This window comes from Haplochromis burtoni, unplaced genomic scaffold, assembly GCF_018398535.1.
Source record: "Haplochromis burtoni strain Fernald_Lab_line unplaced genomic scaffold, NCSU_Asbu1 Contig_58, whole genome shotgun sequence".
Taxonomy (NCBI): Eukaryota; Metazoa; Chordata; class Actinopteri; order Cichliformes; family Cichlidae; genus Haplochromis; species Haplochromis burtoni.
In genome coordinates, this window is record NW_024582419.1 from 551,046 (window position 1) to 623,134 (window position 72,089).

General features: G+C 37.4%; 1 protein-coding gene across 1 annotated transcript; it reads right to left on the reverse strand.

Annotated features, from left to right (window-relative positions):
• Window positions 1-8,506: 8,506 nt before the first annotated feature.
• On the reverse strand, window positions 8,507-34,406 carry cdh19 (cadherin 19, type 2). The gene is made up of 12 exons (XM_005922582.2): window positions 34,199-34,406; window positions 27,824-28,202; window positions 27,385-27,679; window positions 25,480-25,599; window positions 23,162-23,329; window positions 21,907-22,094; window positions 19,606-19,859; window positions 18,234-18,370; window positions 16,502-16,623; window positions 14,404-14,521; window positions 12,618-12,869; window positions 8,507-10,170 (listed from the first exon to the last, which is right to left on the reverse strand). Exons 2-12 carry the CDS (start codon window positions 28,049-28,051, stop codon window positions 9,656-9,658), a joined length of 2,397 nt encoding a protein of 798 aa, XP_005922644.1. The 5' UTR covers window positions 28,052-28,202; window positions 34,199-34,406; the 3' UTR covers window positions 8,507-9,655.
• Between the last annotated feature and the right edge of the window lie 37,683 nt (window positions 34,407-72,089).

A 72,089-nucleotide genomic window follows, 5' to 3' on the forward strand; every position in this document is an offset into this window, starting at 1 on the left:
AGGAATTTTAGAACTTTTACTTTAGAAAAAGAAGGAATAAAACACTAGGAGAACACGTCATTATACATTAAATTGTATTACAGGGAAATTGTATATAAGCTATTAAAAGCACCAATAATTATTCTGCAGAAAAAAAGGTTCTTGTCATTTATCTATATACCAATATTTATGAAGATGGCTGAGCTCATTTTCAAATTTCATCTACAATATTGTATCATATTTTCTTTTTTTTTTTTTTGCCTGTCCCGTTTGGTTCTTTTGCCATCAGAATTATTGTCTAAAGGCAACGAAAGATGCCCAACGGATTTACTTTACCAAATGGACCATCCCAGCCTTGCCGTATTGGTCTATTTGATTCACCTTTGTTTTTATTGTTTATTTCATTTTCATTTGCTGAACACGGGACAGACTTGACTGGGGAAAAGAAAAAGAGCAGGGAAGTGGGACGGTGATATAGGGCAAAAACCAAAAACCAACAAAACAAACAGACATAAAATACATATATCAATCACCTGGATCACCTGTTGAGAAAGAAAAAAGAGAAAACAAGCAAAGAAAAAGAGAGTAATATAATAAACAACATCATCGCGATGATCTATATGAATATGACAGTAAATACTAAATATTAAATATTATTGTGCAGCACGTAAGAGCAAAAGCGCACAGTGTGCTTTGAGGTAGCAGCCAAAAGGGTGTAGTTTGTTTGTGTGAGCACCCGTGTGTACACCTGTGAGTGTGAGCGCGCTTGTATTTAAAAGGTTCCTTCATGTAATGATCTGGGGAGCCATAGCCCTGTCCTCCTGGGCATAAGGCAGGTATGGAGGAGATCAAGGCTCCAGACATCCAGAGGCCCCAAGAGCAAAGGAGACCAAGGAAGACCAATGGAGGGGCAACCGTGCCACTATCCTGGAAAGAGCTGAGGAGAGCCCCAGATGAGGGGTCGCCCAGCAACCGCGGAGCAGAAGCCGGTGGGGGGGGGTTGCAGTGACGTGCCCGTGAGCTCCGCCGGCAGCCAGCTGTGCCAGAGTGACCGAGCCCCAGGCCAAGAGGCCGAGGGCACCCCACCCCCGAAGTGGCCCGAGCGAGCCCCAGGCTCCAGGCCCCGACAAGCAGCCACCAGGAGTGAGCTGGTGGCTGTATCATATTTTCTAAAAGTTTATGTTTGTAGTGGCTGTCCTCTGGGAAAAAAAAATGTTAATGACCTCAGAAAAAAAGCTTGCATCTCTGTTAAAACGTATTAATATATATATAAAAAAGCAGAGCTGTAATAAAAGGCTTGACCAAAACAGAGCTTGTATAAAAAGTCAGTGTTTAGAAAGACCAGAAAGACCACCTTTATTCTTCAACACGGCCAGAACTCTTTTAGGCATGATTTCTTGCCATTTCTATAAGGAGTCTTCCGGAATAGTTCTCCTTGAAGGATATTTATAGCTTTTCTCTGGATCTTGGCTGCCTTTATTCGCCAAGATGATCCCACACTGTTTCAATAATGATGAGGTCCATGCTATAGGGAGGCCAATCCATGACTGATAGGGTTCCACTGTGTGTTTTTCCAACCAGGTATGCTATGTGTTTGGTGACATTGTAATGCTGAAACATCAAAGCCGTTGCCAATGAGATGCTTTCCAGATGGTTTTGCATGATTTTCTGTCCGGTTCTTGTTTGGCAAACCCCAGCCTGTTTGCACTGGTTCCCTTCCTTAGGAATACCTTCTTGACATCCACCCATACACTGAGATGATTTCTGGTGAGGCTCCAGGAAACAGTAGTGGATCAACTGATGAGCCAGGTGCATCTCTTGAAGGGACATCCAAAGCACTGCTTTGAATGGTTGGCTGCCTTTTGTTCTGCTTTCTGTCAAGATGATGTTGAGGTCCAGGCTCTAGGGAGACCAGCCAAGGATAGTGTTCCATTGTATGCTTTCTATCCAGGTATGCTTCTGTTTTTGGGATCATGTGGACTGATTCAATGTGACAACTGTTTGCAAAAAATGGAACAGTGGAAAAAAGCCATGCTGAAAAATAACTTTTTGCAGATGGGACTGGACTGAAAATGACTTAAAAAAAAAACAAAAAAAACAGGAGACTTCCAAAGAAAAACTGGGAAACATCTTCAGAACACCTGGAAAACTATTACGCAAGTTCAAAATTACAAGCAAGTTCAAATATTAAGAAATGAAGTGTGGTTCGAGACTTTTGCACAGTATTGTACATCATCTTACCTTCTTTTGTACAACTAAACGCTTGCTGTTGTGAGAAGAGGTCAAAAATAATCAACATATGTAGGTTTTGTTCGGTAGAGTCAATGAAAAATACAATTAGGTTTAAACAGCTTTAATATAGTCCAGATCCCTCACGGTGTGATATCAGACTGTCAAATGTCTTGTAAAGGGTGCAAATATTACACCACAAATCCTCCACCAATTAGTCTCTGATGAGCAACAAAACAAGTTTCCAAAGTTTTGCATGGCATTACTTATTAATTTTACTTTCAAAGGACAATTCCCAAGACTCATCACAATGAGTGTGGAAGCTCATTAATGGACTGGAATAGAAAAGTCTCATATGAACATACTTGCCAGAAACATAGTCTGTAAATCCTAATATATTAAAGTTTGCATAATCTTTTAACACATTTACTGTCAGATTTGATTTCAGCATACATGCTGGGGTGTTAATAGCTATGTAAGAGTTGGAAGTTATTTCAGCCCGTGTCACTCTCCTTAGTGTTTTGAGTGTGATTTGATATTGATTATGGCCGTGTTCATTCATACTGTATACATGCTTTACAGTAGTTTTACGGTGTCCTGTTCCTACTCGGTTGCTTTCAGTGGTTTATCACTGAAATAAATGTGGAATTATATATTCATGAATTCATTCATTTTCATGCAGATTGAAGTCTAATTTCACATTTTAAACATCTCATAGCATTAGCTACGAGATAAACAATACATTTAAGTACTGTTTAGTTTCCAAAGGAATTGTATTAAAAAAAAGAACAAATAGGAAAAAAAGCGGAAAAAAATGACACACACACACAAAGCAGACTACTAAAAATAGTCCAAATACTGAAAGTCTGAAACAGATGAATTTGTATTTGTAATACAAAGAATAGCAGAAAAGATGGAAACAGAGTGTAAATAATTTAGTATTTCATCTATGGTTCATGTAAATAGGATAAATCATAGTAAGGAAGGGATAAGGCTGGAAATCAATAGGGCCGTGATCTTTCAGCCCTCAGGCGACTCCACTTTACAGTCATGATTCTCCAGTGAATATCACTGCATGGCCTCAGAAATGCACATTATCTAATTGCAGGCAAATAAAGTTTGTCACTGAATCTATAAATCCAACTAAAACATGCAAGTAGAAACCAGGCAAAGAGAAACGTGTGTAAGTGTAAATATATATATGTAAATAATCAAGATCCAGAAATACTGTCACTTCTGCTGGGCCAGAAATGATATGAGATGCACTTGAGAGAAAAAGGAAATCATCTTGTGCTCAGATCAATCAGGAACCCCAGAGTCCAGGCTACAGAGAGGAGAGATCATCCAGCTTATCAGCACACAATTCAAAAGTCAGCAGCTGTGACTTGTAGAGTGAACATGGCATTGGTAACATTTATGAAGGACCCTATTAATGATAAATGGAATATACAGGTTATGGAGCAACATATGGTGGCATCCAGTCAATGTGTTTCTCAGGGAAGGCTTTGTTTATTTCAGCAAGACAATGTCAAACTAAACCGTACAGAGTGGTTCCTGTAAGTTTTTGTTTATTTGTTGGGCTTTTTTTTTTTACACACCATCCCAGTGTTAATAAAAACAGTGTTATATTACTTATAATCCACTCCAAAGCTCCTAAATGAATGAGTGTAATTCTGGCATCCAAAAAAACTTTTAATGCCAGTATATGTTGGACTCCTTATGTGTTTCCTTTGGCTCAGGAATGAATATCTTTGTTATGAAGTTTGACAATTATTTTTAAAATTCTGTAATATTTTAGTGCAAAGTAAAGTTGTTGCTATTTTTGCCATGGTGGCACTATTGCTCTCAGTGTGGCAATATGAGTCTGTTAGTTTGTTCAGCTAAGACTTGAGTAGCCTTCCTTCACTGAATATTACACAAACTAAAATAGTATTGTGATACTCAAAATCTCATCTAGATTTTCAGCTTCATACTTTATAATTATGTTCTTATTGCCAAATTACACATGAATGATTTGAGCTCTCTTCAGCCAAAGCCTAGGACATACAGGTGCCATGCTTTTTTGTTTTAATGTCTCTCAAAATCCTTTCAGATAACTTTTCAATCAACTTGTTGTCTGCCAATTTAGAGTCCTCAAAGACCCACCAGTGGGCATCGTGGCACTGTATGATGGGCCTGGCACTGGTTTCAAAAGATGAGCTGAATCTATGACCTGTGCAGGAGAGCAGAGGACAGAGACAGTTGACGGAGTGAAATCCTTCACGTTGCTGTAATGGGTATAATTACACAAAGAAAAGGGCTGTTAGGTTAAATTACCCGTGATATTCACCATGGATAATGGCAGAAATTCAGAAGGTTAAATGACACCAGGAGCTGAATGACTTTTGACATTAAGGTACTATTGAAAAGGAAATTATAAAAGAGCCTTTATGGGCAAATCCAATACCCTACACGTTGGACGGTAGCAATTGGTTTGAAAAGACTTTAAAAAGGCTTTTTTTGTGAACACCTGTGTCTTTAGAAGCCATTGTGAGATAATGATTTAGTCTAAAAAGCATTGGCTGGATAGATTGTTTCCAACAGTGGAAGCTATTTGAAGCTCTCTTTGAGTTGCAGTGATGTCTGGAAATTGTCCTGCTGAGTACCGCACCTACTCACACAAGTAACCACTGCAGGAAAGGAAACACTGAATAGACTCAAGCAATTAGCTGTTTCGCTCTTATTGTCTCTTACCTCCAGTTTTCCAGCTACCATCCAAATAGGATTGTATGTGAAATTTTCTTCACTTGGAACTATATTCTCTTTGGCCCAAAACGTGTCCATTGCAGACAGCAAACTGCCCAATTAGTGGATGAGAAGGTAAAGGGGGCTAGGATGGACTGCTAGACAACTACCTCAAGTCACCCTACGGCAGCCACCCACACAACTAAACAAGAGCGTGTATTGTTTATCAAATGACTACAGAGGAAAAAGTGGAGCCAGACACTGTAGATGTCATGCATTTTTTCCACGTTGCCCAAGCTGTTGTGTGTCTTCAAACTTTCACTTTGTTTATAATGTACAAACTTTGCTAGACATCTGACTGCCAGTCATATACTGATGGGCTGAACACGGATGTTAAACACTTGAACACATGTTAAACACCTGATATTTATTGGATACTCTTAGCATACTGTGAACTATAATTTATGTGAGAATGAGGGGCAGAAAAAAAAGGAAACAGAAAAATATGCTGGCATACACACATCTATATGAATTACACATTTGCTTACATGTTAGATAAGCTGCTTCTGACATTCTCTTTGGTCAGGAATGACTTTATATTAGGAATGCAACATCTATTACACCTATTAATGCAATGCCCCATTCTTGAAGACGACTCTCGATACATTGACATCAGCTCCAGTCAACCTCTTGTGAAATCTTCCCAAGCTCTTGAATCAACAAATTCTCTTAAGGCTGTGGACAGTGCTGGTGAGTAATGGAATATATTTACCGGCATTACGCATTTAAAATGCAAAATATGAGTTGTTGTGGTAGCTACCTGTCACTTCAGTATCTTCGATGTACTATTGCTGTGTGCTTTATTACTATTACTGAAGGCTACTCGCCACCAAGCTAACATCTTATCTTTTGTTAACATCTGATGTCTGTGAAGGTTCTCAGTCATCCATATGTTAACATCTGATGTTAACATAAGTCTTTGCTCCCCTACAATAAATATATTGTCCATTCAGAGAGATTTGGGCAAGAAGGTGGTAGGGAAGCAGACTCAGCAGACATTTTGGGATTCCAGAGGTGAGCAATTTATTTACAGTGGACTCTATACGTGAAACTTAACAAAACTTCCGCCAAAGTAACTTAAATAAAAAAAACTCAAAAGTACATAGATTTGATAACACAGCTCACCTCTCCTTTCTCATCTGAGTCTGGCAAAGACTCACTATATATAGGGCCATCAGTTTCCCTTCAATTAGCCCAGCCAGTACCACTCACTTGAGCTGAGTGATCTAAAACTCTACATAGTTGACTAAAAATATCCTCTCACTTCTGATTAGCACATTTACACAACTAAACGGCTCTATTTACGAATAAAACAAACAAAAGGGAGCATTTCTATGGTTAAAGAAATCCCTCCTCTCGGTTCAACCTGCTGATGTGACATCAGTGTGACATCAGCAGGTTGCACTTTAAAATGAGGAAATGCTAGGCGGGCCTTTCCTCACACCTGACCTATATGAAGACTGAAAAGAAAGAACAAAGTATGAACAAATTATTTAATCTGTAACATAATAAAATATAAAGAAACATGTAAATGAGTATTTGTCTTAATTTGCAGAATGTTTGTTTTGCTTACACAAACAAACCCGGGATAGTTATTGCAGCAATGTTACTTTGAAAAACAGCAAATCATAGCAAAGAAATACAGAGACAGAATAATGTGCATGATGTGCAAAAAAAAAAAGGTCAACACATCTGGGACAAGTGGAGAGCATTACAACTGCTCATCCACTTTGTCACAAACATCCAATTGGTAGAGAAAAACAAGCAAGAATTTACAGGATGTGATTGCTGCATTCATGTAGTTTTAAAATCTTTACAATATATTAAGTAATCCAAAGTATTCAGATCACATTGAGTACATTTAACGGAAGAGATTAGAAACTACATTTTGGGCCATGTATTCTGTAATCTGTAGTGGAATACGTTTTAAAAGTAACCTTCCCAACACTGCCTGTGGTCTTTCTCTTTTGCTTGTGCACCATTTCCTGCCACACTTTTTCTTTCTAGTAAACTTTCCATCATATTCCTTTTCGACTCAGCACCATGAAAACAGACAGCTTTTTCAGCAGAGACGTTCTGCAGACTACCCTCCTCGTTGAAGGTGTCCATGATCGTCTCCTGGACAGCTGTCAAGTCTGGAGTCTCGCCCATGTTTGAATAGTAATTTACTGAAATGGAATTTCTAGTAATTTGTGATATTGCATTTCTCATGAGCCATAATCATGAAAGTTCAAACAAGCAAAAAAAATTTAATATTTCACTTCATATGTAATGAATATAAAATGTATGAAAGTTTTCTTTGTTGAATTAAATTCTGAATAGAAATAAACCATAAAAGAAAAACTTGATAACAGCAGGATAAAATAAATAACATTCAATATTAGAAAATACTTCAGGTAACATGGCCCTGCATAACAAGCATATCATTTTTTCACAAATGAGATGATTTTGTAATATTCAACCCAACCAACAAAACTGTCTTAGTTACCTTTTTTTGTTTGTTTAATGAGTAGTAAGTGTGCACATGTCACAGGACTGCTTATAGGAATGAATCTATGCCATGTAAGTCACATAGCATCAGAGATGGGCAGTAACGCGTTACTTGTAACGCGTTACTGTAATCTGATTACTTTTTTCAAGTAACGAGTAAAGTAAGGGATTACTATTGCAAAAACGGTAATTCGATTACCGTTACTTTCCCGTTACTGCGTTACTAAAACCGTGATTTTTTGCGAGAATGTCTCACGACAGTGACGTAAGCGAGTGCGCTGTTAGTGACAACAGCTGTGTGCAGATCAACAATGGATCACATATCGATTGTGGGAGAGAGTATGAGCGTGCAGCGTTTAAAGCGTGGAAGTACTGACCTTACTTTGAGTTTGATTCCATAAAAAGTGACAAAAACATTAGCGTCCATCGTGCGTGGGAAGAAAACTTCTTTTTACAGCGAAAAAACCCTAAACTTCCAAGCAAGCACCGAGTGCGCAACGACGTAATGGGAAACTCACAGAGAAACTCGCGGATTCTTCAACTGACCGCGGCACACCTGCACCAGGGTAAACCTCCGCCTACCCTAGTCCTGCTTTACAGGTGAAAATAGAGCAACAGGACCGCTGAGTCTTTGACTTTATTTATTTTCTGCTGTGTTTTACTTGCATCTATTTGAAAGAGTGAGTGTAAACACAAAAAATATTTTATTTTATGTGCTGGAATGTGCAGAAAATAGGTTTAAATGTTAAACTAATTTATTCAAGTCAGAGAATGTTGCATATAATTAAATTTTTGCTTGATGCATAAAGTTAAAAGATTAAAACTAATAAAACAAGTTTTAAAAAAAGAGACTTTTCCATTTGATTACATTTTGTATGATGGATTATGCAGAAAAAGTAGAATTGGGCTGAAAGATCTATCGCTTTATCACCTATTCAGGTTGTAAATCGTGTTTTTAAAAAGTAACTAAGTAACTAAGTAATTAATTACTTTTGAAAATAAGTAATCAGTAAAGTAACGGGATTACTTTTTTGGGGAAGTAATCAGTAATTAGTTACTGATTACTTTTTTCAAGTAACTTGACCAACACTGTATAGCATTTTCTTAAGCTTAAAGAGCACTTTAGCCTATTTAAACTCATTATTTTGGTTTTCCAGCGTACGAACACTGTTATAAACAGCTTATTTTCCTGCTGCAACAGAGAGCAGTTTCCAGCAAAAAAAGGTAATAAAGCTACTGAGCCCTCCCTACTTAATGCAGCAACAGATAAACAGCTCACAGCTGAACACAGTCACCAAGTTAAGAAGCCAAAGAGCCATGTTATATTATTTTTGTCCATTCTTGGTGGAGGACAAAACACGCCTATAAGTAAATATTGACTGACTACAACTTGGATGCCCTGATACTGCCTGATCAGAAGGTGACTGCTTCCAAAAAATATAACTATAACAGCTTCACGGGATAAACAAAAATATGACGTGCTCTGTTCCCCCCACATCGCCAATAAAAACAAAAATGTAAGCTTTAAGAAGAAATAGTTCATCACTGGTTTTGAGGAGAAAGAAGATGCAAGCTCCAGTCTTGGTCACTGCATCCTGACCGCTGATCAGCTGAATAAGACAACAAGATTGATGATATTGTGCAACATGGCAGGTCAGTCTTTCATGCCCTGGTCATTTAAATCACTGACACATTTAACATAGCCAACGTCTAGTGATTAATTATGCTCTCAAACTCCATTATAATAGAAAAAAAATCATATCATGAAGTTTAAGTTATTCATGTTATTGAGCAGTGATAAACAAAATAAACAAAATGTATCAAACCGCCAGTATCTGTTTTTATATAAGGCTTGATCTTATCACTAAAGGAATGCAGGAGACTGACACTTTGATAAATACAGTTTCTCAGTCGGAAAATTTACTTCACAAAATGTCAAACTTTTTGTTCGAGTCAACTCGTAACACATCCATCATAGAGCAGGAGGCGGGGCACTCCCTGGACAGGTCGCCGTTCTATTGCTGAAGAGAGACAGATCACATTCACTCTCACATTCACACATAAGGCCAATTTAGACTCACCAGTAATCTAACATGGATTTGGACTGCATGTTCTTCATGAGTGCTTCTTGGACATCCACTCAGGAACAGGAGCGCTTGTTTAATAAATCAGATTAAAAGAGTGTGTCTTCCTCTCTTGCACCGTACCATGGTGTGAGTCTTGCTAAAGAGGGTCTGGGATTACAAACAGACTGGTCGGACTCTAAAGTAGAAGAGTCCAGTGAGCTCAAAGATCCTGTGGGAGACCCCGACCCTTCATATGCATAAGTTTGAAGGTAGTCGAAAGGAGGGGCATAAGGATCTTGATCAGCTTCTGCCAGCCTGTCCAGAATAAACTGCCTGAAGACCTCGTCCTCCGGGCCAATGAGGTGCGACTCTCGGAGGGACATTCGTATGCTGGCCCTGACGTCTTCCCTTCGCATCCTCCTCTCCCTTCTCCTGGGGCGGGGACGCATTGGGACAGTAGGTTGGCAGAAGTCCAGCTCCACTCCTCCAACTCCCGATTCTCCATAATAAAACACCTTCTGCGACACAGTCTCAGGCAGCTCCAGCTCCTTCACCTCCACCTCACGTCCCTCCTGCTGTTTTCTCCTGTGTCTCCTCACCATCACCATTACGACTGACAGCACTGCAGACACAACACAGCAGGAGATCATTACAGTTAAACACCAGGGCATGAGCTTTGTTGTGAAAAAAAAAAAATCTACAGTGCCCGATGGAGCATGCATGCTGCGCACAAGCACACCGAGAAGTAATAGCTGCCAGATTTGTTTTTGTGGATGCAAGAAATCAAAATGATGGCAAATTAGGCAATACATTCTTTTTAGTTTTTTTTTTTTTTTGTTTGTTTGGTTGTTTATTTTACTTCAGCTCACATACAAAGAAAGTGTTCCTTTATTTGCTCCATGTGGCACAGAATACTAAAACTCTTGTTATTTTGTTTCTGCCGGGTTTTCATCAGCTATTGTTCTCATCCAACAGAATGTTAGCATAGCAGGTTTTGTCATTAATCTTTCATGTGATGGGCACAGGGAGGACACAAAGCAGCCGAGGTCATAATAAAGCTCTTCACTATGCAAACCCATCAGTGTCCCAGGATGGCATTGCTACTGATGTATTGCAACCAATACGCACATTACCTGACATCATTGCTCTGCAAGCTTTCAGCATTTTAAAAGTGTGTGTTAAAGGCACGCTGGTGAGTCTTAAAAGGCAGATTCAAATGAAAGTGCAAATTTGTTAATGAAAAATCCTGCTATTTAACACACATTCGCATACTTGCCAAAGTGGTGTGAGCTGGAACTGCTTTAGCTCAACAGACCTGCTGGAAAACAGTGACTTATTTTAACGACAGTTTCAGTGAAGCTGACGTTATAAAACTCCAACATCTCGGGAGTTTGATTTACTGGTTTCCTTTTCCATAAGTAATATTGAATGAAAGAGCAATTACCAGTGAAATCCTCTCTGAATGTACTTTACAAATTTTACTAATTAACTCTTCCAGTGTATTTTTTTATTAAAGCAGTTCTTTTTTAAATTGAATATTCTTGTTTGATTCGACATCTTTTATTCCAGTCAGACTTTGTCGTGACGTCGTATCAAAACTGACGTCTTGCTTAAAAGTGGAAATTATAATTGGAAATACTTTAAAATGCTTCTACACTTTCTCCAAAACCCAGACAAAAAGGAGCTACAGTTAGGCAACAGTGTTGTAAAAAGTACCTTACTTTTTCCTTTTTTTTTTTTGCATATTTGAAATACTTATGTCTCCATTAATTAAACAAATTTTAACATTAGACAAAAATAACCCACATAAATACAAAATTGTTAATGAACATGAGACATTTTTTTTTAGAGTAGTATCCAAACCTACTTGACCCTGTGTCAAAAAAGATTCGTGATAACTGGGAATGAGTCTTTCACATTGCTGCACAGGAATTTTGGTCCACATTGGTACATTTTAGGAAATTAACACCATGTTTAATGCCATGCCAAAAAAATCTCAAATCAGTTTTAATTCTGGTCTTTAACTAGACCACTCCAAAACCTTCATTTTGTGTTTTTGTGTTTTTTTAAGCCACTCAGAGATAGATGTGGAGGTATGTATTGGATCATTGTCCTGCTGCATAACCCGAGGGTGCTGGAGCTTCAGGGCAGAAACTGATGGCATTATCCTGGAAGATTTTCTGGTACAGAGCAGAATTCATTGTTCCACCAATTATAGCAAGTTGTCCAAGTCGTGGAAACGTCGCAAAATTTCAACTTTTGTCTCGTCAGTCCACAGAATATTTTTCCAAAAGTCTTGGGGATCATCAAGATGGTTTTTTTTTGGCAAATATAAGAGGAGACTTTGTGTTCTTTTTGGTCAGTATTGGCTTTTACCTTAGAACTCTCACATGATACCATTATTATTCAGCTTTTTTGTTGTTGTTGAATCATGAACACTTACCTAACTGAGACAAGTGAGGCCTTCAATTCTTTAGATGTTTTTCTGGATTCTTTTCTGACCTCCTGGATGTTCATGCACTCTTGGTGTAATTTTGGTAGGCCAGCCACTCGTGGGAAGGTTAAACGCTGTGCCAAGATTTCTCTATTATTTGGATAATGGCTCTCATTATAGTTAAGAGTTCCATAGTCTTTGAAATGTCATTGTAAACCTTTCCAGACTGGTAGATGTCAATGAATTTGTTTCTCAGTGGTTTAATTTGATCATGGCATGATGTGTTGCTTTTTTGCAACATTTAGGCTACTTTACTTTTTAACAGGTTCTGTTTAAGGGATTTCTTGATTCAACAGATCTGACAGCAATCAGCTGTGGTTGCGGCTACTGACATTGTGCTCTGCTTTCCAAAAATATGGTTAATCCTAGTTACTTCATGATTTAACAAGGAGGCAATTACTTTTTCAGGTTTGGATAGGATTTTCTAAACAAATTAAATTATCACTTTAAAACTGGATTTGGAGTTTGCTCGGGTTATCTTTTTCTAGTACTACAAAATTTGTTTGATCATTTGAAATATCCACTATTCAAAACTTAAACAGGATATGCAATGTGACAACATTATGCTTGCTTACCTGTGAGTGTGACCAGGCAGAACAGAATCCCTAACAAGGTTTGTAGGCTCACCCCCATGGAGAGAGCAAGGGCTTCCACCCCTCCTGTGGGACAATGACCTGCAGGCTGACAGCTGCACACACTAATGGTCAGAGTGCTAGTACCGGAGAGGGCTGGAGAGCCACTGTCTGCCACCACCACAGGCAAAAGGTACTGGGTTCGATCCTTACGGGTGAAAGTACTCCGGCGTGCCACGATTCCAGCTGTGTTGTCTAAAAGGTATGCCAAATGTTAGAGATGCCCTTTTCAGCATTCTTTAAAAAAACATGAGAAATCCCAATGTGAATGCTGATGTGTCTAGACAATACAAGGAGAAAAACCTGTGAAGTGACAAACTTAATGCAATTTAAAATAAAAACCAGGCTCTCTAAAAAGCCCCGCGCCTTGTCAAATCAATTTCTGGTCAATGTATAAAAGTAAATTTGGAAAATGAATTTAACTTCTGAGTGTGCCTGTAAGACTTCATGAAGGCACTGAACAAAAAACTTCTTTGGAGTCAAATAAGCCTTGTGGCATATGGAAATGTGTTTTATTAAACTTGTTTCTTGATTCATTATTCATTTCCTGGTTGCTGACTGGACTGCTGTGCTTGAGTGGCTAACCACCCATACGCTACACCTGCATATATTTCATTCTAACTTACTCAACACATTCAAACATGCTCTGTACTTTAACAATGATGTCTCTTCAATTTTCTGCCCATTTTCATTATAAACCCTAAAAAAGGGTTGAGTGCACTCTAAGCCAAACACCTCAATTTGCTCACTCAAAAGGCAGTCAGCCACACAAAAAGTAGAACCTACAGAAGGATTTTCCTCCCAGAATATTCCAGGATGCATTTATTTGTTTTTTCTTTAATCAAAAAAATATCGCTGTTATTTTGTCCTTAGCCTAAAATCATTGCAGGTTATGACTTAGCTGTTGCTCATTGCTTTTCTGGCAGGAACCATATGGGATACCGTGGCTTCTTCTGGTTTCGAGTTCATTTTTCTCCACAGCCTAAAGCATCTGATGGAAAATGTCAGTGATTTGCAGGATGACATTTTTTGGAGCAAGAAGTATAATTATACAGATTTAGTTTATGCTGAGGGTCTCACTGCAATAGCCCTGAGTCAGTCAGCAGCTGGTTCGTTGCACTTGGAGGGAAAACAAGTCACACTGTGACCGATTACATTGTTAGACTGACATCACATTAATCTCTGTATTATTATTTTTCTAGTTTCTAGACTTTCTTTTAATCATTCACTGCACATGTTTTGGGGTGAATTTGGGGAAAATATGCCTGTTTTCTGAAAAAGAGCTAAGTGGGACTATAAGCAACACTCTCGCTCACATATATGTCTATACAGAAAATATAAAGCTTTACCCTCCACAGGTTAGTGAAGCTTAGCAAAATGTGAGAAACAGGTGCAGCAGTGACTCTGATTCTTTCTCAAGCTTCTAAAACTCACAATTAGTCGTCGTGTCTTTCCAAAATGAATAATGGCATTACCTCATAGTAACATTCTGGCATGGATTGAATGAATTCAATAATACAGAGTAATAACTGCGCTTTAGAAGCTAACTGGCCAACTTTGTGAGAATGAAACAACACAGACGCTCTAAATGATTCCCTTGTTGTGAGTCGTTATGCTACTCTAAGAGCCTGTTTGATGTAACTCAATAGTTACTGAATGAGAATGGTATCTAGTAATTCTAAAGCAGACACATTTGTATGCATTTGTATATTATTGATTTGACTATAACCTTGATTATCTCTGATTGTGAAGTTTGGATTAATGCGCTTCTCGGGGACCATAGAAAAGTAGAAATGATGTCCTTCGACAGGGTCGTCTGGATCAACAGCGCTGAGCAGCTGAATGAGCTGAGAGAACAAAAAACAGAAAAAACAGAAAAAACAAAGCTGCAAGAAGTGATGAAAGTAAGTAAGGAGGAATTGTATCCATCTTTTCATATATACATACAGATATAGAGTGCTTAACAAATTTATCAGACCAGCTATCATGGAAAAAAGAAAACATGGGCATTTTATAAATCTGTCAAAAAAATTCCTTGTTATTAATACGTGAAAAAAAAAGTTACCAAAAAAACCTGACTTCATATATTTATACCCAAACTTGAGCTACTGCACTGAAATTAATGAAGCATAACATTCAACCATTGCAACAATTTTCTGCTCAGGAATGCAATTAAATAACTGTAATTTGGCAACTTTATCAAAAATATTGTGGTTTGCTATTTTTATCTGCTTTATTTTGGAAAACAGTAAATGTGAAAATATGTGCATAACAAAAATAATGAATTTTTAAATATTTATTAAATAATTAGCATTAAAATTATCAATTTGATTAAAGAGCTTGCCCGTACTGGTGGAAACAAAAAAAAAATCATTTTGGTAATTGCCAGTCCTGGTAATTTTCGGCAGCTGTGGCATAAATGAACCTCATTAGATAATCTGTATCATCGTGCCATTTTAGGAAAGCCTGTTTTATTGTTGCTGAATGAAAACATCCTCTTTATACAGTGGCCCTGAGAGGCCAAACGGACTGCAACTTAAGAAAACACCAGCAATAAGAAAAACGCTGCAAAAGCACACAAAACAACAGAATTAGGAAACACGACAACAGAAAAAATAGATTTCCAAAAGCACAAGGCAAGTGTTTCTGGGGAGACAATAACCCGACGGACCAGTTGCAGGAACCAAAATATGCTAAGAATTGCGCTGGGAGACACTTAAAAGAAGTGGAGGATCTATCGGTTTTGTGAGGAAAGAAAAGATGAGAGGTAAGTGTGTTAGCCTAACTATTAGCCATCATCAGTATTATATGAATCATGATAAAACTGGTGTTTTCTTAAGTTGCAGTCCATTTGGCCTCTCAGGGCCACCATATTCTGATTTGGAATGTATAGCTTCAGAACTACATTACAGCATTATAGGAAAAAGATGTATAAGGAATGCAATTAGTATAACAATTCTTTACCCAAGTTGAATTAATTCTAGTTCTCAACTTACATGGTGTGGTGACCTAATAAATTTGTTGAGCACACACACACACACACACACACACACACACACATACATACATACATACATACATACATATATATATATATATATATATATATATATAAGTTGAGAATCACAGTTCTGTTCATTGTATTTTGCTTCCAAGGAGCCAGACTTATTTGTCAATTATGGAAGTTGGCTTTAGCAATAGTTCACAAGGCCTTCTTTCAGTAATTGTCTTTGGACACTGGCTGCTTTTTCACTCATTTACAATTCAATTTTAATTTATACAGCGCCAAATCACAACAACAGTTGCATCAAGGTACTTTATATTTTAAGGTAGACCCTAATTTCAATCCAGTTTTAACAGTCTTAACATTTACCTATGGATCATTCAAACATCAAAAAACCACAATATTGAAGGGATGAACCAATGTAGCTCTCATTTCTTTAATGAATCTAGGAAAAATGCCAAAGATAACACAGGTTGACATACATAGTATGTTTTGCACCAAAAATGTTGAGTTATCTGGATAATCGGAGGGCATAAAAGTGGCAAGTCAAGAAAAACTATCTACAGAAAACCTTTCCCAATACTACTTAAAAAAAATAACAAGAAAGCTTGCCTCAGAAAGTTCAGTCTGTGTTGTGTCAATACAGCTATTTCCCATTTTCAAGTCTGGCTCTTTGGAACCAAAATGTAAAGAAGATCAATAGATAGATAGAAATACTATAGGACACAATATGACAACTTTTACAGTTCACATTCATGTATATTCAGCTTTCCACTCTGCAGTGTAGTAAATCGTGAACATCAGTGCATCATAATATACATACTTCTCCTGCCTGCGTCCCCTCACAGATATATGGCTGGTAATCTCTTGCAAGCCTTGGCACATTGTCGTTTATGTCCAGTACTTTGATGAACACCACCACAGAGGAGGATAAATGGTTCTGCGCTGCAGTAGTGAAGATAGACATTTGCTGGAGTCCACTGGGTCCATGTATCATAAATGCTTTGTAAAAGCTCTGTCAAAATAACACTTAAGACTGAGAAATGTTTCTGTCTTCTAGCTTTAGGAATGTGGGGGAAAAAACGGGCACCAGCATCACACTGCTTTCACCAAAACAAAATAAACGATTCAACAGTAAGCAGTTATACCTATTATGGAAATTTAAGGCTTCAGTCTACACTAGCTGTTCCCAACATTTTTTTCTGAGGTGCACCCACTGGTCTGTGAGATGGAAACCGAACGACTAGTAGGTAGAAACGAAAATATATCAAATTTGACTTTTTCCTGCAAGCTTTTTTTTTTTTTTTTTTACAACTTGTAATATCTCTACTCTTCAAAAGTTGTAGACTTTTGAGAGTGGAGATGTAATTGTTTTTCTTTCTTTTTTTCTTTTCTGCAAAAGAATGACAAAAATATGACATTATCTTTTACCACGAAGACAGCATGAAGATAGAATTTTAACACAAGATCAGCTGGATAAAATCAGTTACAAACAGGTTGCGGCGCCTAAAAATAATTTTGATTGCTTTGGTTGCCAGCATATTGCCGTTGTTGTGCATAACTTGCATGTCATTTACTTTGCTGTAGTGAAGCTTGAAAAAGTGTGAAGCAAAATGAAAATGCAGAACATTTACTTTTAAAGTTAATGTTGTGGCATCACCACTGCAATCAACACATTTCAAAATGTACTTTTTCAGGCTAACAGTCTTCACTTCCAATTTGCATCACTCATTTCTTGGTTTCACGACCACTTGGTGAGTAGTTTAACTACAGGTCACCGTGGCAATCCGCTATCTACCAAAGCCCTCAAAAGGAGGTTTTCAGTACACCACTGTATACCTCTTTGCGACCAGTTTCACGACAGCTACCTGTTGTCAACCAGTTGCAGAATACATACTTTTCTTCAGGCAGTAGTGGTCAGCAGATGGTGACGGACTCGTCTCTAAGCCTGTATGAATAGGACTTTACCAAATGATTTTACAGCGACCTCCAGCAACCACTCACAACTGGTCAGGAAATACACATTTGTCCTTACCCAACTGGTTTGCTGCCAGATGACAGTCTCTAGGCCTGTGTGACTGAGGCTAAATGACACACTCCATGAAGAAGTGGAATAACACACTCCATGAATATATCTCTCAGTCCTGACACTCTGGTGTCTAAGGAGTGACGGAGAGTCGATGAGTTAGTGGGTGAAGGAGAAGCTAAGATACTGTTGGGTTGTGATTTAACAAGAAACCTCTGTCCATCACATGACCTGCTGGCGATTAGTACATGGTAGCAGAAAATGAATGACTGAGTAAACGAATAAGGACACATTTTTAAAGTCAATGGAATTAAAAGTCAAGCTATTTATTTGTTGCTTTTAATTCCATATTTTAAACAACAATCCACTGTCCAGTGTTTGAAAACCCTGTTTGTGAATCTCTGCTATAGTAGATTTCTCATCAGCAAATTGCTGGAACATATTTTGCACACGTTTGGGAATAATTGTGCCATAAGTCAACCATTAACATTACCATACGCTCTTATAAAAAACATGAAACTCTCCTTACTTGTTTCCTTAGCTTCAACTGTCACATTGTGCCAGGCTGCAGTCTCTCGGTCCAAAGACTTAGCGACAGTTATCGTTCCATTGTTTGGGTCTATTTTAAAAGCTTTTGTGGTATCGCTCCTTTTGTCAACAGAGTATCTGGAAGAAAAATCATGGAGACATACCATTTAGAAGGAAAGGTTGTTTTCTGGGCAAACAAAACATTGCGATACCACAGGGAGATTAATTAGGCAAACTGCTCAATTTTTTAATCTGTTGACAGATATCCAACAAAGCAAGTACACACACGAGCTAGTCTGACACAGCGACAACAACACTGTGAAAACAAAGCACCTCATGCAGATGGCATTGTATTTTCACAGTTATTTAAAATGAATATTATTTTTAATCTGACCAAAGACATTTTCTGTTTTGACATAAGTGTATAAATAGAAGGTAAAAGCAGGTAGACATGGAAATTTGTAACCATGGAAAAAGAGACAAGCTTTTATGGCAATTAAATAATAGCTGCCTTGCATGATATTATGTTTTGTGGCATGTTTGCTGGTAATGGGTGACAAGTGGATCTACAATTTTTTGTCAAAATAATCGTCAGGCAGCATGAATGTAACTATCACAAGCAAACCAGGCCATTTTTATTGTATACCACTTTCTCATCATCATTGGACTCTTAATAAAAAGTGATTAGAACAACCTGGTAAATTAGGATATCAGAGTAATGCAATCTTTCTGTGAGCTACTTTGCTGATAACAGCATGGGAAATTTGACCACAGCAACTTTAATCATATTTACTAGAACTGCGGAAACCACTAAAATGTCAGCCTGAATTTATTAATCAATGAGACACTGTCACCAAAGGGACAGTAATAGACGCTAGGCTGAAGATGATATGCAGCACCTGCCATTCTTAAGCTCTGCTGAGATGGACTACAGGCACCAGTAGTGCGGCTGTCTCCTCTGCAACGTGCCCCACTTGCAAATGACTGCAAATCTCAATTCCATATGCCACCTCGTATGGTGCTTTATTACATTCCCACGTCCTAGCAACGTTGCTTTGTGATAATACCACGGCAATAGATAGAAAAGCCTGTGAGGTTAAAAAAAAAAACTGTCATGATTTATTCAGCAGGGCTCATTTCCTACTAAAGTAATATGAGATAAATATGACCATGTACAGGGTATCCAGAGATCAAGGGTAAAAATGGATGCACCGAACCGGTAACACTATTTGAAATGAAATGATTTTTCACCCTGTGGAGGAAGCTGTCTAAAGATGCTCAGCCCATGCCAGCTTGGGTATCTACCTTATCATTATCGTACTGGTAGTCAGATGGCATATGCCATTCTTCCTGGTTTAGACAGTTCATATTACCTGATGGGATTGTTGACAGTGTCAGTGTCTCTAGCACTAACGCTGCCAACCACAGTTCCCACAGCTGCATTTTCAGGAAGTTTCCACTCGTAGACTGGCGAGAGGAAAACAGGTGGCTCATCCTCATCTTTCACAATGACTTTCACTGTCGTCCTATCAGTGAAGTCGTCCAAACTCAGAAAACGAGTGTCCACGTGGTCATTGACCGCCTCAGCGGTCATGTCGAAACGTCTCTTAACTTCAAAGTCCAAAGGCTGCGAAGGAAAGAAATACTCAACTTTTTATAGCTTGTATTAGAACAGAGGTTGTTACAAGAAGAATGAAAAACACAATTTATCACAATTAAATAATCAAACAGATAAAACTTTTGAAAAACAAAGAAAGTTGTATGTAAAACAGATAATTTTTTCTGAGAAGAGCAGGACATGACTGCGACTGGATGTTGGACTTGTTTAGTTAGTGTCAATATGCTACCAGCTGTGAGTATGCACTTAAATAATGCTGCAGTTTTGATTAACATGCTGCTAGTAATAAGAAAACAGCATGCAAACCATTACCACTTTCCCAGGATGATTCAGAAACAGAGTCAATAATGTTTGTTATTTTATTTCATGATCACGGCATCTAAATTGAAATCTAGTGTTCTATAATTGAGAGAGGTATTGCATATAAGTGTGAAAAAGTAAAGTGAATAAGATGAAATCATAAGTTCAGCAACACCCAGACAGCAGTCTTCATTCTATATAAGTGTAGTAACGGTATTCAGGAACTGATTTTTGTTATTAATTTGAACTAATTCGGTCAATAACTTTTCAATGTTCTCTGAATTAACCAATAGATTAATTGGCCTTGTGTTTGTGGTTTTGCAACAAGATGTGATTATTTCACTGAAAAATAAATAAATAAATAAACACACACACAGACAATATCACACAGGTTTGGACCACCCTTTGGCTTGGTTCTGTTGAAGCAGTTGCTGATCATTTGCACAGCATGCTTTGGCTGTCAATCACAGTCTGTCAATAGACACAGGAGTCTGACAGTTTGCAAAGGAGTGAAACATGACATTTAGCTTAACTATGAGCACTGACTGAAAACAGATTATAAGAAAAGTTAGGCTCGTGTATGTTTAGTGCAAATGCTTGGTTATACTGACACATGCCATTCATATATATGTACGTGTGTGTTGTTTGCTGTCCCTTCACATTTTCCTGCAACTGACTATAGTGATCCTTTTTGTTTTTGTGAGATATGAATACTTTAATGCAATTTCTGGTTCTTAATATTAATATGTAACACCAATCAATTTTGATTGTTATTAGAGCCACCTTAAGAAACAAAAATAGTCAAAAGACGTTTTTTTATTATTCATATTGAGAATGAAGTTGAAATTTTGAGGATAAAGTTGAAACACTCTTTTGAGAATAAAGCGGAAATGTCGAGAATAAGGTCAACTCCCTTCATCCATCTCAATATGCATTCTTGTGTGTACTTGGGTTCTTCTGGACTTGAGAAATGTCATCAGCTGCAGCCCGATTGTCTGATACAGCATCATCCCTTCTGTACTGCACAAAGGTGTAACCATCAAAATCCTTGCATCTCACCATTTTTACCTATTTCACAATGCACAAATGAAGCCAAGTCTTCCAGGCTTGTTTACTCATCTACTAAGTCACCTACACAAGGCCTTTTGGAGAAGGTCCAGCAGCTGTACACTAATGACATTAGTGCCATTTGCTTAAATTTAAAACTTTATTCTCAATATTTCAATGTTTTATGTTATTGTGTTTTAACACAAAGTACTTTCAAGTACTGCTGTACCCAAATGCCCAACCCAGAGAAGGACTTGTGGCTAGACAAACACACAGACACACACACAAATCTTGGGTTAGTTGTTTGGTTTAGCCTCTCCAAAACAACAGCCATTTCTTCTTTTTTTGTAGAAAGCATATCTGAATAGAAGCTCACGGTTTCCTGTGCCATGCAAAGATCATTGAGTATAGCTGGTAGTTTTGAGATTGTTGTTCAACAAATGCAATCTACCCTTTACTCTCCACTTGAACTGTTTAACTGTATGTAACCAAAGCTTGCTTAAAAGTGACTGGTAAATTTAGATTATTTGCAGACTTCAAACAGAAACCAGAATGTTTCAAGTACCAACCTGCTCTACCGATTTTACATTTTCATACGCAGCTATAGATTTATAGAATGCACACACACACACACACACACACACACACACACGCACAGATATTCACAGAGAATCTAAATATTCGAGGTAGATATTGTAAAGGCATTCACCTTGGCCAGTAGAATCACTCCCTCTTGTGTTACTGGGTCTGTTTTAATGATAAAAGTGCTTTCTTCCAGTTCACCCTCCAGACTGTAGGTCATTTTGGCATTGATGCCAGTGTCTCCATCCTCTGCCATGATTCTGCCTACTGTGGTGCCGATGGCTGCGTTTTCGGGGACAGCAAAGGTGTAAAGGTCTGAAGAAACAAGCATATTTTCTATGAATCATTTTGATGCCATTGGGCTCAGAAGATGAACCTTGGAACAGGATATTAAAAGGAATACAAAATTTAGTTGATACCAAACTGGTACTTGTGCTGTCTGCAATGACAGTTTGAAAAGTTGCTAAATTTGGAGCAAAAAACAACAAATGAAAAAGTTTCTCCACCCGAACACAGTATACAGAACTTGACAGTAACTTGTTAATAGCTAGTCAAGAAAGGCTGCTTGTCTATAAAGTGATAAGAAGGAAGAACATTGTGGTGGAGGGTCAATTTGTGTGAGTCAAAGATAAGTTGTGGCAACACATAATCCCAGCCTAACTGTAATAAGAAGATGAGAAAATGTGATTGTGTCTTTGAGCAACTCCATTTGGATGGCTGCCACAACTGGGTGGAACTCGACACTCGACAGGAAACCAGCTGCTTGTGAAGAAAAAAAAAACTGTGCCGATAATAATTTGCAATTATGTGACAAAACATAGGACGTGGTTCAAAGCAAAGTGTGGCCATACAATATTTAAAAGGCCTTTTGACTGAACATAAAATCCATGGGACACATTCAATGAATGTGAATGTGACATTAATAGTTAAAGGTATCATTCTTGCTGTCTCAGTCCTACAGAATTGATTTCTTCCCACGGCATTCATTTAGTGGGGTTTATCACTGGGAAGGCTAGGTTGGCTTCCAAAGGTCATGACAAATGTCCTCTCGTGTGTGAATGATTAAATTCATCCAGTGTATGGAACATGTACACAAGCGCAAAATGAGCAAAACATCCCAATCGCCTTTGCTGTCTCCTTCACTCTCTCTCATTCGTCTCTCAAGCCTGCCATCTTTTAATTTTGGCTGCTGGCTGAATAACAGACAGCTGAATGCAGCACAAACCACCCACCCGAGCCGGAGAAGTGTGATCAAATAAATAGCTCATAGGTATAATATTAAACATGTCCTCACAGACTGCAGTGCTTTGTACTCTTTCATTGATTCCCTCACTGTGTATGGCCCAATGTTTGCATCACTGTGAGTCATATCTGTGACTCACGCTGCTGGAATGTGGGTCCATTGTCATTGACATCAGTCAAGCTGACCGTAACCGTAGTGGAAGAGGAATAACCGCCGCTGAGACCCAGCATATCCTTCACCTGCACCACCACCTGGTACTGCTCTCTGGCTTCACGGTCCATATTTTGCCAAGATGTTACAATAATCCCTGCAGGTAGATAAGACAGGGAGAGAGGAGGAGGGGGCCAAGAGGAGTCTTTGGTTCATTAAGACAGCATTAAATATATCTGTGGGTGATTTTTTTGCTTTGTTTTGTTTTTTTCCAATCAACTGTAAGTAAACAAACTTTGCCTGAAGTTGCACTTGAGCGCGCTGTGCAAAATGTGCAGTAAAACTGCATCACAATAAATGTCCAGTCTTCAAATTTAATCAGCACAAAAGGGAATATTAAGAGGGCTTTCAGATGACTTAATGCTTCCTCTGTCTGGGCAAACTGGAAGATGAGGGCAACAGTAAACAGTAAACAATTTAAATCAAACAAATTAGATTGACCCGACAAATTTATAGGCCATTTGTGGATTTGAATTTATCTCAATATCATGTTCACTGAATCTTGTGTTGAAATGACGTAAACATTTTCATATTCTCCATTTTTACTATGAAAAGATCAAACATGCTCTGTGAAGTTGGATGGAGTTAAACAAAAATAAAATTAAATAAATAATAAATTATATATATATAATATATATATATATTATTATATATATATATATATATATATTATATAATAAGAATAATATATATATATATATCAATTGAAACTAACAATTTGCTTTCTAAAAAGTCATATTTGGACTTTTGCATAGTGCAGTAATTTGCATTAAAATATTTTATTCCATGCCGGTGATGTCCTCCCCCAACTTATTACAGTTAAGGTCAATAACATGTGTGGGAAGTGCTGTAACTGACCTCGGATTTACACAAGAAAATAGCGAGGATGCATGTGGGCATTAGTAAAATCCATTGTCTGTCACAGGATGAACTTGTCTAGCTGGCCTCAAAAGTAGCTAAATCTGTCAATAGCTCTTTTAGGCTCCAGTCACTCTAGGGAAAAAGTGGTTGTATATGATGAAAAGTGCGACTGTGAATGTGATGTATGATCTTCTTGCCTTTTAAATGGTTGCTTCGAAGACAGAGACCAGCTCTAAGACCACTTAGAGTTAGCTGCCATCTTCAAACTGGTGTTAGCAAGTCAAGATGGTGATAAAACATGCCGAAATGGCACTGAGACAGAATCCGTCTGCTATCAGTTTTTGACTGAATCAAGTCTGTGAATCAAGTCTGAATCATGTAAGTGCCAACTTGCATCAAGTTGGCACTTACATGCAGTCTGTTTGCGAAAATACCCCGATTAACTGTGATAAATCTCAAATCTGTTGCTATCTATATCAGACGGGAAGTGCTGTACCAAAGTCAGGGGAGGACGTGCCACAAGGAGACTGCATAGAATCCACACATCTACACATCAGGCACATTCTCTCAAATCTAAAAGGGTCAGTTTTTTAATTTATACATTTCTAAACAAATGGAGGCAGCTAGTTGATTTTAATAATTACCCACATTCTCCCAAGAACAGCACAAATTTGTGGTTCAAAGCTAAGGGAGAAGGTAATAGCTGCATTTTCTAAGACAAAGAACTAAGTAAAAAGCAAGAGGACCACTTTGACCCATCTCTCCTTGCTAATTAGTCGCTGAGTCCAATAACTATTTTGACAACTATCACATATATAAAACACGCTTGTCAGAGTTAAATTTAGCTTAGTTTACAGTAAATAGGCTACTACAAACTAAAGTAACTCACGCTTGTGTGTTTTATTATTTGATGGAGCAGATGAGTTCTGCTCATCAGGGGAGACTGATTGCAACCTGCTGGCAGTCTATCAGTGTTTATAAATTGGATGGTGATTTATTGCAAACCATTGACAATCTATTTGAGAGTATTTAGAGTTGTTCTTGATCTGAGTTGGACTAAGAGAGCTCGCCTCCCACCAGGCGCCTGTTGCAACCATTGCCTTGTGAACGAAAGTGGTTACTGCAACTACTAGCAATTGGTCCCAGACGGCAAAACAAATGCAGCACAATTACTGCCAATCATCAGTTTCCTGGTTGCACAGTTTGCTGTCCAATTTTACTCGACTGTGACTGAAGCCTTAGAGATACATTTACCAAGTAAGTTTATGTAATCTTATAATTAAAAAGAAATGTTAAACTTGCCAAAAGTGAAGATCGGACATTTTCCTGATTAAACACAATGGCTAGTTTAAACTAAAACACTTTATATCTGTCAGCATCATGTACCGGTCTTTGGCTCCACAGAGAAGTAAGGTTCCCCCTGCAGGATGGAGTAGATGAGCTTGGCGTTGTTTCCAAACATGGGATCATCAGCATCTGTGGCTGTCACCTGTGCCACTGTGGTCCCTGTGGGGGGGGGAGCAGATCACACAGTCAGAGTTAGCTCAGGCAGCAGTTCCAGTCGATGGGGAAATAAAGTGATTATAGTATAGTCCCGCAGGGTCTGTCTGACTGGCTCCAGGGGGGAGTAGTGGAAATGGAAGAGGGTGGATAGTTGAGGTAGGGTTAGAGGAGGGATGTTGACTAAGGCAAAAGGGTTGATAAGGTGGGGGCGGCAAAGCAGCCTTGGCCTTTCACCACTCGGTAAGGTGGTGCAGGTGTGCGTGACAGCCTCTCCAGCCCTATTGTGACATCTTACTCTCCACGTGCCGCTTGTTTTCTCTCCTTCGTTCTCATTCACCTTTATCTGTCCATCTTTCACATTTACTCGCATTTTCTCCACTGACCATATCCTTGTCCTTGCTTTGCTTTTTACAGTATATTTTGCTCCCTCAGCCCTCTTCCCTATCTAGTTCTTTCTTCCCACAGAGCACTCTGTCTTTCACACAGTCAGGGATTTACCGCAGCATTTCTTATTTTACAATGCCCTCACTCCAACCTCTCACTTTCTCTTTCTGAGTCAAATGCATTATGATTTATTACGAGCTAGATATTATGCTGCTAAAGCAGATTACATATAAATTGAAATGGTAATGTCTGTGGTATGAAAGGGCAGTGGTTATAATAACATTATTTAAGAAATTTATCCATAAAGGCATTGGAGCTATCATACAGAATCCAATATTTTTAACTTCCTGAATAGGGACAGATGACAGACATTCATATAACCTTTTGTTCATTGTCTTCAGTCAATATTTCATTTAAGAAAATTTATTTCAGTAGCATGTCAGTTTTTATCAATACGACAGAAAAAGTTTATTTGCAAATAAATTACTCCTTTTTGTGACTTATATTTTAAATACAAAAGACGGATCCTTACAGATCTAGACATCATGTCCTATTAATACCAGAAATTGTACAAAATAATTTGGAGGGAGCAGTGAAGAAGAGTGATTGACATAAAAGGTAAAATGCTTTGAGCTGTCAGTAAGAGCAAGACCTGTATAGTATAAGTATGAAATAATTATTTCCCCATTTTAAGAAAGAAATTTAGAAAATTTCTACTATAATACTGATTATTAATCTAAACTCAAGTGAAAAATGCTAATGACTTCTTGCTCTTGTTGATATTCTTAAAAGGAAGGCTGATTAGTGGGTTAAAGATTTACAACTCATTGTGACAGAACAGCCTCCTAAGTATTTCTCTTCTAAGTTCAACAGGCAGCGATTGCAATAACGTGGCTCTGTAAGTATTAAGAGTCCTTAATACTTACGGAAAGGTTTTGAACTACAGCCCATTCATTCTTGACTGTTTCTAGGAAGTGCCATCTAGCAAAGTGGAAGCTTAGAAATTCTCTTATAAGAGTCAATAAAAAGTACATGTATGTTGAATATTGCTATTACCGCTAATATTACTAATACTTATTTACACATTAAGTAGTAAAAGCTGAGATTTAGATTTAGAGACTCTCTACAGCTGATGGTAATTTTGGTCCTAAACTATTGAATTAAAAAAAAAGGCTAGACCTGGACAAAGACGTGTTTAAATTGTAATGCCAACATGCCAGTACGAGCATGCTAATGCCACAAGATTAGCTTGCTAACACTAGATCAGAATGTGAAAAGTGTTCTAACAAGCACACCATTAACAAAGCATAACCAAGGCTGTTAGAAATGACCTTTTAAAATGTAGTTAGTGTCTGTGTTTTCAACATTTCATAAAGGGACTTTTTCACTTTTTTTCACACATACCAATTGGACACATCTCAGGAATGCTGGACACATATGGCTCATTCTGGAACTGGGGGACATTGTCATTAATGTCCTGCACTGTGATGATGAACTCTGACTGGGGCTCCTCTGGTTCGTTGGACCATCTATTGATGGCCTGGGCTTGGAGCACATAGAACGCCTTTTCCTCACGGTCAAGCTTCTTCAGTGTCCGGATTTCCCCAGTATACTCGTTTATTTCAAACACATCTCCAGCACCTTCTCCTGATAATATGTACTTGATGGAAGACTCACCTTGATCAGAATCAGATTTGAGCTACAAAAAGAAAAGGAAGGTATATTAATGTTTTTTTTGTTTTTTTTTAATTTTGCATATTTTCTCGAGGTAACTAGAAAGCATGCATTTTCAAAGGGAAGTACCATATCAAGGACATGGCAGACATTCAATGTGAAGCAGTACCTGGCCAATAACACGAGGAGTAGGATCTTCCTCGGGGACAAACAGCTGTTTCCAGATCCAGCCTCTCTTCAGGCGACGGTGCAAATGAGTGGACCCCTGAGCCAATTGTTGGGCTTCCAGACCCTGAGTACCTCTCATATCACTCAGCACCCCACCAGGAATCATAAAAAACACCATCGCCACAGCCAAAACACTCGGCATGCCCATTTTTACAGTCCATCCGTACATTTCCTCTGCACTTCACGTGGATAGTGGACAGAGGATAGTAGTTTCACTGGTCCATGTTACAAATTCTTCATTCACCAGCACCATAATTCATGATCCTGGCAGTGCTGCATCCCATCTTGTTATGATGTGGTTTGTATGCATGACCATGTCTCTAAAATAAAAGTTAACAATTTAATTAATGTCTGCACTAAGAACTTCTCAGTGGGGCACAGAGACTGAAAAACTGTCAGTGGTAAAGTATTATCTTTATGATTTAAAAGGTACATTTTAAAAATTGGAATATTAAAAGAGAACTAATCAAAATATATTTACTTTTGACCCTGAAAATATTTGCATACTCTAGTTAATAAAAAGGCCAGTCTTTTGTCAGCAGTATGTAAATACGATTGAGAGGATCTCTATTTGATTAATAAATGATAATCTAATCTATAGCATTAACTAAGCCATAACTGATGATTAGTAAATTAGACGATTGGATTCTAAACATGCACAAAGACAACTAGAAGGTACTTGGATATAGAATTTGTGCTATATTAAAAGTAGTGGCTAAATTCTGTGTCCTATTGTCCTATTTGGGGACTTTCACATACCAGTTTCTTTTTTCTTTAAATTAATTTTTTACTTTCACGAAAAACTGCAATTAAAAATTTATTTGTCAGGTTTTTGTTAGGCTGCATAACCAAGAGTTAATTAGGTTAAATTTAGGAAAAGATTGAAGTTTAGAGATAAATATGTATAAAGGCTACACCATCGATATGTCGTAACCGGAAACCCTTCTGAAAATCTATGCCAAAACTTGCCTTAACCCAGTGTGAAACTTCCTATAAATATAACTCGTCATGTCAACACAGTCTCCATGTCAACTGTGATTGACTGTGATCAGCCCCCTTGTTTCCTCCTATGCTATTTTCTCCTCTGTCACTATTACGCAAATTGATAAAAAGAGGATGTATCAACTTGAAGAGAGAGAAATTGTAGATCAATGGAGGCACCTCACACAGAACTTTAAATAATGGCAACCGCAGCAGGCTACATTGTAGGTTCTACATAAATTTGATGTAAAATTACAAAGCATACAGTACCCTGGATATTTAGATGGCTATCTGGAAAGGGTCCTTTACAAGCATCCAAACGTAATTATTTGGGAGACACAGCTGTAGCTATTGCCTATATCCACTGCATCATGTATAGATACCAAAGAACATCTTGTGTTTGATTTTGAGATGCCAGAGTTTTGCCAAGCAGCAATATTTGATGCCCCAGGCATGAGAAGAGGTTGCATATAAAAATGCAAACATAACCAAATCACTTGTTGACACTTGTTAACAAGATCATCTTGAAGATTAACTATTAACAATGTTGAAATATTTAAAAGTGCTGTTAAAATACAGTTCTGCATTTAGGAAGTTGATTCTGATAAAAAATATTGTCAACTTCTGTTCTGTTTGATATCTATGAGTGCACAACAACAAAGCAGATATCTAACAAATTTGAGATAGAAAATCAAAGGAGAACTGTTTTTTTTTTCATAATCCTGCAGTCCTGCAAAAGCATCTGAAAACAGTCCTTTGTTTTGAATCCAGACAAGGGCCTGTATTGTGTTATAGTGATGGTGGTGCTGAAAGGGGCTAGGGCGGGGGTGGGGCAGAACACATCATTCCTTAAGCATGACACTGCACTCTGCAGCTGACTAATGAAGACTTCTAATTAGATCAATGTCTGCCCAGACATGGAAAACAGAGACACACATGCCTCTGACAAACTATGAGTCAAATCGATGCACCAATTATAATGTGGACCAAGATCAGGGTCAAGAGTGTAAGGACAATGAAAGTCAGGCAAGACAGCAAATTAGTTAGGACCACACAGATACATTATCTTGCACTGACAGCATTGCTCAAGTTAGAAGACTTTAATTTGGACAAATTCATCAATCCTCTTTATAGGAATTAAATGTGCTGTTGTTTTTCTTTTCCACTAGAGACAATAAATATCTATCTTTTATGCTGCACAGGGAAACCACTATTAATAGTCTATCAACAATTTCCCCAGTTTTATTTTCTGCCTTATTATTTTAGATGTATTAAAGACTCGAAATTCTTTCACTTCACTTTTCATTTTTGACTTCTGTCCTACATGGTGAAGCAACACAAATTATTTATCTTCTCATTAAACCTTAACCTAACTTTATACTGCTCTCCGGTCAAGCAGCAAACCATACATCAGCACTCAGTGGGATCAGTTCTCATTAAGGGATAGAATTCACAATAGCCATAATTCTAAACTCTCTTAATAGGATTTTTTGACACTGCAATATAACCACATAACATATACAGTCCCACTATGTGAATGCTTTAATACAGACTGCTGCACAGGAGCAGTGCATGGTTTGTTAGCATCGCTGGTTCCCGTGGAAATACGCACTATACCCCAGGAAGTTGTTGTAGCAGTTAGAGTAGCTCCAGTATTAATGCTTTAACAGCTCATAGTGTTCATGTTTAATCTTGTAAAAGTAAATTGGCTGTCAAGACCTATTTGTAATGAGCTGGTAAAATCAATTACTGATGCCTTTTATTTCTTAAATTCAATTTCGATACAGAACGTGAAAAAGAGTATGTGTTTATGCTTATGTATGTCCTTACAGGCCGTATTCATATCTCCGAGCATCGTGGAGTGACATTCCAATTAGTGGCCAGTGAATCGTGAGCCGTTATGGTCTTTCATAGGGCTGCCAAGCATGCGCCCAAACTGAACGCCTTGTGCCAAAACTAGAGAAGAGCCCTCAATGATGTTTGTCTGAGCAACTATTCAGCTGCCAACATGCCAAGGAGTCTGCCTCAAAATCTTCCCGAGGATATCAGTGTGGCCAAAATAGTGCACAGGTCAACAGATGTTTTTTTAATGCCAATTTAACAAGATGGGCCTTTCTACAAATAACTGATGAAATTCTGGGAAAATAATATGGCCAAAAAATAGCTCGAGGCCTGTAAATAGCAAGCATTAAGGAGCAAGTGAAACATATGTCCATGGGTGACAACTATCTTAATAGTACTTGATAATAACGGTGAACCTGCCAAAGTCTACATAAAAGACTTTTAGATTATGATTTGATTATGATTTCATAGTTATTACTTTTTACAGGTATGCATATGGTCTGAAAAACGCAGTGAAACAAGAAAACAGAAAGAAAGATCACTGGACTCCACGGTTCCTTTCAGAAGAAATTCTCATTCTGCATGACATGCTGTACATGCAGAGTGCCCTGTGGTTGACAGCCATTCATTACCTCTAATAGGCCTTCTTCCCATTTCTAGCAGACCTCCTGTAGCCTGTATGTACAGAACGCTACTCTACCACATGACAGAATGACAATGAGCTGCAGTCTCACAATGTTAAGCACTAGATGCGCTGAGACCGTCACATCATTTTCCTATATGGTGATGTGTTCTAGCTAATAAAATGACGCTCTTTTGTAGGAATGATTCCGGGATGCTATTAAATTGTGTCTAATGTGCCAACACAAATGTTGCAACACAGCAATAAAGAAAAAGCAGCTTTCACTTGACATTGTGGATGACATGTCAGTATCAATATACAATGCTCATTCTAACTGCTAAATAATACTAGCTTCATGAGATAATTAATTATTGTGGTTTTCAAGCATAAACCGTCAATCATCTTCTTACGTGGTGCCGTGTATGATAACTGAGAAAAGGAAGCACTGAAATACACTTTGAATACAACTGTTTGAAATCTTTAAGAAAAAACATCTGTTAAGCCTCACTTCTTTAAGATTAAGCTTCTAAGACAAAATGTCCTTAATTGGTCATTTGGGAGCCTACCATGGGACTTGGTTGTTTACTGTTCAGCTCCATAAAACAGTAACACTGACATGTAGCACTTGTTTTCTAATCGGGGTGTCAAACAAGTCCAGAGAATGAACTAGAACAACCAGGGAATGTCAAGCCATCATGTACTTGTTAGTAAGTAATTTGTTTGATTTTATTATGTGCACAAGTGGAAATCATTGCTGCTTAGCAAAATGTCACGAATTTCCATTGACGGTAATCAGCAACAGCACTACATCCTGTTATTTCTCTCCTTTCTTTTCCATCAACAGTAATTAAGTGATACTACTAGAGTTATTGCAAAATAAAATAAAAGGAATCAGTGAATTTCTATTTCATTATAATAAAAAGTTTGATACAAAAGTATTACATCAAGCTTGAAGATATCAGATATTTTTGAGAAAATATTATGAGTGAAAATAACTTAAACGGCAGACTAATATGGAATAAATAAGTCAGTATGCTTTTGAATTAATCACTTTTGACATTAAAAATAAATGCAAACATTGAGGAATATATTTACAAGTTGATACATGAATTGATACGACTTGCTTTGTGTTTATTTACTTTTATATTATTTAATTTACTGTGCCATTTTCATGTTATTTTCATGTTACGAATCAGTTTATCCATTTTTAATTTATTATTGTGTTTTTGGATTTCTTACACATGCCCCTGTGCACTGGTACATTGACCATCCTGCTGTATTTTCTCTAATGCATATTAAACTGCTCTCTCTAATGATTTATCCCTACTGCTGATCGGCTATAGAAGGCTTAACTGCCCACATGTAAAGCAAGAAAAGGAACATGGTCGTCTGTTCTTCCTGTCTGCCTCCCTCACATCCATCAGGTGTTATTCTTCAGGTGCTTTTTGCAATTTTATTCATTAATTATTAGATTTCCTTTAGACAACAATTTTTACTATAACTATTAACATTACTCTTGATAGATAAATTAGAACAATATTAGTAACTCCTGACTCTTAGAAATTAGAGCTGGGAGTTACCAACAGTTTTGTTTTCAGTTATTAATTTTGGATTCGATTAGTTTATTTATTAGTTATAATTACTATTATTAGTTTAGGGAAGAATCTTGAATCTAATAACTCAATTGTGGGGTTGTTGGGAAGTTTTCTTCTCTTGTTTTTTATCAGGAGTCTCATCTACTTAATTTGTGTTTGTTCTTTATGAGTATTTATGTTCACTTTATAAACTGCCTCTCACACCAAAAATAAAAACCATAACCCAAGAATAGCTTTTATTTGTGTACTATTGAAACTGATCAGCAAAATTCCATTATGAAGACAGCTTGGAATTTTCTTGATCAGTTGTTCTGTTATACAAGAGGCAGATGTCTGATTTCATAACACACTTTGAATGACAAGCCCTCTTTGCATCATGCAGCACAAAAACATAAAGAAATGTGGTGGGCGTGCATACAGAACGTTAAACTAATACAGGAAAAATTCAGTTTAAAATAATTAAATTAACAGATGAAATGGAAAATTTTGGAATGGAAAACTGGAAAATACGTTTATAGCGATCAATTGCTAAAAAACCCCCCCCAAAAAATAGCATTTTATATAAGTTTATAAAGTGTATTTTTATTTTAACTTTAATTTCTGTGCATTTGAAGGCATATATTTATATAAAATGTCATATATATGGAGTCATTTATTTCATTCTGTACTGGTTTGTAATTTTAGCAATCATGGTCCTCCATAGCCCACAACTAATCATCAGTTTAGCGTACTGAGTGGCCCAGCATTTAGTCCTTGTTTATTCACACATGTCCATTCACATAAACAGCTAACATAACATAAACTTTATTTTCTCTTGGTTGTTTAATTGTATCGTGAGAATGTTTTTGGTATATTCAGGTATTTGTATATCTGCGTTTCTTGTCCTCAAATAAGTGACCCAAAACACTGAACACACATCATTATAGGTAATAATAATCTATTTAATTGTTACATTTTCATTAATTCAATATTTGAAAATGTAGACTATACACAGGAATCAATTGCTCAATAGAATAAAAAGTATATTTCATAGGAAGCTATTTTTCCATCAAAAGCCATCTATAAAGAGCAAAAACTTTACAGATGTCTTGCTGTGACTAATACACAGAACCCACGGGCTCATTTAGAATTCATGGAGTGAAGCTGTGCCCTGCTTTTATGTTTCAAGCTAAGTTATTCTTTGTGTTCTTTTTTCTTATTCTAGAGAATATATAAACTTGCATCGAATTATCTTCTTACAAAAGATAATCACTTTAGCAACCAAGACCACACCTACCTGTTTGTGTAATTCTTCTGTCACCCAAGCCACTTGTCACCAGCTGCCATCAAGAAAGATCATTGCTGAGTGTAAGAAAACACAATCTGCTTAACTAAATACCCTGGTACTGGAAAGCAATTCAGTCACCACAATAGCAGAAGCAAATGCTCATAGTCCTCACAATGCGTAATCCCCTCCACTGACGACCTCCCCTTATCTTCTTCTTCTTTGCCCCTTTTCTGCTCTTCTCAAACTTCCTGAAGAAGAACAAACACAGGGTCTATTGTTAGGGACTCACATCTGAACACTGCAGAACACTCGGGGCCTTCATCACCATGCAAATAGTCACAGCCCAGACTTACAAATGGATTTCTATCTTTTTTTTCTCCCTATTTCTGTGAACAATCCTGCGCTTATTAGAGTTGAGCTAGAACATTGACAGGACAGTAATTCATCCACTGTAAGGTCACTATTTTTGCAAGCGATAGGACGCCAGCAGTCTGTTTTTTGACATTCAAGATGAGGGAGCATGCTGTTCCCGCATGCTATGGTCACATTTTAAATATGTTTAAAAAATGATTTTACAAGCGTTTCCCAAAGAAAATCATTTTAGGTGTTGATTGTACTCCACATTCTCTGAGTTCTTAAAGGGTTAATTAGGGGTATATGCTGAAAAATAAAGGATAAAGGATCATCTGCTTTTCAGATGATCAGAAATGACACTTACAAGAGAGTTTTTGTTTTTGTATGTACAAATGTCCTTTTATTTTATTTTCTGCCACCACATAATTTGGAAACATCTGTCCTTCATTTCATTTTCTTCCACTTCCTTTTTTTATTTCACTGAAAGACTTTAACATTATTTTTGCTTTATTTGTTCTACTTAAATAAAAAGTGTGGCTCCTTCTTCCAGAGTTGGACTTTACTGAAGCTGAAGAAATTCAGACTTTTACATACAGTATACATAACCTGCTGCTTAAGTTTTTACCTTTTACGTGCACTGGCCACTTTATTAGGTACCTCTTCCTGAGAAATGAGAGTATCACGTAATAGTATATTGCACATTCATGATGTGAGTCGCCCCTTTCCCCACATCCCAAAGGTGCATTATGGTCATTGTTCTAATGTAAATTTCTTGTCATGTTGAAGAACCTAGTTTGAGTAGTCTACCAAGAAAATATCCTCCACACCTTTACATCACCGGCACCTGAGCTGTGGATACAAGGCAGGATGGATCCATGCTTTCATATTTTTTACACCAGATTCAGACCTACCATCTGCATGTCACAAATTGAGACTCACCAGCCCAGGCAACATTTTTTTCCAACATTTGTACAATTTTTGAAATTGTAAAATTGTAGCTTGGGTTTGCTGTTGACAGTTGCTTAGCTGACAGGAATGGTACCTGTGTGTGATCTTCTGCTGCTGTAGCCCATCTGCTTCAAGGCTGGACGTGTTGTGCATTCAGAGATGCTCTTTGCATACCTTTGTTGTAAGTAAGTGGTTATCTGAGTTACTTGTGCTTTCCTTGGCACCAGTAACAGCTTGAAGCAGTGTGGCCATTCTCATATGGCCCCTGATGACCTTAACAAGATATTTTCTCCCAGTGAACTGCTGCTTCCTGGATATTTTCTCTTTTCTTTGTAAACTATAGAGAGTTATGTGGGAAAATCCCAATAGATCAGCAGTTTCTTTGATTCAGAACAGCCAGCCAACATGGCACGTTCAAAGTAATTTAAATTACCTTTCCTAGACATGCTCGTGCCTGTTTTGAATTTGTCTCGATTATTGCTACATGGTATGCAATGCTGTCATGTAATTGGTTGATTAGATATTTGCAGTAACAAGCAGCTAAGAAGTGCAATTAATGGAATATCCAGTAAGTATATGGAATTTATTTTGCAGCAAGTTACTGATAGTGCCATCTAGCCAGCCTCTTGAGACAGATTATAACACCATCATGATAATAGTAACAGTAGCAGTAGGATCACTGTAAAGTATGCTTGAAGACAAACATTAATGGTGGTGACTCCAATTACCACAACTTAAAAGTTTGTAATTCTCGAGTCTATTTATGTAACAAACCAATTACCTTTTGGATAAAATGCATGGTTCCTGTAAACACAAACCGCAGAGGGCTAATTACAAAGTTAAACAATGCAAATAGATTCCATCATTAGTAAGATCTAAGAAGGCCAAGCTAGGATTGCTGGGTTTAAATGTCTCCAAAGTGACCACACCAGCCTTCCCTCAGAGCTTTGTGACAGGGTGGAATTTGTTATTTCAGGAGTTGAGATTAGTTCTCCCTGTGAACTCCACTCCCATTCTGATTCCATATCAAACAGAGAAATGTCAGGACCTGCACTGTGACATTTAAAACCCCCATTGCAGACCTTGTCTAATTGAGCCTCCCTCATTATAATGATGGAGTGTGGTGCGACCACTGAAAAGAACATCAGAGATGAAAGCTACGGTTTAGTGCCAGCAAGAAATATTTACATTCCTGCTCTCGTCCTCTCTCTGAACACAGCAGTGAATCCGACTATCTCTCAGTCTCTCGTGACATTTCAGCGCTGTCAAATAATGGGCACAGGGTAATGGTCAGCATATTCGCAACAAGATAAAGGTGAGTCTGGTCAAATCAGCATTCAACAGAATGTGATGCTATATAAATAATGTAACACCTAATTGTGATACACTGCTTGTTTATATAGTATCCTGCATTATTCATTATCAATGAAGACATCATTTTCTTTGCAAGAGGTACAAAATGGGAATAATGTGGCTTTGACATTAAACCAATGTGTTTCGCCATTATTTAAAGACTGTGATAAGTGACTGACAATCTTTTGGGAAAAAATACTGTAAAAATTAATCAACCGCAAAAAAGTTCACAAGTTCAGTTCACAAGAGATTGAGTTCTAAACTGTCCTTCACAGCTTGCATTTGCCTTGTTGCACTGTGTTTCTGTAATTGGAGGGAAAATAAAACATCATTGGCATTCAGTTCAGTCCACTGTGGTGAATTTGATGAGGATGTCACATTAAAAATGCATGTTCCTCATACGTTCTTTGGCCTTTGTCTTTAGCCATGGGAAAACTTATGACAAATAAGGACAGAGCTGACGCTGCCTGAGGTGGATCTCCGTGTTCGACAGGAAACATCAGCATCTTCTCCCACTCCCTGCCTTCTCCGCATGAGACTACGTATTTGTCAAGTGCCAGAGCTGATGGAGGAAACGAAATTGGGTCACAAAAGAAAGGTTGCAAAGACTTGTAAACACTGCTCAAGGATATAAATGCAAGCAACAACAAGATTGCTTATCTGATGATAAGTAATGATTGTGCAAAAAGACGTGGTTATTTCCTTAGCTAAAGTTTAACTAATCCAGACTTAATCTGTATCTTAATGTATCTAGATTTCTTCCTAGCTTGCAGTATGTTATTTCGTATATCATTATTTGAACCAAAAACACAATCAGTTAATGAGTAGCTGGCAGCCAACTTTTGACTAGCTTCTGGTGGATGAGTTAGTTAAGTTTTCTAGATCCTTCATGAATGTGGCACAAGTGAGAAATAACTCAGCACTCGTGGGCAGCAAGGGAAAACCTCTGGAGTCTCATGTATTCTATTTCAATTATCACTTAAAGTCTTACCATTCATAAAATATTTATAGCTTTAGGTGGAAAGTTGCACAGTAGCACAAATTTGCTCAATGAGTGAGAATTAAGGTAGTTGCACAAGAGTGCTCTGTGCTGTTGGATACTCATGTTATATTTATTTGTAAGCTGCGGTCACTTGATACGTCACAGATAAAAAGTAGTATAGTGGTTAGGATTGTTGTTTCACAGCAAGAAAGGACTTACGGTAAGGGATCCATTCGAGGAATGGGGCCTTTCCATATGGAGTTTCCAAGTGCTTACACAGATTCTCTATGGGTACTCTGGATTGCTCCTATAGCCTAAAGATACGAAATGAGATTAGGTTCACTGGTATTTCTACAACAGACTTTCAACCTGTAAAACATGTATCCCACCTAACCCTGACAGCTGGGATTGGCTACTGTGGAAGAAAATGGGTGGATGGATGGATTGATTAACAGATACATTTATTGTAGACAATCCATATTGAATATTGCTGACTTTAAGTGGAATGCACTCATAAAGGTAACATAGTCTAATACAAATATTACACAAAATTTAATCCATCCATCTATTTGTTTCTGCTTCTCCTTTTCAGGGTCGCGGGGGTTGATCCCAGCTGTCTCAGAGCAAAAGGCACAGGCTACACCCCTGACAGGTCGCCAGCCCGTCTCAGGGCAAAATTTCATAAAAGTGTTAAACAAATGGTGACAGTGCTTTAACACAAGGTTCTAGTCCATCTGATCCCCCCCAAGTTAGCTGTGCATTCGTCTTAGCACTTATGAATTGTTGATATTATTGTGTTTTTATATTTCGATTTTGAAAAAAAATGACTTATGTTTTCAATGCACATTTTTAGAAAATTATACATCCTTCACTCTGTACTTAATTCACTACAAATATTAGGCTGAAACTAATTTGTATGTATCATGTTGATGCTACGCTGGCTCGTTGCACCATCTTGTGGTTTAAAGTGATATTACACAGGAATACAGTCCAATCCAATTTCAGCTTCAGCTGATATCTCTGTAACACAATACATAGATGTTTCTTTACAGTCTGTCCCTATTATTATGTTTTTTCTTTTTTGTTGTTGTTTTTAACATTAACTAAAAACATATTTAAAAGCATTTCTATGGCTCGAAACGAAACGAAAAAGTCAGTTTTTGTTTTGTTTGTTTCAGTTTTTTTTGTTTGTTTTTTAGGAAAGATATATTCTGCTAATTATAATGATGACAGGTTAATATGATTTGCCTCTTAGAGGCTGAGTGGCATTGTATACACTCTAAATGTGTCCTAAACTTAATGGTTTCAGAAGAATAACTCAAAAATCTGCAGTACTTGAAGTGATAAAGGGCTTTTAAATAAAAACGTCCAATTATTCTATGTATTCTAAATAGTTACATATCTTTAAAATCAAAATGTGTTATTTTAGGAATTTCTCTGCATGCTGTTAAGTACCTTAGATAACAAATGTAATGTCTCCTACAGCAGCCACTGTGGAAAGAAAGTCATATTAATTCTTTTCAATTAAATGTCAACAAAGTTTCCTCCTCTGAACTGACAGCATTGCTCAGAGGATCCATTCAAGGAATGAGTCGACTTCTCTCTCTCTTCTCAGGGGAAATATAGTTTTGAGTTAACGTGTGGTATCCATCATGCTGATGAAATGCATAATTAATTCTCATCATTCCCGTAATCCTTCACCAGCCTTGACCGCAAAGATGAAAATTATAAGCCGAGCCTATGTTAGCAGGACGGGTGGCGCCTATTGTGGTTTTCTCACCGAGAAATTAAGATAATAAATTAGCAAGGTTACAAAGTATTTATACAAAAAAAGTTGAAAACGATCGATCCAGTGCACCATACTGTCATGCCCTTAGGGATGTGGTTCCCCTGGAAGAATGCACAATCCCTCTGGCCTGGGTTCATTTGAGACGCAGATTGTGTCTGATTGATCAATGAGAACCACTGCTGAGCCATCAATCTAACAGGAGTAGAATAGGAAAAAGGGAACATTAACATGTATAAGCTGCTGTGTCCCGGCAATGTCCTCTACCTTGAGTTGGTGGGAAAAGCAGCCACCTCTGGGGACATGAACAAAAGTGGTAAGTCTAAGACCTGCGGGAACGCGTTATATAAGGACAACAGTGACTATGTCAACATCTCAGCTCCTTTGAGATCTCATCTCTGTCAGAGCAGTGGCTCCCTATCTTTGTATCGCATACAGAATGTGTCTATTATGAAGCCGCTGATGCTCCAGCACAGCTTTTCTGCTCGGGGTAGATACTTAATCTCTGAACTGTGAAAAAACTTGAATATCACCTTCAAGTGCCCTCTAGGTAATCATCACTGTAACCTGTTAATGAAAGCATAAAATTGCTGGCACCTTTCTGGCCATTTCTGGGCTGCAGTATTTAAGGCAAACAGGTGATTAATGAGTGATTTGTGTTGGTATTGCTGGTAGACAGCTGTTCCATGGGCGGAGCTGTTAAGAACTGTTTGTCAAGGTCTTTCTATAGAGTGCATTGCTTATGAGATCCATTACCGGGAAAATGACTAACATGCTGTGCTAGAGGATTTGACAGTTGGTACATTTCTAAAAGAAACCCCTGTGCATATATGCATGTTACAAGCACAGAATAACTGCACATCCAGATGGAACAGCTTCCTTATGGTTAAATACTATAGCAGCCATTCAGCATGTTTAGCAAAATGCTTTTTAAACATAGTCCATAGATGTTTAATCTCTAACTCTCTGGCGCTAATCATCAGTCCAGTTAATTATTAAAAGTTGATTGCAGAGTAATAGCAATATGAAGCTAAAATTATGATAAAAACACAAGCTTAATCTTACATTTAAATTAGTTCACAAAATCTCTGACAGTGCTTATTTTGGCAGCTACATCCTAATAAATAAATTCAATTACAAAGCAATTTGAACTCAACTTTTTTTCTACCCGTCAAAGCCTCTGAGTCTCACTGCAGTATCAGATCTTCTTTGTGGATGTTTGATCGGGCGGTCAAGTTTTAGCAAATGCAATTTCGAAGCCATTGCCAATGTTCTCACGACAATGTAGGTTTCTTTTTCTAATTTAGTTGCTTTGGTAAATAAAGATACACATGCACAACAGGAGGTCTTGGCTCACATAATCACTGACTATACCTGAAACCTTGAAAAGCAGTACATTATAGCTCAACCGCATGTGAAACTGGGAAGTAACCGCTGTCATGGACTTCATCTTTCACAATTTGGCTGTTAGTATAATTGAACGAGACCTGTCAGTCAAAGTGGCCATGCCCCTACCACCAGTATCCAGATGGAGGAGTTATAAATTAATTCACCAAGCTCTAAAGTTGAAAGAGGAAACTATCCACAGAGTCCAAAAACAGGCTGTATGCATGTTTTTAATGCTGTAAAGTTGAGCATTTTAACATCAGAGTCTCTGGGGATTGATCCACATTTGGAGACAGCCTCAAGTGGCCATTATGGAAGTGGTATTTTTGGCACATCCACATGGCCTTAATTTCTCAGCTCTGGTTGCTGCTCGTGACTAAGTCAGCAGACTATGAAGCTATGAGTTCCCAGACTGGCCATTACATGAACCCAGTGGCTGTGGCTCAGGTGGTAGAGAGGGCAGTCCATTAATTGAAGGGCTCATGGTTCAGTCTTCAGATGAACCATGTGCTGAAGTTTCCTTGGGCAAAACATTGAACCCCAAGTTGCTCCTGATAGCAGGCATGGCAGGCACTGGTGTGTGTGTGAGTTAATGAGAAACTCATTATAAATTGCTTTGTGGAGGCAGTATAGAGGTGCACATTATTTACCTAAAGGTTTATTTGCATGCTCTAGATTAACATTTGTGTTTCTTACATTTAGTAATTACAATTTTGACTACAGGTACATTGTTTTATTATATCTGTAACCGGAGAATATTAGAGATATAGATACAGAAAAGATAGAGAAGCCACTTGTTATAGCCACAAGCAGCTCATCTGAGAATCTTGAAAATCCTTGCCAAAGGGCATTATGACTCAGGTTAACAAGTGATGAGAACAGCATGCCTTGTTAGCCTTTGCCACCTTGATTTTTGCTCCTTATCTTGGAGCTTCGGTAGGTGACATTCCAGTTGATTCTCTGATTCTTTACAGTTCTCACAACCTCCTAAAAAGTATCATTTTAACAAACTGTGCAAGAAGTTAATGTATAGATATGTTTATACAGTGGAAAACACACTGGCTGCTCTATGGTAAATGAGATGAGTTTGCAAATAACTGCAAATTCTGACATGATTTTCATAAGCTGCAAAAAATATCTAGAAGGTGAACAAATGTCAGTTTGGGACAGACAGTATAAGCTTAAATATTGACATTCAGATTGCAGCCAAATCCATCTTCATAGTAGCGAGTCACAGTAATACTCAGCTCATGGCATTATTCATTCAGTCCTGCAGTCATGCATTGGCGCAGCACCTAATCTCTGCCCCTAAGGCACTTCAGCAGTAATGCACCTGTTAAAAAATCCCCATCCGTGTCATTCTGAATTGTAAAAAGATTAGCTAATATTTTATAATAGTTTGGGAGATTTATTGGACATTTGTGTGTTTCTCTCTAGCTGGAAGTCTGCTCTCACTCAGTTGCTTCTATCCTTCCTTGTTTTTTTAAGGAGTTGGTGAAGCTGGAAATTATTAAATTATCCACATTTTATGCTCTGAAAAAAGTTGACATTTTACAGACATTAATGACAAATTATTACACTATAATTGACGAAAGACTAATTGCAGAATGCTGGGAACACTAACAGTGCAGAAAGGTAATTTTTCTTTCTCTCATTTAAAGTTTTTCATCTATTTTAGACATTCACCTATTTTCGGGATGCTCCGTTCACCTCAAACATCAGAAGATGATTTATTCTTGCTTTTGCAGAGACAAACAGAAGTATCTAGTTTAAAGTTAGGCCTTAACTCACCCATGCTTAAGCCTGACATGCACAGATATAGATGTTTCTAATGTTAAAGCATTATATCAAATAAATAATACAAGGACAAATCCAGGGAGTATGACATTTTTCCATTGCAATGTGTAAGATTGTAAAAAATGTGGTTGTGACATTAAGTAGGCAGCAAATAACACTATTAGTGAAACATTTGTATCCATTTCTCTTTTTAGAGCCCAACTAATCAATTTCCATCACAAACCCAGTTTCCCGCAGGCGTTTGTTTCTTTTACATTTTTTTAGAGCTGTTACTTCAAAAACATAGAAATAATTCATTCCAAGCTGAAGTGAATCAAACTCAATTCTGGGCAGAATGTCAGTGTGTATGATGTACAGTGTCCCTGCTGAGAAAATGGAAATTAAATTGAATCACTGCTGTTACAACTGTACACCTCTCATACCTACAAATCAGCTGCTGAGCATCACACCCAAATGTGGTCACGTGTTTCACTAAAAATAATACTGAACACGTACAATCGGGCCATAATAATAAAAGCAAATAAAACAAAAAAGCATTGCTAACATTAATACAATGTAACTATTTAATTGTTGAAATTACTTCTACCTCAGAACATATTTAAATAATTCAATCTGTCTAAGTAACCTCACTTTCTAATGAGTTTATGTTCTCATTCACTAATTTTCGCTGGTTAATGTTGTAAAGTGGGAGCCTATTTGGAGGAAAACAAAGTACAAAGCAGTGCTACAAACTGTGATTAATGAGTCCTCACCTGTCTAGAGATGCAGTAGTGCATATCTGTGCCTCTAGTATCTGTTAATAAATGTGTTTAGGTGATGGTTGGTGATACTGGCTGGTTATGCTTGGCTGGTAATCAGACTGTCACCTTACTGGCTTATGTATGCATAAATTGTACTGCAGAGACTTAAGTTTACAGCAATTATCCTGTCAAATTATTATATTAGAGACTTCTGTGAAGAGTTGAAAATAAGTAATAGTTGTAAATTCAATGTGAAGCACATTAGTTACATGCTGTATTTGAAGCATTCTAAACTGCATCATTCGTATAAAATAAGATTTAATTGCAAAAAAAAGTGATACATTTTTTTTCTTTTTTCTATTTTCACAAGAGCTTTCAGTGTAAAGGTATGCTCTGAGGTATGTCACTGCTATGTTTCTGAATAAATACAAAAAAATAGGGATGATTTCGGATGTTGCTAAGCAAATAAGGGGTTTCTTGCACCATACCCAGGTCATGACTGTCATATTTAAACACTTCTAAGTAGGTAATGTCACAGTCTCATCACCAGCCAAAAGGGACAAAACTGCCAATGTTAAATGTATTGGTCTCTTTAGAATATTATCCAGTAGTGGCAGCACACCATCTTACACCAACTTACAAGACAAAAAAATTAAAGTAAAACTGATAAACTGATTAGGAGCAAAGCGCTAAAAGTTAATATTTTTTATAAGCTTCCAGATGTTTGCTTTCTGAATCCTCCTGCATGGACCTCTCAGTCGGTGAGTCATGGTAAGAATAAATAAATAAATAAATGCTGCATAATTAATTGCTGGGCTAAGCTAATGAGATGTCAGAAGAAGCCTGGAGCTAGCACAATTAGCATCAATGAGTGGAACAATGATGAGCAGTGCCATTAGAGCTCTATTGTAGAGCTAAATTAAAACTGTTTTAGCATTCGAACTGAAATACATGTAAAAAGTTAAAAAACTGGTTGTTTTTGAGTAGCTGATATAGCTATTCCACTGATTTATACTGGAAGAACTGGAGCCTTTTAATTGGTATTGATAGAGGATTACCGAAGATAATGCAGAGTCATAGTAAGTCTATGAATATGCCATGCATATGCTATTTTTTAAATACTATTTAAAATAACTTGGCCTACGTTCTGTGTTACTCAATGTAATAAAATTGAGAATTTCTGGAATTCTAGAAAGAAAAAGATTAAGAATTTTCCTTGGCTATGCCACAGGTGAGTTTTTTTCTTTCTTTTTTTGGTTGGGGTTCATTGAAGTGTTGCGACAATCTAGACTTAGGTCCTGGAAGTCATAGACTGACTTCAACGGTCATTCCTATAGAGTTTTTGCTGAGCTCATAATTAAACCATGTCCAGTGTTCAGTGTCTATATCCTTGATTATTAAAGTCCACACATTGAATATAACAATTAAGTGATCATATAACTGGGATTTCAGTGTTTGGGAAGATGTAAACTTTTGCAAATAAATGTGCTTTGATATGTGCTTTGATTTCAACTATATGAATGAAGATATGAAACCCAGCATCAGATAGGTTCTTCATTGTAGCAGGAGTGTTTAAGAAAACCTGACAGTGAGCAGGTTAGGTTCAGAAAGACTGTTAACCTGGTAACAGAGCTCAAGTTAGTTCTCTTTTTGGAACAGAACACCCAGAATTTTGACTACACCTTGCAAATGATTGTGCAGTGATATTAGTTAGCTTTAAATAAAATAAAAGGGTTATACTAAATTAGCATAAAAATGACAAAGAACCACTTTATTTATCCATCCATCCATTTTCTTAAACTCGTTTTCAATTCAGGGCCACAAGGGTACTGGAGCCTATCCCTGCTGTCACAGGATGAAATACAGGGTACACCCTGCATAGGCAGTCTATCACAGGGTCCATTTTAATGTTAATTTGTCCAATTATATATTTGAGCTCTTGACAACATGGAATTATGTTTAAAAATAGCTTTAATTTTTCAATATTTAATGTAGTGTTTTTGTCCCTTGAATTAAAGCTGAGAGTCTGTACTTCTTATGGGTCATAGTTGTAATTTTTAAATGCAGTGCAATCATTTTTTTTTTTATCATATCAGTTAACCTACATCACATTTACAAACTTTATTGAGAGAGATCCTTGAATTGCACATTGAACTCACTCTTTGTCACCCTGACTTGCATCTCTGTCACAAGTACTTTGCAACTTTGTTTCGAGTGAATTTTTCCTTGGCCATGACAATGTTGCCAAACCTTACACTGAATGTCAGTCTGGACAATTGATACGATAAACCCAATTGAAACTTTCAATCTCCCTCCTGCTGATAAGAACAGAGAGAGTCTGTGAGGGGTAAGAAGTGGAGGGGAGGGGGGGGTAGCTGGAGGGGGGGTAGCTGGCTTCCTTTTTGTTGATGACCTAACAGCAGAATCTCCATCAGAGTTGTGGGCAAAACAGTATTTCTGCGCACATCTGCAGTTCAGCTCAATGCATTTTCCACAGTGTAAAGCTTTGCGTTTTGTTGCATTTCAGTGAGGTTACAGTTAAGGTTACATTTGCAGTTCAAAATGTTGCTAATGAAGAAGATGCATTGTTGAATAAGGAAACTATTTATTGATCGGTATTATGGATAATTAATTAAATGTGGATATTGTCAGTGTTGCATGTAAGATTTAGAAAGGACACAAATTACCCAAACACTTGTATAACATCTTATGTGACCTTACAGCAGCTTTTCAACAAGAAAAATGCTCGATCTCTCAGCAATATCAAAGACACAAAGCAACTGATAGAGCGATTATAGTACAAGTAGAGCCAAATCCTTCTTTTTAACTGTTCCTTTCTGTCTTTATTAACAGATCTACATTAAAATTTCTACAAAAGCAAAAAAAATACCTGAAAAAGAAACAAATCTAAAAGCATCTGATGCTATACGCTGTACTAATCCAGTAGTATATGGACAATCAAACATTTCTGTCAAACAAACATGGTTAAGACTACTCCCTTAATCACCGCAGCGAAGTGCTCCACATATTTGATTTGGCAGATTTTTACGCCGGATGACCTTCTCCATGAAATCCCCTGAGGGAGCTTTCACTTATTAGGTGAATGTGTAAACCACTTTACTATGAAAACCTTTTTGATAATGATCAGTAATAAATATTATATATAACCATTCATGTATACATTTTCTGCCACTTATACAAGCACTGTTTGTGGGGGAAAGAGTCTAAGCAGAGAAGCACTAACCCAACCAATAAACCCTAATGGGTGTCCAGTTACAGTATCAAGGGGCCCATCTCCTACAGCCGTATGTGAAAACTTGTGAGTAAGACTGGTCTCACTATTGCTGTGACCGGTCACGGTACAGAGTTTAAAGGACACATGAGAGTCTCTCATTGACAGAGACAAAGCAACTGCATTAAAAACCTTTTTAAATGAGGGTGTACTTATTTAACATTTGTAATCAAAAGATATTGAGATTTGGTATTTGTTACAATATATATAATATCATGTAAAATGTAATCTCTTTGAATATACTTCTTATCATCTACAGTTACTGATTTATTGTAAGCTATGAACAATACCCTTACATAGACCAATATAACAAATTTGCAGTATAGCAATACAAATATATGAGGCAAATAGTTATTAGTGATTAACTTCAATCAATTCATATATATTAACAATAGTTGTTATAAAGTGTTACCAGCAGAAATGTCATTGCAAGCTGGTGCATTTAGACTTAGCACACAGCTTCAGCATCTATGGGACTTTGTTCAACAGAGCTGCAAAGTACATACTCAAAATATTCAATACAGGTCCAAGGCTGTAGGCAGCAGTAAGCAGTAGGTGTAACAGCACAAAACATCAAAAGACCCTTGCTCTTGGGAGTACATAACCAACCTGTCTCTGTCACCGTGTCCATCAGTGTATCGATCCAAAGACCTTATCAAAGAGTGTATCTGAAGCTAACAGGGTGGTGAGGATTGACTTTGCAAATCTCTACCCCTTCTAACTTTCCTTTTGATCTGAGCTTGCCCTCTTTGGTTTGATTCATAATCAGCTGAGTTGACCTCGTCTGTGGCTCCGTCAATCGGTACAAGTTAAGACTAGAGCGGAGCCAGTATCTCCGAGGTTGTCAAATGACACTTGAAATTTATTTTATCTAGTTCTGTCAGTCTGAAATGCATCTGGCTGAAAAAGAAAATAGCATCATTAGTAAAGTTTCAAACCATTTAAAATATTAAAGTTGAGTAGACTCATAAGCATATTCATATGTCACACAGCTTGTTGGCATTTATATTTGTGTAATAATTTATTAATGCACCTCGTGCAACTATTGCATCATGGCTCACAAAGAATAAAAGCGTGGGAACATCAGTATCATCACAATCAATTGAATAATTGCAATAGTTGAACTGTCTCCGTTTATTTCATAATGACAAGAGATAGAAGCTTAGATTATATCTCATTAACTCACAGTGATTCAAAGATGACACAGAACAGTAACAAATACAGGCAGCTTACACCGAATAGTGGAGTGATAAAAATTCTCAGCCAATAAGCAACACTGATGTACTTGCTGCTGTCCAGTAATGACTGAAAGATAGGTAAGCAACTATAAGTAAGGCTGTATAAATAAAAAATTCCTTGGAACATAATTAGGCTACGAAAATCAGACTAACCAGCTCACCAGTTATAGTTGTACCCTGGTTTAATTTAAAAAAGAATGATATCAGCAAGTATTATTTTCACTGGGATTCTTGTGAAAAAATACATTTTCTGGACAGAAACATGACAGTTGAACTATAAAAATAAAAAAAAAAGGGGTAACTATGCCAGTTATAAATCAGAACAAAAGCTTTAAAGCTTTAAAACTCACAAAAGAAGTATGTGCAATTAAGTATAATTACATAAGTGTCCCCAGCTCCACATTACAATTGGTGAATAAATGTGTTCTTTGTTTGCATGTCAACATGGTAACACTGCTGAATATGTATCCTGGGAATACAGCTGATGTTATGTTATTTGTACGTACATTAGGTGCATCTTTAAGCTCTGTTTTTGGTTGGCCTGCTCAGAGTCATGGCAAGATTCAGACAATCCTTCTACAAATGAAATACACTCGATTAACTGATCATTAGCAAATGTGACCACTCACAGGCATTCTGGTACTTTGTTGGTCTGTAGCATTCAGTTGGGTTCTACTCTGTTCGCAGAAGGGGGCATCCCAGAAAATTCACCTCATTGCAACCCTCAGAGAAATAGCAAATAGAAACAAGAGCTATATGACAGATGCGCAAATTGGAAAAGATTTTAGAGGGTCGGAAGTTGCACATGTGCACAAAACAAAAGAGTTTTGGACAAACATAACTGAAGTATGAATGTTTAAACACATAGCACAGATACAATATAATGTTCCCATTTGGCAAACACCAAACACAGAATATCAACACAAACAACTCAAATCAAGTTTCTGGTATGGTGGTGCAGGAGTCATGATTTGGGCTTATTTTGCAGGCATGGTACCTGGGAAGATGTAGTCATTGAGTTGAACATGACCCCCTCTGTATAACTGTATATTTACTCATTGGAGAGCTAAAGCTTGGCACAAACTGGGAAATGTAACTGAACAATAGCTCAAGCACATTAGAAAATCCACAGCAGAGTGGCTGAAAAAGAAATGAATCCGGGTGTTGCAAAGACTTTTTCATGTTCACATCTTAATGACTGAAATACTATAGTGGGACATGTACATAAGCAAACCTCCATGAACTGAGGTAACGCTATATAGAAGAGTGGGCCAACATTCATCAACAATGATCTGAGCAACTGATAAAGTCATAGAGAAAGTACATACCTGAAAAAAATAATGGATTGGATTTATATAGCGCTTTTCAAGGCACCCAAAGCGCTTTTCAATGCCACTATTCATTCACTCTCACATTCACACACTGGTGGAGGCAAGCTATGGTTGTAGCCACAGCTGCCCTGGGGCAGACTGACAGAAGCGAGGCTGCCATATCGCGCCATCGGCCCAACACCAGTAGGCAGTAGGGTAAAGTGTCTTGCCCAAGGACACAACGACCAGGACAGAGAGCCCGGGGATCGAACCGGCAACCTTTCGGTGACAGATGCGCCCAACCAACCCCCTGAGCCACAGTCACCCCAAAAAAATAGCTACTGAAACATGGGGTTTCCTTTGTTTTTAAATTGAATTAAAATAGTGACAACACTTTGGGAACTTTGTCTTTAGTTACAGGCATCTAAATCCAAAATTATTAACTAAGGATATATGTAACACAGTACTGATACTGAACATGAATTTGAATAGGTATGGGTTTACATATGGCAAGCTACTCCAGCTAATACTTAAGGTTAACACTCTTAGTTATACTGTTACATTTTAGCATAAGAGAAATTAAATCGCCTTATATTCCCCTAACAAAAATAAATCAACAGGGGAGTCCAAATAAGTTTTTTTCCCCAAAACCAAAGGATAATGATGATCCACTGTTAGATTTTGCCCCCATACACATGACTCCAGTAGGTGAATGAAATTCAGCACTTTAAGTCAGCGGTCCCCAACCCCCGGGCCTCGGACCGGTACCGGTCCATGAGTCGTTTGGTACCGGGCCGCGAGAGTTGAGGCTCAGGTGTGAAATGTATAGTTTTCAGGGTTTTTATCGGTTTTCAGCGTTATTTTGTTATCATTTTTATCGTTTAGTCGGTGTTCCTTGATCTTTTCACGCGTGTTATGAATAAATTTTCTTTTTTTCGGTACCGGTACTAGTTTTATTTTGTTGTATTTATCCGCGACACCTTAAAGGCCGGTCCATGAAAATATTGTCGGCCATAAACCGGTCCGTGGCGCAAAAAAGGTTGGAGACCGCTGCTTTAAGTTGTCTTTTTAGAGAAGCTCTCTTTAGGCCTTGATCTACAATAGTATAATGACTATTGCATTAAAGAGGTTATTAAGAGCTGACTGCTATTCATTTGACAGTTTGAAATGAACAAATATTCAGCTTGCACTTGCAATCAGAAGTACTTAAATAAATCTAATGAATTTAAAACACATGGTCATGTCACTGTACATTTGATGCTACAGTTGACTTGCTCATCAGTCACAAGGCCTTGGAAAGCATTTTAGTACTTGGTCTGATCTCTCTTTCAATTTTGCATTTGTGGACCTGATTAAAAAAATAGACTGATACACTATAAATAAGAATTTAAAGCAGGTATTTATAAATAGTCTCAATAGTAGATTCATAGAAAATGAAGGGAAGGCAAGCACAATACTTCAGCCCATGTATTTATTCATAATATGGTAATTTGTTGCACATTGACTATTGTTAAAAACCAATTAGACTTCTTGATTTTACAATAAGCATATGGTGGATAATTGGGGGCAAACGTGCCATCCTTACATACAAAGCAGGATGTCAAGGCTGTGGCGTTTCTTTCTGATGTTTTCTCCTTTTCTCACTGCTTTGAAGGCAGCTGTGTCCTTTTTTAACCCTGTAGGTACAATTCAAGCTTTTAATAAACAATCTAACAGTAACATACAGTATTACTGTACGGTGTGTTATTATTTGTTTGTTTTTGTTTGAATGAGTAGTCTCTTATGGGCACAGACATCTTTAGTACATCAGAGTCTTTTATGGTTTATAGCTGCAGGAAAAACATCTCAAAATCATAAATCAGCTCTGTGAATGCTCGGGGGAAGACTTAATCTATTATAGTATTAATCTACAAGAGCAATGCAAGGTCAAGGTCACCGATCTCATATTTTTTTGCCATACCAAGAAGGTTTGAGTAGAAAATGTATCGAGCCTATTTAGTCTAAACAGAATAGTGTTAAAAGGATCTTTTAAATCTGAAGACAGTGAAGTCTACTTTCACTCGGCTGTAATTTACTTAAACAATGACATCAAAGAGGAGTAAATTTAGCCAGAGTTAAATAACTTTTTATGCGACACCTAAATCATTGCATAAACTTTGTCATGTGACATTGATACAGCAAGACTTTTATTCATTTGGAATCATTTTTTTGGCACTCGGGCGTTGGGCTGATATCTAACCCAAAATATCACAATAAATAAATACCTGTTGTTGCTCTGATCAGTGCAACTGTTGCAGTGCAACATGGGACTTAGCTTAACTGGTTGGCAAATTGTTGTATTCTGACTATATTCCTGTATATAGGTATAGTGACCAAAAATTAAACATAGTTTTCCCTACTGTGTATGTAGCATATCAAATTAATTAAGAGAAAAGTTCAATATTAGAGCTTCTTGCAGTTCACTATTTATATCATGATCCTGGGTTTTGGACCCAGCAGTTTCAGTCTTGAGCTTTCAGTTTCTGTGTAATATTCTCTGCTTGACAAAAACAAAGGAAACTGTATTTTTGATCTGCCAAGCCTGTGGTTGAAGAAGATATGGTGTCATAAATGAAACAAATCAATATTCACTTTTGTTAGAAAATGGGATGCATACTCACAAAATTACACACAACTGTGTGAAGACCTACTCATCCATCCCAACCTCCTTTCTTGCAGTTTTCTGAGAAGCTATATTTACAACACTTACACCTTCGCCTGTGGCTGCAGTTATACTTCACATGGCTACAAAATGTCTACAAGAGTCTTTTTAAGAATGTGCACAAATTATTATTGGCAGCTTTCTTGCAGCCCTTGTGTATTTTTTCAGCCTTAGGCTCAACAGCTACCATGTTAACATGTTGAGCTTTGTAAAGAAAGAAGATAAATTTGACATATGATGACATTTGGCTTTGGTAGAACCTATACTTCAGTTTAGCTTATCTCTGTCTCTGTTACTTTAGCCACTCCTCTCACAATCATTTCTTGAACAGTCATTTTTCTGTCTTAATCCCCCCTGCCTTCTTAGAAGCCTTTGACTAGGTCAGCATCACTCAGGGCATAGCACAGTCTCTGCAGCTGAGACTGGTGCCACTGAAGAGTTCATGAAGTAAAATTACAGTCAGTCTTTAATAAATTTTAGAATCATCTGAATAATTTGAGCAAAGACTGCTCTGAATTAGTGTCACCCTGTAACATGGTGGCAAATTTAAGACATTTAATAGAAATGACAAAAAAATTCTTGTAAAGTCAGACTGACCTAGAGTTGCCCAGCAATCTCCTTCAACCATTTGCCAACTGGTCAAGGACTACACATTTTTCCCTACTAGACTAAGGCTGCCAGGGGGTCACTAACAGGCCTCCAGGGCCTTCATGACTGGAGCAACTAATTTCACAGTTACTGACCTAAAGATCCAGCAACTACTCACCAGCATGTTGGGAAATACACATTTTCGAAAGGCAAACAAAGGTTCCCAAGTTGTTGCCAGCCATCTCTATGACTGGGGCCATAGCTAGTGTACTGCTTTCAGTGATGCTTTTACAAAGTCATGAAAGTCAAATAGAGTATTAAGTTTTATTACTTAACAAGAAAACATTTGATAAGACATTTTTTGCAGTACTATGTATTATTTATTTGTCTTCCCATAACAGATTTTGTACTTTTTACTTTGAGAATTCCAAGTTTCATTAATGACTTGGGCAAAACCAGGTCATTACGATTAAATACATTTTAAACTTTAAATACAATTTCCCTTTATGTAAAAACCAAAAAATATACACCAGAAGTCTAACCAAGTGACAGCATCTAACTAGTTAGCAGGATTGTTTATAGTACCGCAGTGAAAATAAGTCAAATACAGAAAGCACCATCTATTGTTTTATAGAAAAGAAGAGGAAAGAGCTATATCATTTAGTATCCAACTGTTACCCAGACAGTAAGAAGTGAAAAAGTCCAATATGTCAAAAGACTAGACTTGACATTTTCAGCCTGTTTTGAGAATCTACTCCATGAGCTAATCTTTGGATTGCTGAGCAGTGCTGAGAATGCAGAAGAATTCACGACACGGCTTTCTTGTTCAGCATTAGCATACAGCATCATGCCACCATATTGCCCCAACTGTGTCACTGTGTTTGTAGATTACTGAACATTTGCATAAAAATAAATATGACTGCAAATGCACAGCCTGCTATTTTCCCCTCACGTAAAAGATCATCCCGCCGCTATGACAAATCCTGTGCTTTGTTCAGTGACCCTGTGGGGTCAATTACATTTGCTGCGAGACACAAAAGAGTGCGTCAGGTTCACAAGACCGTACTGCTGGCATGTTGATCGATGGTAGGGATGCTTATCAGCCACACTGTGTTACAGATGCCTAATTGCAATTGATCTCTTCTGCTGTACCATTAATTGTAAATCCTCTCTCAATCACAAACTCCACACTACACATGTTGTACTCTAAAACTAAAACTTAATTTATCAGTGGACTCCACATTGGTTTTCAATATGACTGGGCCGTGGCAGATTGCACTGGAGCTAAGAGACAGACTTGCTCAGAGTGTTGAGCTGTGCAGCTGTATGTGTCTGGATGGCTTAAAGGTCAAGGTTGATAACTAACAGCTGAGAGCTCTCATCAAGATGTCAAGTCACTAAGCCCTGTTGTCAAAACACAACATTGCAAACCCAATCAAATTTAATTAAATAATTGATGTTTTCATTCTTGTTAGCACCTCTGCACTGCTCCAGGTATGTTAATCAGTGGTCTACCACTTTAATATCGATAGAAAATTTCTTTACAATGAATCTTTTTAACATTCATTGCCTGCAACAGTTAAATGCAGCCTTTGCTGCTATTTTGAATTTTCTATTAGCACCAGTTTAATCCTTCGTATTCCATGACTTTACAGTATGGTCAGGCCAAGAATTCTCTCATCTTACAGATCTATTTAGAATGAAGAAACAGTCTATCTGACATTAATGTTTAATCATTAATTACCTTCTCAGAGAGGAGGTACAGTGTACTTTTAGACTTTACAATAAGTCCTCTAAACCTCGTAAGACCTAACCCATTAAAAAAAGCCAGAAAATTCTGATTTTTTGGAACTCAGATGTTTATTAACCTTTACAACAAAATCCCAATTTTTTTCTTATATATTTAATATATATTTATTGTATCATATTTGATACATTATGCGTTTTGGTTACTTTTTGTTAACAAAAATGTTAATTTTAGACAAAAAAAGAGTTTTGTCCTTAACATTTTGAAATTATGGCAAGTATTGGTCATGTTGATGAGATAGGTCTCAGAAACTCATGTTTCAAATATGACACAAAGGGCATTATAGGGTTAACTAACACCTATAATTACCAATAGTGATTCAAAGTTATTTAAAAACAAAAATGCTTACTGCAAACTAGCCTTTATACTTCAAGTCAACTGATGTTTTAACTGATGTTTTAATTTGGTCACAAAGGTAACGGCAGTAGCAGTAGCTGTCAATTAACATTTAGTGACAGCTTGCAAATGTTGACATGCCCACATCTACATAATAAAAATCCACCAAAGCAGGGTACAGCTTATTGTGCTGACATTAGTTTTAGAGTTTTTAAATAGCCTAAATAGTGCCCCTATGGTCTCAGTAAGTAAGCAAAGTATTAAATATCAGGGAAGTGTAATTGGTAGACACAATCTAGTTTTGACACCTTACGTCATATAGCACTGTTTCATTTCCTACTAGTATAAATTGGTAAAGGGTATGTTATATAGCTGTTAGTATGTAGTAGACACTCAGTATATATATATTTAGCATTGATTTGCATCACTTTATTGTAAATGAAACTGACTTCTTAGCCACTAAGGTGAATAGAGATTTTATTAATCTTGCACAAAAATGTGTAGCAGCTAAAATGAAAGGAATGGCACAAAAATTTAAATAAATGATTAATCATATGATTAATTTCCCTGTTTTAAATGACATGCTAAATTATGCAAACATTATTTAAGAAACTGTCTTCTCCTTTCCCCCTCTTTTTAATGCTATACTCTAAACACCTTCATCCAATGAAACACTTATGCAAAGCTTTATTGGAATAAACATAATACTAAAAAGGATGACAGGCAGTGTGCCGCTATAAAGCTAACAGCTATGACGCACCCTCTTCCCTCTGGCAACAGTGTGTACATAACTAAACAGCACATTCTCAGCAGCATGGAGAGGCTTGCCCAAAGGATAAACTCCTCCAGGAAGCCTTGAAAGAAATTGGTTATTAAATAAGGCAGACCAGAGATAAAGATGTCAGCAGTAATAATGCTTTTCATTTTGACTCTGATCTTATTTGTTCAGAAGGGAGGGTGAACTATGCAGTCTCACTGAGTTGACACAAGGGTTTCTCCTACTGCTAGGAGACCGATCTGTCAGCAGATACACGCCAATGCCGTCTTTGTCGTCTGCGCTGGTGAGGGCAAACTAATATAGTGGAACTGCAGATGTGGCACTTTCTGCCTAATACTGTTAATACTCCATACATGCACTCAGACGGGCCCGAAAGGATACAGAAACCACCGCCGCTGATTTATACAGGCTGTGGCAGTTACTGAGTGTATGTACTTTGCTGCCTTACGCATCCCAATGGCAGTGAGGAAAGGGACATGCTGTACAGTAGATTCAGACCATTTGGTTATCCTTCTGTCAACAATCGAGAGCCCAGTCCACTCTCGCTAAATTCGTCTTTGATAGTGTCAAGTGTATTTCTGGTACCACAAAATGAGCATCTGTTAGTAATGAGAGAATATCAAAGAAAAAATGTTTTTTTTTCCCAAAAAAATAAATCAGCCTCGTCTGGAATACAATTTTAATACCGTGAATTAGATAAACATACAACATTAAAGGCACATAATGGAATCCACCTGGAGACACGAGTGCTTGGGGAGGAAACCAATTAAAGAGATCAAAATAATTAAGAAAATTAGCATAAGTGTTGAGGAAGTTCTTTAAAGAAGTTAACAAATAGGAACACAGCAGCAAAGAGAGTGTAACCAGTTAATTATTTATTGTCATTTTCAGGGCTACAATAAACCAGACTGCCTCAGCCTTTTTAAACATGAATGGTCAATGGCCATTGTCTTATATAAACACAATAAATTTGGTCAGTGTGAGGATGACAGATTGGATAAGTGTACTGATATTTGGACAAATTACACCTTCAGCATGTTTTGCTTATGCAAACATTTGTTGTCCTAGTTAATTACATCAATCAAGCAGCATAAAAGAACAAATCTGTAATAAGTGCAATCTGATTTTTCTCCACATTGTACCAGACACCATAAGCAGACACAGTGTAAAGACAATGAGGAAAAATTAAGACATGATTAGACTGTTTTCTATCAATTTGAGCTGATCACAATAAAAACAACCCCCCCAATCTAAACAGATTAGATTATGTTTATATACACTGCTAGTATGCAAATAGAATTTTGGGTGCCCTACATTTAATATTAAGTGAACCTTACCATCAGTGAGCTTGTGTGAGCTCACATGCATGCACGAAACAAACAAAGCAGGGACCAAAAGAGTCTAAAAAATCCACAGGGAACGCGTAAGCACGCCAGGCTGCATTTAAAAAGCAAATCAAGAGTACAAAAAATACCATTATTATTTCCTGTGAGATCTTTTGACACTTTAAGACCTAACCTGCTTTCTAAAGGCAAAATGAAAGAGACAAAAATCAACCTAAAAGGAAAGTCATTGAAACTGTTATTTAATGCATTTTTACATGATTTCTTAGTTTGTTTGTTTTTATTCCTTTAAATTCAAAGCTTTTTTGGTTTAGTTTTGTGTATGGTGGGGGTTACCGCACACACTACTCTACATTTTACTCATTTAATAAGTAAATGTATTCATTAAATGAACATGAGGCAAAATAAACATAATGAAATCAGGACCACTGAAGATGGAGGACACTTAAAAGTAGGCCAGGCATTATCTCTGCAGCAGACAGCCACCTACAGGGTGTGCTCGTTAATCAGTCACTGACATGCAGGCTGGGTGGAGTTCAATAATAAAATAAATAAATAAATAAATAAATAAATATAACTCTTAGACATTTCACTGTGGATATGAGAACATACCGCGATAGGCAATGTGTAAAAAAAACTGGAAAAGTAAACATAACTGACTGTAGAACAGGATAATTATGTTAAACATTTATACTGTGCTTTAATTACTTTTGGGCACAACAAACATCAGCCTATATTTTTTGGGGGAAAAACACCACAACGCAACAAATGATCCGGCCTGCGTTCAGTTTAAAGCCCTCTCTTTAGAGGGGTTATCAACTTTTCATACCTTGCTTTCTGTTGTCGTTACAACTGGCGCCCAGTGCACAAGACATGCACCTATCTCTGTTTACGTTGTAGATGATGAGGTAATTCTCTTTAGTTCTTGCAAATAGCTTTAGGGGTCAAAGCTCCAGCAACAAAGCTCCAGAAGTATATATAACAACTTTATGCCTGGTTGGAAATACTGGTGGTTTCTCCATATTTTGTGGCCAGACAGGTACTGTGCAAAGGTCTTGCTTAAAAGTTATATCATAATGCAATTTATCTAAAAGAATATTCAAAGTCAACACAGCCCTGTGGTTATAGCTACAACTGAGAACATCAGACGTGTTATTTTTAGGTGTTTTCAGTGAATCTGAGGGCGTTATCAAGTCTGCTACATTAATTTAATAGTATGTTTAGAACCATATAAATGAAATGTATTGCTCTCTCAGCCTGTTCCCTTGTATTACCACATGGTGGTAACAAATTACTTCAATATGATCAATTTTTTGAAACAAAAAACACACCCCGTTCAGGAAATTCACTAGAAATGTGGGAGAGTGTTAATATCAAGATCCATATTTGTGGTCTGTCCAGAGAAATAAAAGTTCTTTGGGGGATCAATGGGCTTTGATCAGTGGTTGCTGATCAATGGTCATGACAATTTGTATACTACCTCCCAGCCCATTGTTCATTCAGTGTGTTGGTTTAAGTCATTGTACAATGTACTGTTAATAAGATTGGGGAAACCTGCTGTTAGCTGAGACTGAAGAAGTCACTTGGATGAGTGACGAAACATTTCCCCCATTGAAAACTCTACGTCCAGATGAACAGAATCAACCTATTGGGATAAAAGCACATTAGATATGATCAAATCAATCAAATGAATCTGAATATTAACAAAAATTTAAAGCCTCAGTGTCCAAACTGAACCATTAAATATGTTTTTGGACATCTGGACATTATAAAAACTGTCATAGCAACATATACATTTTGTTTAGTACCTAGTAACAGATCTCTCTCAGCGTACTACTCCTTAACTTAAAATGTAAAATTGTTTCAGCAAATTGCCCATAGCCTCAAAAGAATAATAATTAGAACTTAGGATATCTGGGTAAGAGAAAAAGTTTGGTCATTTAGCTCTGCCAGGTTGAAGTAAACTAATGAGATTACTTCTGCCTCTGGAGTTTCACCGCCTCTGAGAAAAGTTTATATAACTGAAACTCCAAATTGCTTAATGCAAGGAAACTACAGCTCATTGTCTCTTCGGGGCTTGCCTCCGCTCTGTCCTCCTCACAGCCAAACTTGATTTCTCTCTTTATGTCACTGCCACTAAAACATGCCAATCAATATGGGTTTCATAAATGTAGAAAGATGTTATAACCGCAGATCATCTGAAAATGTTTTTCTTTAAACATGGGGCTATTTATTTCATGCTATTTCATTAGTAACTGTTTGCTTCTCCTGTAGTTAATTCAGACTGACAGTAATGGCTTGGCTGTTTATGATGCAATTAACAGATAACTTTAACTGTTTACTGCTTTCTTTTGTAAATGGATCAAATGATAAAAGTTCATTTTTTAGGAAGTCAACAATGCAGTTAGTCACCAAATATCTAGATATTAATAACAGAGCATGCTCAGTCCCCAGAATATTTTACCAAGTGTTTTTATTTTAAGGGCCACATCTTTGGTTGATTTATTTCACAGCTCACTGTATCGTCACAACCAGCCCAAATACACATAGGAACACATAACGACTACCTGGTTAATTTAAAAACAGCTATCTGCATATGGATATACTGGATCTCTATGCAAGGGAAAAGATGTTTGGTACTGGAAGCTTTCTGTTTTCCTTTTGGATAGTCAGCTTCTATGTCAAACTCTATTGACCAGTCACATTTTCTAGTATTTGGCTGTATGAGGGTAAAAACAACATTTAGAGATCTTTTTAAGCCCTGAAATATAAGCAATTAAATTGTGTTGTTTCCAAGGCCAAGGGACTGAAAAAGAAAATGGTTATGTGAATACTCTGCGACACTGGCAACCTGTCCTGACCTGCAGGCCCGATGACAAATGGAATAGGTTGCAACCCCTCCTACTGAAAAATTGAAAAATTAAAACAGGACAAAAGCAAATACTTGCTTTGGCAATTTGGTCTTTTATGAAATAAGTAAAAATTTGCATGGATAACTAATTTGGATAGATAAATTCAGTTAGGGTTATAATCTGTACTTCCACATGTAGACAAAGCAACACAATTATGGGCTACATTGATAAACCGCTGACATATTTAAGAATTCTTTGCTTGAAACTAAAGTCTCATTTTCTTGGAGTTCTCAGATTAAGCCCCTTGTGAGGATAACTGATGTTAGATGTACAGCCGTACTAGAAATGTAACTGTATGACTCATTTATTAGTGAATTATTAGTTTTGAATGATAATAGCCTATTTTCAAAGCATGACAGACTCAATGTCTCTTTTCTCTGATGCCTAACTCTCTGAAGGAAAGGTCTTAGGACATCACAAGCAATTTGCAATGTTTTCTCGTTGGCTACAGCTCTATTTACAGGTTGTCAGGAACAATAGAGCTTAATTAAAAAGAACACAGTTATCAGCCTCATTAAGGCGGTGAATTTAGGCAAGTCAACTCAGGCATCTCATTTAATTAACTAGCCTTTACAAAGCTGCTAAGCGATGCCAAAAAAAGCGAATATCGCTATTTTTTGGCTTTCTTTACAAAAAAGACAAAACACATACAGACAAAATCACCTGCAATAATGGTTATCTTTGTTATCTCAAGCTTGTACATCTTTATCTGTACTGGACTTTCACATTTTGCCAAAAAATATAGGTGAAGTAAATAAATCTATGTGTAATAACAGGGTCAGAGTCTACAATCACACTAGTTACTTTAGGCTGTGGTTTAGAAGCGATGCACTTTTAGAAGAAAACGTAGAACAGGTGCTTCAGGTCTCAAAAATTTGCTAATCTGGCTCTGACTTTGAAGCCAGTTAGGAGAAAAATAACAGAAATTTTAAAAAAATGTATTTAGCTTTAACATTTGTTTTATTTAATAACTGGCAATATTATATTTTATTCTGATGTATCTGACATTGATGGTGGCAATAAATGTTCTTCTGACTTTACTGATCTATCGCTGACTGAAATTACATGCATTTGCCATTAAATGTAGAGGCGTGCTTACTCAAGAACGAATGTTACCATTTTAATACTGTCACAATGGCAATATTTGCAGACCACTATTTAACAAGTGCAATATTTATCATGATCGTGTTAGTCTAGTGTGAGGTCGTCCAATATTTATTGAGACCTTTGACATAAAATATGAAATGACTTACACAACCACGTGGTAATGCGACAGTGTTAATTGTTCTGTGATTAATCCATTGTTAGGTGATTGCTAGGCAACATGATGATGTTAGAATATATCATGCATTATTAAAGTTTTGTGGCCATGAATTAGATCTATATGACATATATTATTGCTGTAAAAAGTATGATAGGTGCATCATTTCAGTCTGTTTAGCTTAATTAATTAAAATATCATCATATATCATGCAGAATTCTTTTTTCAGTAAATAAATTACGAGTAACTGTCAGGAAATTAAAATCATTCATCAATGCTTTTATAAAGTGCTATAGGTGCTGACGGATACAGCTGCAAATGGGTCATTTTAACTCGTTTGTGAGCGGTTGCTAGGCAACATGATGTTGTCATAATATCTAATATAAGCAAGGAGGTTAAGATGTACCAGTTCGCCAGTCTTGGTCATGTAAGAGATGTTTGTTGTTTTCGACTTAGTTTCTAACATGTTTTAAATGCTGTAAAAAAGAATTCCCTACATATTTTTTTTATGAAAGGTAACTTTATGGTGGCAGTATCGGAAAAAACAAAAGTCATCACATGACATGTATAAAAGAACTTCCAAGTATCTACTGCTGACTTTCTGTCATACTGGTAGCATTGCTTAAAAGACATAGCAGATCAACTTGTTAACCTTGACTTGATCTGTCAATAAAATGTAAAAACACCTTCCCCTCTGATGCACATAACCTTTCAAAAGGCTGTGCTAGTGCGTGACATTTCATTTAGCATCTTCTCACTGTATTAGTTGTGGTCCATGCCCTCATCTTACCCCAGTAAAGTTAATTCCTCTAACACATTACGTATACTGGATAATTCTATTGATTAAAGGGTGTTTTCAAACCTGGTTGCGCTCACTTCTTCCCTTCTGAATTAATCAATGCACTCACCTCAGTAGGACACTGAGGTGACAGTGGTAACACAACCCAGTCAATCGGCCCCCCCCACTCGTTGACCAACACTCACCTCATTGAACCTGCCACAAGCCTTAGGTGTAAAGAGAGAAAAGATGTGAAGATTGAAACAAAGGAGCAAGACTGGGAGTGCACTGCACACAGGCCGTTTTAATTACACATCCCCAAATGATAATCCTCAGCTCCCAGAACTCAATGAGCTTTTTGTTCTCAGCTATCAGTTTTGTTTCTGTCTAACCTTGAGTCACTGTAATTATACATTAAGTTTCCTATGAAGGCCCAGCGGCGTAGTGTTGCTGCTAAAATGTGGGTCATGGGTGTTTTGTGTTCTTTTCTTTAATCTAAAATATATTTAAGGGAGACAGGGGCCAGACAGGAAACAGCTCTACATCACCCAGTGGGATGCCTGTCTGCTATAGCCACAGGGTCCGGTTGGGTGATTTATACTACAATACCAATGGCTGTGATGGTAATATACTACAGGTAATTGAAAAGAAAATTGAATTAGGTCAACAGAAGCAGTGACAGTCACTGGATGTCACACAAAGGCTTTACAACTACAACATAATTCTGCCGCACTTGCTCCATTAAGTATCTGCTGCCAATTCTAATATCAGGTGACTAGATAATTGTCGCTATATTTCATTTAGACTTAACATACCCTGAAACTGTAGCTCAACCCACTGTGATACACATACAATAGCACTGATAAGGTATGTTACAAGTTGTCTACTTGTATAATGTGAGATAAGACCTTATCTCTCAAGTCTCTCTCCGCCGCTGTGCGGAGGATACCAGCGCATGGCATGAACTGTCACAATGTACTGACATCAGGGCCAGAGAGCAGCGAGTCTTGGCCCATGCTGAATCAGACTTCACTGCCTCTGGTGCCCCACCCCCACTACCCCCACGTACCATCCTATCACAATGAAAAAGGAGTAAAGAAACTGGTTCAAATCCAGTTTGTTTAAAAACTACTGTATACAGGTTCAGGGGTACCTTTACGAGAGCCTCTCTTTAAAATGAAGTTGATGTTTTTTGTAACTCAGAATAACTAAAGTGATGATAAGGAATTACCAATAGTAATAAAAATAGTAAAACAGAGACACACAATTAGTGCTGGTTTTTGTAAAAACAAGCCACATAATATTGCATTATAGTACTCAGACTACTTTTTTGTTGTAACAAATAAAGTACAAACACTTTATTAAGTAAGTCTTGTTACGGTTATTGTCATAATTTATAATAATTATTATTACTATTATAATGATATATATATATATATATATATATATATTTATATAAAATAATATAAATGCATGATGCAAGTTATTGACGTATTCAAATTATCTTGAATTTGATGAATAATATAATATTCTTATCTTCTGTTCATTTTCAGCAATGCAGAAGGTTAAGGCACCCTTCTAGTTTGCAGTCCATTTCTATTTAGTTTTATTTATTATTTTATAATGTCAATTCACAGCATCAGTTGCCTCAAGGCACTTATACACCATATTAGAGATCATCGGGGTCTCTCTCCCCTCTATTGAGGACATCTACACCACACGATGCATTTGCAAAGCCACCATCATTGTGGCTGATCGGACACACCCCTCTCACACACTCTTCACACTCCTGCCATCTGGAAAAAGGTACCGAAGCATTCGGGCACACACATCCAGACTGTGCAACAGCTTTTTTCCACAAGCCATCCGTCTCCTCAGCAAAAAGGGACTGACTGATAAACACGCACACACATACTAACATTATCACTCAGCTTAACTCAACTACCTCAAAACATTGAGACTGGACTGACTAATCAACACAAGCGCAAACACACTGACCTACACCAACCTGTAAATGCTCTTTTGCACAATATTATTACTGGATTTTTGCACTAACTTCTGCACTTCCTAATTTTTGCTGCTACGCTAAGGAATGTTTACTGTTCCTCCACTACCTCACTCATCATCACAAAACCTTATTATTATGTTACGTTGTGGGTTTTTTTTTTTTTGGTCACACTGTCACTTGCTGCTCTTGTTTGCACATTTGCACGTGCAATTTGTTGTCTGCTGTCTGATAACAAAAAAAAAAAGTCATCCTTAGATAGTTAGATAGTTTTTTTGTTAATTTATGTTGTAATTTATGTTAGGTCAGTCTGTCTTGTCTCTGCTAGCCAGCTAACTAGGCCTCTTAGTTAGCTAGTTTAGAGTTTTTCTGTTAAATTATGTTGTAAATTTATGTTGCATGTAGCACCTTGGTTCCTGGAGGAACGTTGTTTCGCCTCACTGTGTACTGTTAAACTGTATATGGTTGAAGTGACAATAAAGCCGACTTGACTTGACTTGACTTGACTTGACTAGAGAGAAGATGATCCCATCAGGCACTTGGTGACCATGAGAAGGAAGAACACCCTTTTAACAGGAAGAAACCTGTTAAAAGCGGCAGTCGTCCTTGTTAACTCGCCAAGGACAAAACACATTAGTCCGAGAAGATTAACAGCATACAGTGGTGGCATATAAATGAATCAGGAGTGAAAAGAGGTGAGTGGAGGAGAAATATTCCATGCATCATGGGAAGCACCCAGCAGCCTCGGTCTGCTAAGGTTCCAGGGTCGCTTGTTCCAGCCTGAACGAAAAGCTTTATCATAAAGCTGATTTTTAAACCTAATCTTAGAACTAGAGAGGGTTTCTGTCTCCTGAATCCAAACTGGGACTAATTCTAATCTAATTTGCATGCTGAAGGACATATGCTGATCGGAAATGACTCCAACATTCCTCACGCAGTTACTGGAGCCCATCCAGAGTAAATATCTTGTTAGACACATGTTACTGAGATTTATAAGACAAAGTAATACAAAATACAATAGCTTCAGTTTTGTCTGATTTTCCAAGTAATAAATTACAGGCCTTCATATCTCAATTAGTCGGTTAGTTATATGTAGTTCAGGTAACTAACCTGAGTCATCTGGTCTCACCAAAAGCAAATTTACCCACAGTGTACATTAATGCAATGCTTTTAATCATACAAATACAGCACTTTAACTATCACACACTCTCATGTGCTGAGGACAGTTTTGGGGGTTCAGTAACTTCAACCTGAACCGCAGCCAAGATGCACATGATTTATGGGAAGGATACATGCTGCCAGACAAGTATTAAATCAAAGATGTTAAATGGAAGAATGAGCTATGACGGGGGTTAAAGTGAGATTTGGTCGTTGAGGAACCCAAAGAACAGGTGTAGCAGTGGAGTGTGGGGGAAAAAAATACTTAGACATATGTCACATAATAATTTGTTTTATGAGCACCAGTACATTTTTCATTATGCGCAGACTGGAATCAACTGACCTGTGCCACTACTCCACTCTTCACTGATCTCTGTATATTAAACAACAGAATTCAAGATGTAAGCAGTTGTTTAACAACCTATATTCAGGATATTTTCTCTTTGGATTTCTAGCCACTGGACACTATAAAGCTCCAGTGGCTTTATAGAAAAAGGATCAGCTTTATATAACACAATATGCATAATTCATGTCTGCTACCACTGATTTAATTGATACTTGATTAACCTTAGAATGAACACCAAAGAGTGCATCAGTGCGTAACTGTGAACTTTGCAACAGTCCTACAAGCTAACTTCTTTAGCCTGCACAAAACTGCCAAGCATTTTTATGGGGTTGGGGATGTAAGGTTTGATTTTACACTTTTCTTTTGTTAAAATTTCACTTTCTGAACAGTCCTTAGCTTTAAAAATAATCTGTTATTTGTTTACGCTCGCTCCTCCTCTTCTGTAGCTAGTTATATGCAAAGTACAGCAAATGCAACTTCATAGTCTGCACAATTAAGGCATCACAGGCATAAGGGGAAAAGGGAGATGTGCTGAAGGTGTAAGATGGCCATGAGATATCATTATTTTCTTATTACTGAGCAAATATCGACCATGCCGGGACTGAAACCAAAACAAGGCTGCAGTAGAAAAAAAAAGAACAAAAAATGAAAATGACTTATTAATTGGTCCACATTAACCCCTGGCTACTACTGACTATTAAGCACTTCTAACTGCCCATTTAAAAGTTGTATTTTGGTTTTTTCAGATTCACTTGAACAGGTTTTCTTAAATTCATCTAATGGAGACGGCAGTCAGAGGAGTATGAAACAAGGGTATTGTGCTTGGGAAAAACATAACACAGCTGACAGGTTTCTTATTTTACTTACATTGGTGTCAAAGCTTGTTTTACACACTTTGCTAAAATCCTCTGGTGAGAAAAAGCTATGAAAATTTGCACTTTTTGCTTTTATGGAGTTTGAATTACTGGAGTAGCTCTACAGCTTGGACGGCACAGCGTTGCAGGAATGCAAAAGTTTATTTTCCTGTACCTTAACAATAACATTTTGTATTTTGAATTGAATCACATTACTATAACACATAACACACACAACCCCGCGACAGCCTATCTAGATAAATTTAGCTTCCACGATTTCAAGACGCTTCAGTAGACATTTCTTCTGTCTGAAATAAAAGCAAAATGTGGCTTTATTGGAGTACCCACCTGCTACTCAGTTCGTGTACATTATAATAGTCTTGTGAGAATATTGACAGAACTCAGCCAAAATGAGAACATTACCTTTATGCAGCAAAATGCCGGATTATTACAGCGGTTTTTAGCTCCATCAAATAAAAGTCCACAGCTGCCACAGTAGAAGGGAAATGAAAATATAATATGCATTGCTTTCATTCGCCCAATTATTTCCTCACATGTGGAAGGTGGTAATATGAAATGTTCCTGTAACAGCTGGGTCACAGTCTTTTTGCTGCATGTTGAATATATTCATGATCTGACCACAAGATGCTAATCTCTCCCTCTGTGATGTCTTATATCCTCTCTGTCTTGCATTGAGCAGTGGTGAGGCTGATCACTGTGGACACTTTTGTCTGAAGGGAAACAGGAGAGGAGACAGGAGTGACACAACTGTGGCCTCCTGCTGAGAAAAGAGAGGAGGCAAAGCACGAGGAAAGGACAGCAAGTAGATAAATAGACTAATCTAATTTGTTACTTCAGTCAAATGTATCCCAAATCCTCCTCCGTGGTTCTCTGTCCCAACCATTGGTGGATGATGCTAAAGTGTTTGGGCAGGAAGGGACACAACTGGGAGAGAGTTTGCCCAGAGGAAGTTCAACACTGTCCCACGGTCCTCTCTGACACATCGCACGGTTCTTTATTATGCATTTCAAACCTTTGCCCATCCCCATGCTGCAATGAAATGCATATACTTATGCAAATCAAAGACTTCTGAATAACCTAGGAAATTACTGTAATAATATATTGATAGTAATATATCGCCAATGGAAATTGAAATGGAGAGATGTTGTCTCATTGGACCAGAAACCAAAAGTACAGATCAATTTAAAATGGCAAATGACTGTGCTCCCTAAGCCCATTTCTAAGAAGCGAGTAATAGATCTCTGATCATAGGCTATTACAGCCTGGTCAGGCTGAAGCTGGGCTGCCTGTGGAATACAGAGAGCTCTCCTTGACTTTTACATCAGAAAGATGCCTCAGAGAAAGTCCTCTGAGCCGTTGGCACCATAGATCTCTAGGGCCACACCACAGGAGGAGTACAGTCAAGTCTTTGGTTTCATCTTTCTCTCTGGTCTTTATTAATCGCGCCAGGATTCTAAGTCAGAGAGTTCTGCTGAGCTCACTGATGCTAATCACACGTTGCTGTTTCATATAGTAGGAGCGAAAATATTACACGTTAAAAGCAAGCTGCAGCTGTTTGAGAAGCTAATGCCGGGTCAAGATTTCTTGTTTTAGCCGAGATTTGTTCATTGTTCAGTGTTACACTGAGGTTGATTTGCCTCTGCCTTTGTGCTTTTAAGACAACTGAAAATCTGTTAAACAGTATTTTTGTTGACCCAAATCTATTTCAAGGGGGGGGAAAGCAAAACAAATCATCTACTATTATTACACGAATAACAGGGGCTTGATTCCTTGAGATAAACAGCTGTATTAATTTTCCACTAGAGCAATGCACAGATGACGAAAAAACATTAAGGATTTATGTTTGCTTCATGTCTTAATTTGAAGGATGTTGTAGCCTCATCGCTCGGCACAGATCTTTTTTTTCATCAGCTGTTATTTTTCTCGTTATAATTTATTCTCTTGCTCTTTGTCACATTTTTGCTCTTTATCACCAACATACTTTTCCAATTAATCAGGATTAAAACAAAGGTTTTTTTTTTCATATAAATAAATAGAAAACTAATTTGTTTCATACATGGCCATGAAGAGACAGACACACGTCTTCTCCACATACAAGAGCCAGTTATTTAAAAAAATAAGCAGCATTTTAAGCTATTCATTCATTTGCTGCCAATTACAAATATCACTTCTCTTTCTTTGGGATGCGACTAGTTGGACAGAAAGTCAGTTAAATAGAAGGCTGGCAGCCGTTTAGAAGGCTGGCCTCACAAGTCCAAGTCTTCACTGAGGTGTTTTTTTTACTCTTACTTTTGAAAATGTTGAGTTTATTTTGAACAAAAAATGTTCTCGTGCTACAAAGTCTAACAAGAACATCTAAGCGACACCAAAGAGGTGTGTTGAACCAACACTGGAAAACATCCAAGGTTTCGCGAGCATAGTTCAAACTAATTACTGTCTACCAAAGGTTTTGAAATCATTTTATATATGACATGCATATATATATTATATTCATTTTAATCTTATTAATCATATAGTATATAAATATAAACAAATCTGGCGAGAGGCAGACTGTATGAATTTGAGAAAAAGGGACCCAAAATGCAGACTCCAAGGAACAGGGAACAAAACTGAATGTGAACAAAAAGCGAGCCGTTTAATATGGCTGGTAAAAAAGGTACAAACAAAGGGCAAGGCAAACTGAAGCAAAATTAACACAAACCTAAACTGGGAAATCTAAACAAACAATAAGAAAAACCTAGACAAGAAACTTGGAAGCATGGCATAGGAAACATGGCGTGGACAACAGACGACCTGACAATCACACACTGAAAACAGAGGACTTAAATATACTGAGGGATAACGAGGGGGAATGAGCCACAGGAGGAGAGCACAGCTGAGAGTAATTAAGCAGGACGAGGCAAGGACGCAAAACTAGAAACACTCACATGAGACATGGACCTTCAAAGTAAAACAGGAAACACACTGACTGAATTCTAAAACACGCAAACTTAACAGCAACTGGGGGGACAGAACATAGGAACCTGAAACATGGCACAAAACATCACAGTGGACATAACATGGAACACAGGGAAGCCATATAACAAAGCCAAAGAACTAAACCTATGATAACCATAACTGAGATCTAGGGAAACAAGAAACAGTATATCAAAGGACTCAAAACATAACCCATAATATAAAAGCACAGGATCTCTTCCAAATAAAATAGGAAACATAATGAGACGCAGACATGACAACCAGAACTTAACGTAAGACACAGACATGAAACACATGAAGAGCAGGGGAGATTTACCATAGTTGGAAACACGAGGGGGAAATAATAACTAGAAACACTTAGGCATAATAATACAAACTTGATAACATAAGACACGCAGCATGAAACACAAAGGGTGAGGGGAAGCGTAAATACAGGGGAAGAAAACACAAGGAGTCTAATAACCAAATGAACTTAGATAACCTAATGAACAAAATAAACTCAAACTTAAAACGCTGGGTCAAAAGACCCAGGACCATGACAATATATCATATATATAGATCTAACATGTACATAAAGTCTATTTTGAAACATGAGTCAGGCAATAAATTATATATATATATATTATTATATATATATATATTATATATTTTTATAATTATTATATATATATAATATTTTTTTTTTTTTTTTTTTTAAGCTTGGCGCAGACTGGCAACATGTCCATGGTGTACGCCACCTCTCGCACCGTGGCAGCAGGGATAGGCTCCAGCTCCTCCATATTTCTTAATTTGATAAGCAGAAGAGAATGGATGGATGGATTTTTTTAAAGCTGTGATTTGAAATCATAGCAATTAGACGGATTATTGAAAAAAATACACAACTGTCATACCATTTTAAACTAAAAAGAATAGGCTAAATATATATTTCAGGGATGTTTTACAGACATAAAAGAGAAACTAGACCCCAGGAGAGACCACCACCCATAACAACAACAGCAGGGTAAATGTCACTCTTCTACATCCTTGACATGCAAGCTTTCAGCAGCAACTCCATTTGAAACAAGATGCATGAGGATCGTCTTCAGGAACACCAAACTGTTTTAATTACGCTGACATCTCATCATGTTCAGCAGCGATGAAAACTCCATGTGTGAGATGAAGATTCACACGAGCCGATGCAAATGAAGACCTTTTTGATCTGACAGTCAAAATTGATCGGTGGGTCCTTAGATCACTATTACATCAGTGGGAGATGAGAGAAAGGAAATTTGAATTTCAAATTTCCATCTTATTACATTGTCTGTGTTGCAGGTATACAGCCGTTCTCAAAGTGGACTTATAGCGACTGCGAAGTATACTTTCGCTAAATTGCTATTTTGAAAGTCTCACTGGAGAAACCTGAAAGAATATCACTGTGCAATAAAGACTGCTCAGCTCGACTCTCTCTCAGTACCCTTGGTAGCTATATTCCTGCCTGTACAACACTCCCCAGGTCAGCCTCAAAGATTTGGGCCTTGAGGGCTGGAATATTTTGCATTAAAATGTCTTATTCGCAGTGTTTCTAGGTTCAAGAGAATGCATAAACATAAAAAAACTGTGTTTATATACCATCGCCTTTAGTGCGTTCTTATTGATCAAAGTTGACAGCTACACATGTTGGATAAAGAGAAACATCATGATGATGTATTTTTGTTGCATTATTTATCATTGCTGGCCTGGTAGGGCGACAGTCCCTGAGGTAATACGTCTCTTGATACATTATATCAGACAAATCTCTGGCTCACTCTGGAGAGTTTTTGCCTCAGAGTTTTATAATGCATTCATTTGCTGTTATGTAACATTTATGTTTTAGGTCGGGGCAATCTGTGTATGTGGGTGTGGGTGTGCGCTTGTGTGTGTGTTTGTTTCAGTTTCATACTGAAAAATCCCAGCAGAATAATATCTACTGCTAATTTCATGTTTTATTTATTACCAAATTGCAGCTGTCTGGAAAGGGCTTATACAGTGTTTGGCTAAGAGGAGTTTTCAGCATTCAGTTATTGTGGAGTTTCAGTGCTTCGTGGACTTAATGAAAAGATCTATGGGCACAATTGTGTGCCATTGTTACTTTAGACAACCTTGATTATACAGTATATGAAATGAATAAAGGTCCATTAAAAACCACTGGATACGTTTTCAATAAAAATCTCATTATGTTTTAAATTATGTAATGTGTACAGCTACCACTTTCTGGCAATACTAACCAAATCCAGGGTCAGTTAAAGGTCTGCTCTTATGACACCACTTTTAAGGTGGAAGCAACTGCGTTATAGAAAGAATCACAGCAGAGACTGAGATCGCCCCATCAAAAGAGCAGAAACACTCGATGCAACCTTCTAGAGCTCCAGTCAAAAATCGAAAATGTAGCTTTTGCGTCTTTCGAATGACAAATGACTTTGTGAGAAACATTGTTACATTTATAATCTGCCAACTCCCCCATGAAACGCCTTATTCATTGTCAGGGAGCAAGCAGAAGGACAAAAGTGTAGAGAGTCATTTTTTGATTCTAGTTCAATGAAAAGTTGAAACAACATCAGTAAAATACAAAATAGTGCAGAAAAGTAACTACTTATTAGGGCTCAACTAAAAATGTACTCTAGTTAAATTTATTTGGCGGGGACCATGTACAAGAAAAAATAAAAATTTAACACTAGAACTGCCAGGAGGGGTCTTTTTGACCATGGGGACAGAATTTCTCCTCCTGGCTCTTGTAGTGTTAATCACCTGAGACAAAAGATGCATTGAAACTGATTTAGCTACTTGCTAATTTCCATCCACAGTCCCTTGACAGCAAAAATAACAATTGGAAAC

Bases quoted from the DNA above. Each gene is read 5' to 3' on its own strand.
- cdh19 (XM_005922582.2), bottom strand. From the start codon at position 28,051: ATGTACGGATGGACTGTAAAAATGGGCATGCCGAGTGTTTTGGCTGTG. The intron at 14,522-16,501 runs GTATGTATATTA...TTGTTCTCTCAG, and splicing joins AGGGGACGCAGGCAGGAGAA to CTCATTCAGCTGCTCAGCGC. The intron at 10,171-12,617 runs GTAAGCAAGCAT...TTGTGTCTGCAG, and splicing joins CTGCCTGGTCACACTCACAG to TGCTGTCAGTCGTAATGGTG.